Source organism: Lepisma saccharinum, chromosome 3 (genome assembly GCF_977018435.1).
Source record: "Lepisma saccharinum chromosome 3, izLepSacc3.1, whole genome shotgun sequence".
Classification (NCBI taxonomy): Eukaryota; Metazoa; Arthropoda; class Insecta; order Zygentoma; family Lepismatidae; genus Lepisma; species Lepisma saccharinum.
In genome coordinates, this window is record NC_139231.1 from 2,430,291 (window position 1) to 2,502,379 (window position 72,089).

At 40.4% G+C, this 72,089-nt stretch overlaps 1 protein-coding gene across 1 annotated transcript; it reads right to left on the reverse strand.

The window, feature by feature from the left end:
• Positions 1-1,200: 1,200 nt before the first annotated feature.
• On the reverse strand, positions 1,201-51,629 carry LOC145985695 (SET domain-containing protein SmydA-8-like). The gene is made up of 4 exons (XM_083119764.1): positions 50,304-51,629; positions 6,490-6,585; positions 4,844-4,941; positions 1,201-1,567 (listed from the first exon to the last, which is right to left on the reverse strand). Exons 1-4 carry the CDS (start codon positions 51,481-51,483, stop codon positions 1,394-1,396), a joined length of 1,548 nt encoding a protein of 515 aa, XP_082975890.1. The 5' UTR covers positions 51,484-51,629; the 3' UTR covers positions 1,201-1,393.
• Positions 51,630-72,089: the final 20,460 nt, after the last annotated feature.

Genomic DNA, 72,089 nt, shown 5'->3' on the forward strand with positions numbered 1-72,089 from the left:
AGTCGATCTATAATCCAGAGGTGTTCACCATCAGGATGGTGACATCCTCACACTCCGGAATACTTTTGCGGGTGAAGGAGGGCAGGCCGTAGGGTGAGGGAGGTTGATTTAAAATGAACACCTCACAACAAGAGAGAAGAAAAGTGTGACAATATTTAAAAATTCACCCCCAAATATGCATTTTATTTTATATGTAGCGTACAATAAAATGTGATAAAAAACAAAGGTAAAGTGCTCTCCTGTGCTTAGCACCACACCATGAAGGCATATAGGGGGTGTGAGGGTAACGCCCCACACTTTCTTGATCTGGTCGTGAGTGGGGTGATGTGATCAGCATCACGCCCCTGACCACCTTTATAACCCAGGGTTTCCCCCAGGTACACATGTCTTTCGACGCTAGGTGGGCACCGGAGCCGCTTCCAACGTTAGAAAAGTTACCGGATTTGAACCGGCCGGGGATCGAACCCGGAACCCCTGGCGTTGTAGCGCACTGTGCTAACCACTCCGCCATGGAGGTCGACACCGACTGAGCCACCGCGGCCGCACAATAAAATGTGACTGCCTCAAAGTATTTCTGTATTCTACAGTCTTCTTTGGAACTCGAAAAAGAAGTAGCAAATTCCGGCAAGTCCAGGATCATTTAACAAGTACAAAAATATTTTCTCAAAATTTCTTCAAAATCAAAAATAAGTTAGAAAAATATAGTCTCATTTTTTAGGGCACGACTGGGTAGGGGGGGGGGGGGCAAAAAGACCATATTGCCCCCCCTTGTTGAGTGGGGGGCATGTTGCCCCCCCCCCCCCCCCGGTTCTGATGTCCCTGGTAAATATGGTACATTTTATTTTTAAAACCATAACTCAAGAATGTTGAATTTTCGCAGTATTTGTAATTTTTTGGCACAAACGTTTTTGGATTTCTCAAAAAGGGTCACAATTTGCATTTTGTGCCAAATTCACATTATTTCACCATTTTGACTGGATGAAAAATGTGTTCACAACATGGCTGCACGTACATAAACATTTTTTCAGCATTTTTAATGTTATCACGTTTGCGAAAAATCAGGGTTCCTACTGATAGTTTACAGATTATTACTCAGTCCCATGGCCTGTTTTTTTGTTTATATCAAGTAGGATTTTGTTTCCCTATGAACTACAAAACTCATCCAGAAATATAAACGCATGGATAATATAGTATCTTTATTAATAAAGTAAGAATAATCAAGGTACACAAAAAAATTTAAAACCATTAATAAAAAGTAGTATATTAGTTATCAGTCTTGCTTGTGTGGTATTATCAAGTGCCTGAGTTAATTTATCAATTATCCTTTAGTGTTAGAAAAAGTATTATTGTAAAAGAAAGTAGAAACAATGTTCAGCAATCTCTCTTTACAGAATTAACTTTCTCTCGTGTAGATTTTGAATTCATTTTCAGTCGCATTGTGATGCAATGTTTCGCTGAGTTTCTTTGTTGCATTTAGTCTCCAACAGATGTCAGCAGGGGCATTTCTGTCTCCACTTAGGATCCTTGCTGCTTCTTGGATGCTGCTTTCTGCACTTTGTAGCAACTGCTGCAAGAGAAGGTGTTCATGTTATGTACTATATAAACCTAGGCATGAATTGTATATCATAATAGAGTATTGTGCTTGTCAGAGTGGTGAGAAAGAAAGAAAGAGAAACCTCCCTCTCCCATCTAACACTTTTTGTCTTATTATTTCCATCCACCTTTTTTTCATGTAAAAAGACAAGGAAGCAACAATTACGATGAAAGTTTGACTTCCATTGTATAGATTTCAACCTATGGAAATTTAAGAGTTAAATTTTCTTGAAACAATTATCCAATTCAATCATTTCTGTTTTTTAAGGCAGCTTTCAGACCAAAGCAACAAGTGACACATGACATTGGAGTTTCTAAATGAAGTGACATGAGATTCGTCCATGGGTATCGGGAGAGGAGGGGTCCCCCCTTCCGGAAATTGGTGTCCTTCATTTCAAGTAACAGAGCAGAAAGCTTGTTACACAAATAAACTTCATTTAGTTGGTATTCATCTATCACTTTTTGTCTTATTATTTCCATCCACCTTTTTTTCATGTAAAAAGACAAGGAAGCAACAATTACGATGAAAGTTTGACTTCCATTGTATAGATTTCAACCTATGGAAATTTAAGAGTTAAATTTTCTTGAAACAATTATCCAATTCAATCATTTCTGTTTTTTAAGGCAGCTTTCAGACCAAAGCAACAAGTGACACATGACATTGGAGTTTCTAAATGAAGTGACATGAGATTCGTCCATGGGTATCGGGAGAGGAGGGGTCCCCCCTTCCGGAAATTGGTGTCCTTCATTTCAAGTAACAGAGCAGAAAGCTTGTTACACAAATAAACTTCATTTAGTTGGTATTCAAACAGAACTACCAAAGTGAAAACTGCATTACAGTGAAAAAATGTGTAAAATACAAAAACAAAATGGTTCCACAGTTTCCAAAATTACTAAAATTGTAGTTTTACATGAGAGGTCACACAACATAAACATTATGAATAAAATTTCCACCTATCCTTTAAACGCTTTTGTTGAATGAGGTGTCTTAAAAGTTAATAACAAAATACAATAAATATAAATTTCAGTACACTAAATGTATGAAATGTAAAACAATGAAAAACACTTATGTTGGATATTCACTCATCTTGTGGATCGAGTAAAAAGTATCCCCATTTATATAATAATATGTAATAAAATCGGTTTATTTTAATTAGTTTGTAATAGTTATTATTATATAATAACAATTTTAACCATGATAATAATTATTATTGTTGTTATTTTAACTACAAGTTTCATCATTGGCCTCACCCCTCCTTTAAAAATTTCTGGCAACGCCCATGGCCCCTTCAGTCTCAAAAAAGCATTCACTGCATATATGTGACCACCAGACTAAGACAATATACACAAAAGCAAATTACTAACTTATCAGTGAGACTTACTTATAATGGTTATAATCAGTCCTTTTTTTTCTGGCAGTACTCAAAGGTACGCTGTACTGGCACCTTTCATAGGTGTTTGTAACCACAAGGATTCATGATCATTTATGAACATACCCCAATATTTTGAGTAGTTCGTATGATGAGCACAAGAACATACCAACTTGAACCTTTCTTTCTGGTTTCTGGTTATAATAGAACCATTATATGTAAGCCTCGTGGATATGTTAGTAATTCGCTTATGTGTATTTATACCGTGTTTGTTAGAACCTGTCCCATTTCCCGCGTTAGCGATTGCTCGACAGTTTCGGTGTCAATGAGAAACGAGGAAAAAATCGTCTGCTGGGCAGCGAGGAGCGAATAGAAGCCAGAAGAGAGGCGCTTACGTAGACGCTGTTGCGACGTTGTGTATTTTAATTGGCTGCCTGGCTTTCACTTTCTCCAGCACGGAGAAAAGCCAGCGATCAGCTAGCGCGAGAACCAGGACAGGTTGTAACAAATGCGGTATAATATACTATACTACCATTACCACGTTGGCCATCTGGCAGTCCAGACCTCAACCCTCTGGAGTACAAATTATGGTCTGTGCTTTAAGACATCGCTTGCAAGAAGAGACATCCCAGTATTGCCAGTGTGAAGTACTCTCTTGTGAAGGCAATGACAGATTTCCCTCTCAGTATAGCATAATTCAATTCACGAATGACCACAGAAACTTAGGGCATGTGTGTGAACTAAAGATGGTCATTTCAAACAATGCTTAGTGCTTTGTGTAAGCAATACATCCATGTAACGCATATCTATGGGATATTACAGTATCATAAAGCATTTTATGTTATATCATTCAAAACTTTGTGACAGTATTTGTGGCAAAACTGGATACACGAGATCAAATTATACCTTGTTAATTTCACAAATGAACTCTTACATGTGAAAAGAGCAGCTCATGTGCCTTACAATCAACTCTGTCATGAACAGTGTGTTGTTAAAGACCTGGAGCAAAGGATGAAAGGAATGAGAAACACTGATGAAAAGAATAGTATACAAGAGAAGGAAGCAAAATAGGAGAAGCCAAGATAAGACCAGAATGAGACTACTGTCGAATTAAGAATTATAAATATTCGAGTTTGGACTCCAATTAAAAATTAACCAGCAGACAGACCTACATAAAAACGAGTTACATCAAAATTTAATCTGCGTTAGTCTGTGTTAACCACTTTTTTTTTCAGTATGGTCATGAGAACAAAAGAAGTGCTATTTCTTTTAGTTTTGCAAACCATCACTCTCTTTGAAATCCTATAAATAAATTTGGTGTTTTTTTTAAGTCCACTTTATGCTTTATGCACAGTAAGGCTAATCGGGACTGGACCTACAGTTTAAAGTGGGATCCGAACCACTATGTGCCTCCACCGGGTATCGAACCCGGGATCCCTTGATTACAAGGCGATGACGCTACCACTGCGCCATCGGGGAGGTCCTCCTACAAATAAAAAAACAGGTTGTCCGATCTGATGAAATTTTAGTATGGTGCAGGCAGAAAGGTTTTAAACTCAATTTTTAATTTTCAGATTATGAAAATTGGTAAAAAAAAACTTTTTATCAATTTTGTGAAAGAGCTTTTTCTTAAGATTAAGTAGTCCTACAAATATGATCTTGTCTTGAAGCTCTTTACATCCGTTTCCAACCCCTGAGTTCCTTGTGCTCATCATTGCACCAAAAACACTTACCAGTGTGTCTCCAAATCAAGTCATAAAATCATAACTGCCGTAAAGGTTGCCATACCTAAATCATATAAAATATTCAACCCTGATTAAATGTTTAAAAGATCATGTGAAACACTGGATATGCGTACATGGAGGTTGCTACATATTTACCTTCGCTTCCTCTCTCAAGTCCTGACTAGTTTTGATTTTTGGCAGATGTCTAGAAATCTGTTCCATCAGTGAAACATGCAATTCATATAACAGCAGTCCTGAAATAAACAAATATACTTTCAATAATATGGTCTCCATTGTTATTAAGCAGTTCTTTCAGGATGTGACACTGTTATCATTGCAATTTCTCATCTTGTGTGTGTTATTGCATTTCTTGTGCATGTCTTCCAATATGCATGCTAGTTATTTACAGAACTTTTTTGAAAATTCTGTGTTTTTGTTATTTTGAATTTGTACAGAAAGTGTAACATGTGAATTTAGCAAAAAGTACTAGAGTACATTTCTTACAAGTTCAGTACAAAACAAGCTGTGTGTTATTTCTTTGGATTGCCGCTCTGGTTTTGCAAAGTGTGAAACTTGCCAAATTGAAACAAATTATAAAGAGCACACGTTGATCAATTTCTTAGACAATGCTGTTGCAACTTGCTGTGGCGTTGCCAGAGGATTTCGCATGGATGCTTAAAACGTGAGCAAAATATTTTCAGGCGGGTGTGCTTTCAGTGGCCACCAGATCTTTCTTCTTTCCATCTGTAGTTCTTATATATGTACATAATGCTTGCATTGTAGAATTCTTCTTCTAGTTGATGGTTGTTACAAGCATTTAAACACAATTTTTTATGTAACGTTTCAGGAGAATACACACTTCCTTCACGAGACAAATGAATGTCAGATGAAGGGAGCATGTGTTCTGAAATATTACATCAAAAATACATATTTAAATGCCTGTAAGAACCATAAACTAGAAAAATAATTCCACATCTTGCATTTTCCTTTCTTTCACAATTCTGTTGTTCTATTACTTTTTCTCACTTCTCTTTTCATATTTCTGCCTTTCTCTCTCTTGTGTAAAACTAGCTCCACTATAAATTATTGAATGTGTCTATTATTGAATACTTTGAAAAGTTCTCCTGTATGCTATTACAGTTTGAGTTTGTGTTTTTAAGTCCACTTTATGCACAGAAAGGCTAAACGGGACTAAACCTACAGTTTAAAGTGGAATCTGAACCACTATGTGCCTCACTGGGTATTGAACCTGGGACCCTTTAATTACAAGGCAAGCCAACGGAGAAAAATGCAAATATAGGACCGGTTGCTAAAAAAATGAAGACATAAAACTAGACATGCCACTGAAGACATCCCTCCAAATAAGAAAATTTACATGAAGTATCCCCTCACTTATCCCCAAGTCGTGAGCAAATATCCTTCACCTAACAAACAAGTGTTGCCTAAAATGGGCATGACATACATCTGATTTGCACCAAACTCACATGAATAATGTATAGGAATGAGTATTAAATGTCCATTTAAAATATAAACATAAGTTTAATGTAGATCTTTGGCACTTTTTTTTTGTATAAACACAATTTGAATTTTTGTCACCTTTCTAAAAGTAACTTTATCTTGAAAATTTCAAAGCAAGAAGAAACGAGATAAACAAAAAAAGAAGAAATGAACCACCTAGAAAACTCTGGCATTTATAATACTTTGAAATGTGTTAGTGGTGTTTTAGATTGATATACTCAAACTTATGCGATATACAGTATATGTAAAATATATTATAATATGCTGCCTTAGAAATAGAATACCTTTCATCCGGCACTGTCCCGCTTGCAGAATTTCCAGAAGTTGCAGTAGTTCACGACACAAGTTAATTTTGTACAAAATATCTTCATCTGACAAATCTGCAAATATAGTAAAATATATGCAATTATTGTGTGGAATTAAATTAATGTTTATAATATTGTTTGCCTCATCTGTGTATACTTAATCCATAAGAAAACCTTTTCCTACCCATGCTTTTATCTTTTTTGTTCTCATAACTTCTTTTCATCTCTCTCTCTCTCTCTCTCTCTCTCTCTTTCTCTGCCAACCTCTGTGGTGGAGTTGTTAGCTCAGCGTGCTACGACACCAGGGATCCTGAAGGATTTGAATCCTAGCCTGGACATGGGCATTCTTTACGATTGTCCCGTCTTCAATTTCATCATATCCTCATCCAAAAGTGGCAGATAAGCGATGCTAAATAACAAAAAACAAAAGTCAAATCTCTCTCTCTCTCTCTCTGTAGTATACACAAAAGGACCTCTCTTCTTGGTGGCCATTGAGAGAGAGAGAGAGACTTCAAAGGAGCCAGAGAGAAGGAAAGAGAGGTGGAGGTGAGTGTGTGTGAGAAAGAGAGACCTATTTATTCCTTTCTTTCTCTCTCTATTATAGAGAGAGAGTTACATGGACGTCCGAAGGGGGTGGGCCACAGCCCCCCCTTGGAAAATGAATGTCCACCTGAAAATTATATATTTCACACATAATTTCATTTCAGCCACAGTAATTTATGTTAATTATTATAAATACGTTGAAGGAACATGATAATTTCAGACTGAAATAGTGTTTTTTTGAGGGTGTATCACTATTGTGGGGAAAAATATGCCTCCTTTGCCACTCTGGAAAAAAAAATACCTTGCTTGCCCTTCCCTGGGAAAAATCCTGTGGACATCAACGGAGAGTTATGATGAAGGGGCACCCTCAAAAGATCTCTTCTCTTCCTCCCTCTCTTTGAGATTGGTGGGAACCAGCAATCACTAGAATTCTTTTCACGAGGGGTTGTAGTCCCATCAGCTCTCACTGAGTACAGAGAAGAAGAAGAAGGAAAAGATCTTTCTATTTTTCCTCCGTCTACTCTCTCTCTGCATCACTCTTTTTCTTCTTCTAGGGAGAGAGGGAAATAAAGCAAGAGATGGATAAAGATAACGTATTTCTTTCTTGTTCTCTCCCTTCCTTCCTTGTACTCAAGGCCTCCAGGGTAGGGAGAGGAAATGAACACAGAGATACAGTAGAGGCAGAAAGGGAAATAACAAAGAGTGTGCCTTCCTGAATTGGCAGAGTGGTTAGCAGTAGCACAACCTCGCCCTCACCCTTGCACATCCTCACCACCTCTTTCCCCTTCTTTTTTCACTTATCTTCCCCTCCTTTCTCTAACGAGAGCGAAGGAAGGGATAAAGACAACCCCTGAGGAAGGGGTGTGAAATCCACACGACCCTGCTTATGCTTTCTCTCTTGCTTTATCCTTTTCCTATCTTTCTTTCTCTTTCTCAGTGATCGCCAACCTCCGTGGCGGAGTGGTTAGCACACCATGCTGCGATGCCACGGGTCCCGGGTTCGAAACATGGCCTTGGCATCGGTGTTCTTTGTGAGTGTCCCTAAATCAATTTCATCATACCATCCAAAAGTGGCAGAGAAGTGATATAAAATAAACCAAATCAATCAATCAATCAATAGCCAACCCAGGGTGTCCAGACCTTCCACCCCAAATTTTGAAAATACTATGGTTGATTCATGACACTTCCCGATGAGACACATGATGTAGCAGATACAGAACAATTCTCTATGTGCATGGTTTGTGGATTCTGACAATAATATCCGCTAACAGTTCTAATGTATCACCAGGGGTGCCCACAGGGAGGGATCATGGCAGAGGCTGTGGCATCAAGATTTTTTGGGGAGATTTTTTTCCCTTCAAATAATGTAAAATTCAACATTTATATATTTTTCCAAAATATATTGTAGAGATATGGAGACCATTAAACTGAGAAAACCTCGTCATGTTAATATTCACACTTGTTTATTTCCTGAACTTGTCCGACCAGCAAGTGATCCCAAGAATGCGCTAACTTGTAACTTCCGTAAAACAAGGAACTGGAAAGGCAAACACGTGGATCTAAACAGGATCTACCACGTTTGAAAGGTTTAACAACCTTTCGACACCTAGAATGATAAAAGCAAGCTCCTACCCGGAGCTCGCTCTCTTTTGATTCTGACACTCATCGACGCTACATGGATAACTAGTCCGATTACTTTACAACACGTTACACTGCTAACTACGACGATGGAACACGGAGTTACCGCTGCCTAGCATGCTATAAGGCGCAAGGGATCGCGCGGCTTGGTGAACTGAGGGTCGCTGGATAGAACCTTGGAACTGTCACGATTCGGTCTGCGAGAAGCATTAGGACAAGACATCACACACATCTACCAGGTATGAACAAGCGTGAATAACCTTTTACACCAACTTTCCATATCTCTACCCTCCTACGGAGCAGGTTTAGCCAACAGACATTATTAAGCTCTACCTAAATGTTTAAATGAAACTTCCCTGTGACCTCAGAGCCCAGGTAAAATGGGCTTACAACATGGTGGAGGTGCTTCAGGCCCTTTTTTGCAATTAAGTACCCTCCTGTACGAATTGCTTTACATTAAATTATTCTCTCCCCCCTTCCCTCCCACTTTGGGAGCATTTTTAAAGTAAATTTTTAGTAATTCCAATTCATACTCCCACAGTACGCTTAAGATGCGTCAGACCCAGTGACAAGTTTGTGTATTACCCTATGGAAAACAACCCCTCTTTTTCTTTTATGCCGAGCCCCCCCCCCCAACAAAAATCTAGTTCTTCTGCATAACATGTATTCAAGCATCATTCACACAGGAATGAGAACACTTGCTTATACTTATTTGACCAGCGATATATTAATGACATAAATAACTGTATAACCATACTTTCCTTTGTTCTTTGGTCAGCACGACGAACCTTCGTTTATGAATACGTCACAGATAGCGTTGCACGAACACCTAGATTCCTCCCTCGACCAAATCATAGAGTTAGCAACTGCAATCACGGCAAATCCAATAAATTCACGACCTTTATCCCCAATTCCCTCCCCTCCACTAACACGGTTAAGGTCTGCTAATAGAAATTACCCTCAATTTGTCCTTGGACTAGCAACACCCGACAGAAACCAACCCCAACCCTTGGCGAGTACCCCGGCTCCCGTTTCAACTTCCTCTAACACTGTTAATAGTTCTGGTAACGTAGCTGTACAAATTTCCACCACTAACATGGCCACCCCAATCCCCACTGCATTATACCCGGCACCATTTAGCGGAAATGACCCTAAGGACATTGACTCATTTTTCCTTAAGTTTCAAAATGTAGCACACGCCGCAGGATGGACGGAAGCTAAGCGTAAAGAGATGTTACCTTTATTTTTGACGGACACCGCTTTAACTTATTTTCATGACATACAGAAACGACCCAATTTTGTAGACTTGACATATACCCATATCAAAGACGAGCTAAGTACGCTATTCAAGGGATCATACCTGTCAGCAGATCCCGTACAGATAATACTCCAAAGAAAGCAAATAATAACCGAACCCATCCATACCTATGTTATTGCTAAAAAGGCATTAGTCCAGCAATACTTCCCGAACGCCACTGAAGAACAAACTCTCTCTTACATCATCACGGGACTGCGAGCCAAGTACATTGGCTGTTTAACCAACAAGCATTTTGCTAGAACAGAAGAATTAATTGCCCACCTACAGAATTTCGAACGCCAGCAGTCATTAATTAATTCACGTATGTTGGAGGAGAAATTGGAAATAGATCAGGCAATTGCACAGGCAAGCTTACCCCAGACATTCACCCCGTCACCACTTCACAGCTGTTCGCATGCACAGGTCTACTCCCCCCTCCCCAGTAATCCATTGAACCCGAGTCAACAGTTTGTACCATACAACCAGTGTCCATCTCCTTTTTTCCCACCATCGACTCATCAAGTCCAAAGTCTACAGTCCAATCCGGCTCCCGTAAATAATTCCCACACAGAGTATCAAGGAATGTATCATGTACCGAGTTCTGATAGTGTCCGCTGCGCGGCGCCACCAGCCGTAGCCAGAGTAGAACACGCACCAAATGCCGCCTCTGGTGATGAAATAAACAAACTCTCGTCACAACTGTCGAGCATGTCCCTCTTTTCGAACGAACAGATGAACGCAAGTTCTCTTTTCAATCTTTGCTCAAATGTGTTGGAATTGGCGAAAACGGCTAATCAAAACGCACATAACAGAGATTTCAACAAGGGGAATAATAACTCCTCTTCCTACAGAAATAATAATAATCATAGAGCTAATCACAGAGGTAATTATAGATCGAACTCACGAGGCCAATTCAGAGGTCACAGTAACAAGAGGTTTCAACGTCGAGATCAGGCTAATCGCGACGATGCAAATACCTCAGCCTGTAAGTTCTGTGGTCGTTATAATCACGAGAGCGACAGCTGCTTTTACAAGCCACAACGAGACAGTGGTTTAAACTAAAATCGTCTTCGACTTGCAGGAACGAAATCGAAGATAATAGCAGATTAGATAAAGTTCCTATAATTGAGAGAAATGGCCTATACTTTATTAATAGTAGCATACAAGGAAAACAGGTAGATTTACTTATTGACGTGGGTTCCCAAATCTCAATTTATCCTTCCCATCTTCTCCCTACTGAAAGAAAAACATACAAGGTACAATCCACAATCCAAGGTGTGTCTGGATCGAAACTGAGTGTGTCTGAAATTGTAGTTCTTCCTATCATAATTGGAAAGCGTAAATATTCGCACCCATTTAGAATAGTAGATTCAACTAATGTCCCTCCCCTTTTAGGAAATGACTTTTTACGAACGCAGAGGTGCGAAATGTCGTTAAAAGACAATACAATAACTATTTATCATTTAGGACGTACTCCAAATTATAGTATTTTAAGATCAAAGTACAAGACTCACCAGCTGTCGCATGACATATTTACCCAAATTGAGAATGTAAATGTGTATGAGGGAAAAGCTACCCTTTCAAACACAGTTCAGTTAAGTCCACGATCAAAGACTTATATCAATTTGAACATTACCACTACGACACCCAACACCCCTAAGCCTGTACTTTTTACCCCATCTGCTTCCCTTATGACCCAGCATGCAGTAGTCCTTCCCAATGATACAGTAAACACTCAGTCACCTGTCATTCCCAAAGACAACCCTATAGAAAAGACTAATCATGACAAGAAAAATGATGATGATGATGATGATGATCTATTCTTTCATCAAGTATTTCATGCACAAGCAGCAGATTTTGATATTAGTTCAGAACAACGTAAAGACCCCTATTTCAGAGACATTATTGACTTATTAGAAAACAAAGACAAACCTAGTAATCCTAAACTAGAAAAGCTTTCGTATTCTTATGTACTCAAAAATGGAGTCTTATACAGGACTAATAAAATCAAAACTGGTAATCGGGATAGACTTTGTATTCCCCATGCATTAAGAAATCAAGTTTTCGATCTTATTCATGCACACAAAATGAATGGAAGTCACCAAGGTGCACAAAAGACATATAATTTAATGCTTATGCGTTACTTTTTCCCTAATATGAAGAAATTTGTGTACGATAAGGTTCGACATTGCATCCCTTGCCAGATCTCAAAGAAACCACAAGGTTCTAAACCGCATACGCTGCAAACATTTCAACCAGCCCAAATCCCTTTCCAACGAATTCATATTGACGTATGTGGTCCTTTAGTCTCTTCAAAAACGCACAAATACAAATATTTCCTATCAGTAGTCGATAGTTGTACAAGGTATGTAATTACAGCTCCTTTGGCTAATCACGATGCACAAAACATAGCAACAGCCCTAGTTGAGAAAGTCTTTTTAGTCCATGGCATCCCGGAAACGATCTATTTAGATCGTTCAACACCCAATTCAAGTTTACTCTTACGAGAGTTAGCCAATATTACAGGCGTACAACTAAAATATGTAGATACTTGTGCCCATTTCACGAATGGATTAGTTGAAAGTTCATTTAGTTACTTAAAGAAAGTTATGAGAGTCTTTGTGTTAGAAAAGAAGGCTTCATGGTGTGACTATTTAGCTAGCGCAGCGTTCAGCCACAACGTTACAATCCATTCTGGATCCCTCCAGAGCCCGTATTTTACTTTATTTGGCTACAACCCAAGGATCTTAGCTGACGCAGTCCTTCCTTCGAACCCCGACAATGTTTCCCAGACGAACGCACAGAGACTTGAACTCCTGACCTCCATACGTAAGACAGCACATGACAACTTGCATAAGCGTTACGAACAGCAGAAAAAGTACGCAGACAGCACTTCTAGGCAAATACAGTACTCACCAGGACAACATGTATGGATTCTAGATGCCACTCCGACTCCAGGTGTGTCAAAAGCCTTTGCGTCCTCTTATAAGTACAAAGGAACTATTCTTCGCAAAGTTAACGAGAATTCCTACGAGGTAACTTTCATCGACGGCAGGAGTAAACAAAAGACTGACACTATTACAATAATAATAGACTCAAAGCCCGCTACGACTAGTGCCATGATAACCCCACTAACATTCATTAACACGCCACTACGTTAACCTCCTCTTTAGCCTCCTCGCTCCGTACATTGCACATGCTAGCATCCCATGATCCAGCATTTTCTCACGCTCATCGACTCCTCCCCCCCTCTTTCCACTTCCAGTGCTCGCACTGCATTTCTGCGTTAGAACGAACTCCTTTTTATTTTTAACAAGATCAGGATTACAGAATGCTATCTCAATCGTCGGAACATTTATAATACATCTATTGCCTAATAATTAATTTTTACTGATATTTTAATGTTATTTTATATTTTGCGATTAAACGCATAGTAATAGTCAGAACATATCACTTAGCTGATTTGACTAATAAGTACTTAGTGTGTTTATGATCCTAACTAGCAAATATTTTTTTTCCCCATTTGCTGGTACATATACGCTCAAATGAAGAAAAAAGTACAAAGAAATAAAGAACGAATGAACTAAGATAGAACAAGATCAATGATTTAAAGAACAAATGAACTGCGTAGAACTTGCTTGAACTTTTGGCTTTTTGGCCATAGCAATTTTTTTTATTTACGCTTAGGTGTAACGCGAACTGCTTCTTTGAAAGCTGCAATGCACTAAATATGTTAATAAAGCATATAATAAATATAGGCAAATGTTCCCACTCTCTCCTTTAATTTTATAGTTCAAATATTGATAGCATACAACATGGTATAGCCCATATCCCATGAAATTAAAACCTACTCTATTTTTCAATGAACTTTTACACAAACATATTACTTACTCTTTTTCACTTCTTTTTCAATTTTTTTTTATTAGCAGCGAATGGAAGGCGCTTAAACCTTTGTCCACAAGACACGTAAAATTCTTGCCATTGCTTTTATAAACGACATTTACACATATTACAGAAGGAAATGTCTCGTAATCACTTAGTTCGTTCTATTATCGCTGAATTCTCCTTTCTTTTCTCATTTCATTCCGGCTAGGCCGATTATTCCACCTATTCCCCCCCATTCCCCCCCGGCGAACTTTCCTTACAACATGGAATTATTCCACCTACTCCCCCCCCCCCGTTGCCCCGGCGAACTTTTCTTCAGGTAAACCTGTTAATCATAGACAGGCCCCCTTTAAAACTCTACATCATATACGTAATAACGCCCCTTCGCCGTCATTCAAATTAGATATTACCTCCCCTCCCCCCCAAAATAATTCACCAGTTTTAACTGAAAGTCCCTTTTCAATCGATTTTATAACCCGTCATCATTTATTGTAAATCTGCTCCACTACCTTTTGCTTTTTCCTAATTTTTCCCTTTTTTGCGCTTGTTTCATTTTCATCGCCACGGATGTTACCGGACCCATGACGACCACTGGCTTGTACCATCGAGCGACAGACCTAGGCTCATCGCAGAGACCAACAACGATTTTGTGGAACTCCAGTACCACAGGACCCGTTCCCGTCTGGACCCCATGGCTGATTTTTCCATCTTCCACGCCGCGACCCAGATGTGGAGCGCTTTACTCAGGACGTTTCTTGCCCCGAAGCGCCATCGCAAATTTGACTTCCAGACTGCCCCTCCCACTGAGTGCATCCTGCTCTTGTTTCCTGATGTCATATGATGTATATGTTATTTTTCATCGGCTCAACGTGTTCCGGTGCTCAGCTACTTCAAGTACCGTAAGGCACACGCAATTAGTACACACGCATGTCCTTTACAGTGCCACAGTTTGTGCCCATGGGTGCTACCCATATTGGATTAGAGATACGTCTCTTTCTTTTGTGTTTCTTTTTATCGTCAGCTGCATAGAACGTCCAGCCTATGGCGGCATGAAGTTTACAGCGTTGCCATGGTAACATACCTCAAGGCTCCGCCCAGCATCGTGTATGTTATGCCGAGTGTACTTTGAACTCAGCAAACAGTGAATACAACCGCGTGCGGTTCCCGGCGTTTCTTCACACTGTGCTGACATGTGTTTTTTTTTTATTATTATTGTGCTGTCATCACTCAACCAAAACTAGTTCAGTGTCACACTTATGTAATTATTTTTATCCATGCCTCAAGACTTAGTTAATTTGTGGATTCTGACAATAATATCCACTAACAGTTCTAATGTATCACCAGGGGTGCCCACAGGGAGGGATCATGGCAGAGGCTGTGGCATCAAGATTTTTTGGGGAGATTTTTTTCCCTTCAAATAATGTAAAATTCAACATTTATATATTTTTCCAAAATATATTGTAGAGATATGGAGACCATTAAACCGAGAAAACCTCGTCATGTTAATATTCACACTTGTTTATTTCCTGAACTTGTCCGACCAGCGAGTGATCCCAAGAATGCGCTAACTTGTAACTTCCGTATAACATGGAACTGGAAAGGCAAACGCGTGGATCTAAACAGGATCTACCGCGTTTGAAAGGTTTAACAACCTTTCGACGCCTAGAATGATAAAAGCAAGCTCCTACCCGGAGCTCGCTCTCTTTTTGATTCTGACACTCATCGACGCTACATGGATAACTAGTCCGATTACTTTACAACACGTTACACTGCTAACTACGACGATGGAACACGGAGTTACCGCTGCCTAGCATGCTATAAGGCGCAAGGGATCGCGCGGCTTGGTGAACTGAGGGTCGCTGGATAGAACCTTGGAACTGTCACGATTCGGTCTGCGAGAAGCATTAGGACAAGACATCACACACATCTACCAGGTATGAACAAGCGTGAATAACCTTTTACACCAACTTTCCATATCTCTACCCTCCTACGGAGCAGGTTTAGCCAACAGACATTATTAAGCTCTACCTAAATGTTTAAATGAAACTTCCCTGTGACCTCAGAGCCCAGGTAAAACGGGCTTACAACAATATGTAAAAATTTTACACCTTAAATATTTAATTCATCAGATAAAGAAAATAAAGTGTTTAAGGGCATTATGGAAGAGAAGGGGGGAAGAAATATCTAACGCTTACATATTAGGCCTTAATTGACACGTGGGTTCTGGGGGGGGGGGGTTCTGAATTAAACGTTTGGGGGAGGGGCAGTATCCACCTCTAGGTCTTAGATTATGGCATGGAAATTAAGGTGGTAGGATTGAGTATTAAATATAAATGGAGAGATATGAAACTCTTGATAAAAATAAAACATTTAAATACTGACCAAGGCAGAATTTATAGTATAAAAAATATATACACTAAAAAGGTAACGTTCCACCCTCTAACAGGGTCTTCTTCAGACGAATATTCACAATAGATTGATGAAAGATACAAAACATCATCTTATATATACACACTTCCAGACAGAGTCCAAACACAAAACAACAGGAATTTCCTGTAAGGAATTCCTGAGAATGGAATCTCCTGACAGGTAGCTAATTGACACTACCTGACAGGTACTTGATGAGATACTGTGCCTTATCAATTCCTTCACTTCTGGACATAGACAGGTTCCTTATCTACTGGACTCCTTCCCTCCTCTCTTCCTTCTTATTTTCTCCTTCCCTTCTCTCATCCTTTCCACTCTTTCTAGCACTCCTTTCCATTCTTTGTTAATTCTCAGCCCCCATTCCAGTTCATTATTATTATTTCTTCTTCTCCTTTTCTCTCTATTTCCTTGGCCTCTTTTCACTTTCTCACTATTCTTCTCTTCTCCCTTCCTATCCTCCTATTTTTTCTAGCCTTCTCCCATTCTATGTCGTGTCCCGTTTGTGTATATATATAAGATGATGTTTTGAATCTTTCATCAATCTATTGTGAATATTCGTCTGAAGTAAAGCCTGTTAGAGGGTGGAAACGTTACCGTTTTAGTGTATATATTTTTTATACTATAAATTCTGCCTTGGTCAGTATTTAAATGTTTTATTAACATGGAAGCAAGGCTAATAGTGTTACTCTTGATAAAGTGTTAAATCTTAGATTAGAGTTGAAACTTTAAATTTTGGAAACTGTGTTTAGCGATATGCTATCCACACGTTTTCAACCCCGAACGTGCCAAAATAGAAGCTGGAAAAGACTAAATATCTCGGGATCCTAATAAAGTATTGACACACCATTACATTAATATTCTTGAAAGCCTGCAAAGAAATGGATGGAAAAATTTTTGTTGCTCGCTTCGCTCGCAATAATGCGTTGCGAGAATGCATATTTGGCTCTTTACTGAGGTGAATGTAAAGTTCCATACTATAGCTGCATTACAAGACATCAGCGATATTCTCGATATTCATTAATAACACCACCTCTTAGTTGTTGGTATACTTCTTAATTTAAAGCAGGTGCATCATTTGGAACAAAAAGCTGGTAGACATGCTGTCATAATTTAATACTTTGTAGGGATTACGATATGGTTTGGGGTCGCAAATTATATGATTTGGGATGGACACATGACATGATTTTTTATCTGGGGGGGGGGGGTTTGGGCACCCTGTGTATCACACTGGGTAGTGATAGGTCAGCTGAAAATCTGACATCAGTTCTTCTTGAACAATGTCACAAACTTGGTCTTGACATGAAAAAATTAATGAGTCAAGGTTATGATATGAGTGGCAGATTTAATGGTGTGTTATCATGAATAAATCAAGAATACCCAAAAGGAACGTGTGCGCACTCTGCCAGTCACATGGTAAATGTAGCCCTATCTTCAGCCATGTCGAACTCCACTGTGAGAAACTCTTTTGGTACAGTAAGTAAAGTTTCTTTTTGTCAGAATAATACTGTACATGCAGTGGTGAAATACTAGAAACAATATATTGCATTATGTACCAGGCAGTAAAAAACACTCTTTGTCAGTGTGTGTGTGTGTGTGTGTCTAGTAATTATTATTAAAATTTAATAGAACAGTGTTATTAATATATCACTGTCTTAATATATATCATTGTTATAACGCTGTCTTAATTTAAAACTTTGTGGGCTTATGGCATGCTTCTGCTATACTGGAAATTTCAATAAATAAATAAATAAATAAATAAATGGGCACCCCTGGCTGGACCCCCACCTCTAAATTTTATTTCTGTAGCCAACCTTTTTTCCCTTCGGGGGGTGCGGTTCAAACCGGCAAAGGGGGCAGGGGGGAAATCATCTATCTCTTTCTCTCCTTTTCATTCTCTTTCTTCCCCCTTTTAATCTCCCTCTTTCTCTTTCGCATTTTTGGGAGCCATATTTTGAAGTATAATTAACACTTTAGGCTGTCCCCCAAAAATGCACACACACTTTGAATGATTATAAAGTCACTGTTTATTAAGTTGCAGTTCATTTTCAAAATTTAACAGAATCTATAGACACGAACAGTGGTGGCGATTAGTGGAGCGGACTTTCACACTTTTGTCCCCGCACTATGGCCATGGCCGTATTTAGAGGCGGGGTTTCTAGGGTTCAACCCCCCCCGAAACTTCTGACATGTTGGATTAATGGAAGTTCAGAAACCAAAATCTGTTACAAATTTTCAATTTTTTTTCCGAAGCTTCACAAAAATACAAGGAGACAATGTTGAAACGATCGAGCTAGAATTTTCATACATTTGGAATTCTGAAAGTTGAGTGAAACAGGATTTATTCTCAGAATCGTAGCCAACACGCGACCCCTCCATTTTCACTTCTGCTGTTATCTTTCCAGTGTTGTTCCTGCGTCACAAGGAATATAGACTGAAGATTCCCTTATGATTGTCCCAAAATTCCCTTTCCAGCTTTTAAATTTCCTGTCCGATAAAGTCGAAAATCCCCCTTGATAGGAGTTCAAACCTAGGATCTCCACTTTCGTAGCGCATTACGTTCGCGATTGAGGTTACAATCCATGCACCAGGCTAAGTTTTTAAAAATAATAACTGCTTCCACACTTTTCAAAATTCCAAAAATGTAATTTTAAAGTTAAACAACAAAAACTTTATGACTAAAATTTCCATCTAACTTTTCAAGCTTTTTCCTGAAGGTGTCTAAAGTTTAATGACGAAGTATAATAATTGTGCATTTCAGTACACACTGTATGAAACGTAAAAAAACAAAAAGAAACTTGTGCTGGATATTCACACATCTGCTGGATTGAGTAAGCCCCCCTCAAGGATATAATATAATAATTATTATTAGTATTATTATGGAAAAATTGTATTATAATTATGAAATTTTAATAATTATTGTACAATTATTATTATTATTATATTTCTAATATTCAAATTTCTGGCGACGCCCATGGGAATAATTATGAATGAACCCCCCCCCCCCAGAAAATTTTCCCTGCCTACGGCCGTGACTATGGCCCCTTAATGCTAAGCCTTGCAGAGAAAATCAACTGTACTTGCCCCCCTCCCTCCCCACAAGTTTTGGCACCCAATTGCCGCTACTGGACACCAATAATTTTCGTCAACACTTGTTTTCAAACTGCTGTGATGACAGTTCTGGTCCAGGCACTGCTGGAAACGAGAAGCAGTGAAATCAGAAACACCAAGAATTTCGTTCGGTATTTGTGTGCATTCTCGTTCAATGCATGTCTTCAATTTGTCGGGTTTGTACCTTAAATTTAATCTTTTATGCATCTCTATGTAAAAAGTCTAGTGGCGTGAGGTCTAGTGAACGGAGAAGGTATACTTCTGAATTTCTACGTCCATTTTTTCTTCAAGTACCACTCACAAAACTGCACTTTCCGGTCCGGACTTCTGCATTGAGAGAATGAACTCTTCTTGGAATGTAATCGTTCCAATGCCACGGCTTCAAAAAGAAATGTACTACACGCTGATCGGAAGAAAACCGAGAAAGGCAAAAGTGAGCATGAGATGTAAGAGAATCGATCAAGTAGAGTACAACACACATAAATTTGCCGTTGCGTAGATACCAATTTTCGTTTCGTCTCCCTCTCTCTTAGTACCACGTGTTCTACCCTGATCGAAAACCTTCGCTATTGTTGCCATATTGTCATTCCATTCCTGGACACACTCGCGCAAACATCATTGAAAACAATTGAATAGCGCTCCAGCTCGCGGTTCACACCGTTCGGCAAGGACGGCAATGTGGCAATATAGCACGGCGTAGTGGTTGCTTCTTTTATGCAGTGCATGTTCATTGGCTAGCTAGTAACTAGTGTTGCCAACTGTAATAATGAAGGGGAAAGGCAGGTAAAATGACGGTGAGTTTTGTTGGATTGGAAGCACCATATTTTTATTTTATACTAAGTATTTTACCGGTTTGACGTTGTGTGCGTGTATTGCGTGTGTGTATGTGAAAGTGTGTGTTTGTTAATGAACGTTAAATTCCATAATGCCTCCAGTTCTGTCAAAGTTGAAATCAAAAACCTTGCATAGCCAAGCTCGGGAAATTCTAAGCAACGTGCACGAGTTCATGAAGGAGGAAGCCAGTGAAGGTGTTAGCATCCCAATAAAGCATTTTGGCAAGAGAGCAGCGGCTGCGACTGAAGTTCCTGAACGAAGAATCAGGGCTATCATGAACGAAAGACAATCTCTTGAGATCAGAAGGCCCCTCCACATCATTCCACACTCCCGGGAAAGAACGACAAAGACCAGCGACCAAATCGTCAGTGGACGCTTTCGATGAAAACGTTATCCGTAGGCGCATATACGACTACGCTCTGCGTGAAAATGAAGTGCCGACATTGAAAAAATTGCATGTCAAATTACAGGCGGACATACATTTTGCGGGAAGTCAAGAGAGTTTGCGACGTTTGCTGCGAAAGATGGGATTTAGGTGGAGGAAGAGGAGGCTGTCATTTTTGCTGCTTAATGCGATGCATATTGTTTTCTGTGTTAAAATTGCCATGCTTTGATGGGTGACCAAGTTCATAGCAGGGCCGGCGGAAGGGGAGGGCGAACCGTGCCACCGACCAGGGCGGCAAAATTTAAAGAGAAGAAAAAAATAAGCCTATTGAAAACTGTGGTCGAGCGAGATATTCTTTTGCGCTTAATAGTATTGAAATAGCATAAGAAGTGTCATTATTTATTTTATATTTTGATGTTTTACTTAGGAATATATTGATTTTCAATTTCCCGTTGCTGCGTAATGGCGGGGGGGGGGGGGGTCGAAATGGAGCGGCATCTACCACCACCGCCCAGGGAGGCAAAATGACTAGCGCCAGCCCTGGTTCATAGCAAAAGAAAAAGTCGCGCAGCTTATCGTCTGGTGGCAGTATATGTACTTGTTATTGTTGTGGAAGCCGGCATCGTTTGTAAATGTAGAACAAAGGCAACCGACTTTCGCCGATCACAGAGAGGAAATAATAATACTGCTTGAGGAGGAGTGTTGTGGTCCAATTGTCGCGGTTTAACACGTTGGCATGTTGTTATCTGCCGTTGCAGTTCCGTACCAGTGTATACGGGTTTTGGGAGTGAACAGTTAGAACGCCACCAGTGCATTAATGCAATGAAAAATAATATGTTTTTATTTTGTTTGAAATCACTCAAATAAGGAATCGTATGAAGAAGTCTTCTTTGCAGCATTTTTGGTAATTTTACGTATGTGTTAGTTCATATTTTGCGAATTTTTAGTCCATATGTATGGAGCTACATACAAAGCCACTTGTTAGTACATATTAATCCTAGTCCTGGTATAATGCACGTTTAAAACTCAACGTTAGATAGACCTGAATTCTCTAATTTCCTTGTTGTACGTAACAGCTGTGCATCGGAGCACTGCAGCGATTTTTCTATCTGCTCCATTAGCAACAATGCTTCTTTAGTTCTGTCGAGCATCGCACGGCAGAAATATCTGTGCTGGACTTCTAGACAGCTTTAAATATCTTGAATGCATCATAAGCAGTGATATGAAATACAGCCAAGAAATAAAAGTAAGAATGGCATTGGCGAAGGAAGCCTTCAATTCGCGATTAAAATTACCTGAGCGCTAGTGTCGCTTCCAATATCGCCGCTCTATGTAGGAAAAATGTGTGTTTACATTCAATAGTAGTAGTACGTAATAGCAGCGTGTTATCATTGTTGGGATGGAAGAAACGTTTAAATTACGCGTAATTTTTAAATATTGCGAATGCTATGTGAACTCCAGGAACTATAACGAAGGTGAAGCTGTGCTGAGAGCGAAGCATTTAATTATGATAGGCAAAAATAACACGGAAAACGCAGACGAAACTAATGTATACGCAATGGTTCTTCAAAGCAGTGCTGTTTCATCTGCATCTCGGTTGTAACTGGGTCTCTCAGAAATGATTTGAAAATAAAGCAATTCACCTGTTTTGCAAAGCTTGGGCAGGAGAAAGATGTAAACATGCCGTTGCAATTCTTTTCCCCAAAGAGGCAGGCTGGTTTAATGACAACACAGGATAATAATAACAACAATTTCATTGAAGCTATCTTCAGTCTTCACTGAAAATTAACTTACTGCATGAAACAGCAACATTAGCATGTCAATTTCCTTTTTGTGACTTACCTTTACGATTACAGACATTAATTAATTCTGAAACTATTTTCATCTTCGCAGTTAATCGACTTGCACTTGTTCCAAATTACATGCATACTACATCGTTTTCGAAGAAAAAATGTTGTATTCATAAAGAACAATTTAAAACTTACCTTCATGGTAATAAAATCAATCATCTTTCGGAAAATAAAATGAACAGACTCGCGCATTCTTCGTAATTTCCTTGCCGCATTTTAGTTATGCCAATCAGTTCTGTTTCCCTGGTTTATTTACAAATTTCATTTTGTTGATTCCACGGGATGGAAAACACATGTAAGATTTTCATTTGTCCTGACCCACAAACGATTTAGAGTAAAAAACTGAACAGTAGACGTTACATTTTCGCATGTTCCCCATGCTTTGAACGACTTCAACACAGCGAAGTATCTATCCTACGTAGAGTGGTTCCTGAAAATCTCACCAGATGGCATATCGGATAATTTTAATCGCGAATAGAATGAAAAATATTTTCTGTGGATTTATGATCAAAGAACTGAGGGAAAGACTAATTAAATGCTTGTATGGAGTGTAGCTGTATATGGTGCGGAAACATGGACACTGAGAACAAATGAGAAAGAGCGACTGGAAGCTCTGGAAATGTGGCTATGGAGACGAATGGAAAAGGTGAAATGGACAGAAAAAGTGAGAAAAAAACAGTGCTAGAAAGAGTTGGGGAAAAGAGATCAATGCTGGAGATAATCAAAATCCGGGGAAGAAGATGATACCAAAATGATTGACGACGTCAAAATAAATGGGTCCCACGATGCTACAAAGTAGGAGTGTGCAGGATCTCGAAAAGTCGGGACCGGGATCGGCAAAAAAAATTCCCGTCCCGATTCCGACTTCGGGAAATGACTTCCAGACTTTTCGGGATCCCGAGCAGTCGGGAAATACCGAATGGTCATTTAAAAAAGTTGTTAATTCTCGACGTTTTCTGCATTGCAACTTATCGGAAATTGTTTGCTTTTATTCCAGAAATGCAAAAGTAATCACTTATGTTGAAAATGACGTGTAAAATTCGAGATTTTCCCCGTCCCGAAAATGTCCCGGCAAATGGCGAACTTTTCCCGTCCCGAGTGTCGGGATTAAGAACATTTCCTGTCCCGACCAAAAAAATTCTGTTTCCCTACTACAAAGGGAAGGGCTGAAGATCGAACAGCATGGAGGTTGCAAGGAAAGACCTGCCCCTGGGCAGAAAACAATGAATGATTGATTGATTGATTGATTTGCTTTATTTTACTTCGCCTTTTGTGCACTTTTGGCTAATTTGCGAAGATGAGGATGAGTGATGATATGATGAAATGGATGAATGGACACTTACAAACATCCATGCCCAGGCCGGGATTCGAATTATTTGATTTTGATATTCCTGTTAACGTGTGTATATATTTTTTGGGAACACCCTGTATTTGTGGTACAGATATTCAAACTACAATTTTTTTATGATTGTGACAGACCCACCATCTTACTTTCACTTATTCTTGTTTTAAACCATGAAACTTACACAACAGAAACCAAGCCTTCTAGTATATTTTCTTTTTCACTACTGACATGTTTATCAAACAATGCCTGCTGGCTATCGAAAATCGTTTGTGTACTTTTCAACAGCATCATTGGAACGATGTATTTTAATTGACACGGTTTCTTTTTGTAATAATGGCATACTTGAGGGGGCGTGGGCCCAACTCTTCTCCCCCTTCCCGTAGCTACGACTCTGCGGAAGATGGGTGCAAACATTCGTAAGTTAATACAAAATAATACACTTGGTAATAATGATGACGGATATTTTAATATTTCAAATATATTTTCTGTAAACAGGAAACAATTTTTCTGAGAGCCATGGCCCACCATGACCTCCCTTTAGCGACGCCAATAACCAAAATCCTTAATTAAGCCTGTACCTAAGCGCCGCCACACGTGGAAATTTCGCTTCCAGCGTGGGTGACCAAGGAACGATCCGAAATGTGGTTCTAAGCACCAGGTCTATTTCCGCTCTCAGTTTACGAAGTTCAGGTGAGACGAAAATATCCCCGGAAATAACAAAATCGTAAATTACGAGCGAGTCACGAAATCTTTCTTTTTATAACATCTTCAAATTGGGTCGTGTTTTCGCGCGTGTCCCGAATAGCTTCGATCTACAATGATAATTCCTGGGTTCGAACCTCGGACATTGCACAGGATCGTTTTTTTGTTTTTTTTGTAATTTATGTAATCGTTCATATACACAGTGCAGAAATCGTGACGAGTGGTTATCACAACGCGCTGCGATGCCAGGGGTCACGGATTCGAATTCCGGGCTGGACATGGGTGCTCTTTGTGAATGTGAATGCTTCTCTATAGACTTCATCGTCGGGGTTAGCCAAAAGTGGCGTAAAAGCGACGTAAAATGACCTAATTCGATCAATCGGCGCAGAAATTGAATCTACCGTGTTACACGATATCTTAATGTGCTCAGTAGCACAAGAATGAGGAGGTAGATGGAGGGGTACAGTATCCGACCAAAGCTCGCTATTCACATGTACGACCAGTGATATGCGCCTACGCGTAAACAACGATAGTCTACATTCTACACGTAGACTATCTTATACACGTAGATTACGTAATCTATGTACACAAAATGGCGAAAGGTGATAACTTAGCAAAGAGCGCCGTGGAATTAAAAGAAAATTATACTGCGTATCAGTTGCTGATGTGTGTGGAGAACTTTTCATACTCTTTCTTTCAAATTCGAACAATTTCTCACCTAGGAAGAAACCTAATATAGGAAATATTCTGGTGCTTTATGGGGAAAAGACCACTCTTGCCTCACGACTGCCATCTGTTGTTGCTTTTGCATACTATTTATCTTCTTCCATAGTTGATAATAGAAGAGAAGAGAAATTTTGTTGTAAATAGGGTTCTTTTCATTTCGTTTGTAAACAATACACTTGAAAATGTCACTTTCATTTCATGAAACCCTTGAAAATTAATTTTAATGCACTTTAGATTGTCTACGTTGTCTATGTAAACTACAGCCCAATGTAATCTACGCGTAGATTACGTGTAGACAACGCATGTAGACGTAAACTTATAGTCTACGGCTCATCACTGTCTACGACCTTCAAATTTGTCCGATGGCCAGAAGTAGATGCCAGTAATATAAAACATGTTTTCGTCGCCCACTTAACTTCAAAAGCACGCGATTTCCATTACGATTATTTTTCTAATTCCTGCATATCTTTAATACGGTGACTTTTGTGTGAGAATTTTCAAGAAACATTAAAATTCCCTAAACCCGCGAAACTAGAGAGCGCGCTCCGAGCTTATTTGAATCCCAAAGAAATGGAAAATTTAAATGAAGCGAGAACGTACTTGAATTAATTCTAGAAATATATTTCTGGGGGAAGGTCCGAAAGAAGTGTCTTAGAAATGAAATGTTTAAATTAATACGTTAATATAATTTATAAATCTCTTGATAATAATATGTAAATTTATTAATGTTGTGTTGTTATCATTACATGAATAGGTAAAAAGATGGTGTAAGAATCGAGATATAACAGCACGTATTCATTATCTAGCTTACGTGTAGATAGGATAACACAAATCTGTATGAAGATAACTGTCCTGGGAAGGAAATTAATGTAAAAAAGAACTGAATATATTTGAATAACAGAAAAAGGGATGTTTGATTCAGTTGGCGATAGTAGAGTTCCTGATTAATATTTTATGCATATCATCGTAAGTAGCAGTGTGCATAAATCTTCTTTGGTTTGGCATTGCCATTCAAAGTCGTGTGCTTCCTACCTTGCCTTCCAGTAAGTTTGGCGGAGATGAATAACCCTGGATAATACAACAATACAACAAATCATGTAATCAATATAAAATATATAATGATATAATACAGGAGGACGGATGATCGAGGCTGAATCATGTAGTAATTATCCATTCTCCGTCTTCCATTCATACATGCGCGCGCGCATGCACGCACACACACACGAACATGTGTTTGAGAGAGTTTTTCAAGTGAACTTTGCACCCCTTCAAATCAACAACAACAACGTGCCTACGTCACTGAGGATATTCATACGTTGTGTATATTTTCTTACATGTGCCCAAATATTGGTCACACTCAGTGACGTGATCAGAAGTGTCATAAAGAGGAAAAAGAAGGAAAAAAAGTGCTCCCCTGTGCTTAGCACCACGCCATGAAGGCGTATAGGGGGTGTGGGGGTAACGCCCCACACTTTCTTGATCCGGTCGTGAGTGGATGTGATGTGATCAGCGTCACGCCCCTGACCGCCTTTACCCCCCAGGGTTTCCCCCAGGTACCCATGTTATTCGACGCTGGGTGGGCGCCGGGGCCGCTTCCAACGTTATAAAAGTTCCCGGAATTGAACCGGCCGGGGATCGAACCCGGGACCTTTAGCATGGTAGTCAGTCAGACGCGTTACCGACTGAGCCACCGCGACCGCGGTCATAAGGAGGAGAGTCATTTATTTATTTTTAGCCAGTTATACTGATCGCAAGGCCAACTGGCGGCTGACCTGCTTTTTGCTCTATCTGTCCAGCAATCGTCTTCGGGGGTGTGTGGCTGGATGAGAGTCAACAACCTCAGTTGCGAAGTAAAAGCTGTAGGGGTAACATCGCGCTCCCGTTGCAACGTTGCCAAGCGTACATCTGATCAGTTGTTTTTATTGGTTTCTTTGTACAGTGTTTTTGTGTCTTGTGTGCTAATTATGCGGGCTTTGAATACTATTGTACAACTTTTATCCAGTAACGATGCTGATCAACTCTCTCTCCCACCCAGGAATGCCCACGGGGGGTATTATGGGGCTGGTTGCGCCATCGAGATTTTTGGGGGATTTTATACCTTCTAATAGTGTAAAATTCAACACATATATTTTTCCAAAATATATGTAAAAATTGTACACCTTAAATGCACCATATTTAATCCATTACATGAAGAAAAGAAAGTGTTCAAGGGTATTATCGAATGGGTGGGGGAGGGGGTAGAAATATCCAACTCGTACATATTAGGCCTTAATTGACACGTGGGTTCTGGGGGGGATTCTGAATTAAACGTTGGGGGGGGGAGCAGTATCCAACTCTAGGTCTTAGATTATGGCGGGTATTTTAGTTAGAGGGTATTGAGCATTAAATTGATGGGTTGGTATCCAATTCTTGTGTATTACTATTGTCTTAGACTGTTGTAGAAATTCTGGTGTGGAGACTGAAAATTATTTTTTTGGAGGAGGCGATATCCACTCTTCAATATCAACAGTAAGTCTAAAATTGGCGTGGAAACTTTTGTGGAAGGATTGAGTATTACATTTAAAGGGGGAGATAGGAAGCTTGTGGTCGTGATAAAGTGTTAAATCTTAGATTGTCAAGGGAGATCTGTAGTGGAGAGAGTTGGAACATTAAATTTTGGAGACTGTATTTAGCGACACCTTAGCCACATGTTTTTGACCCGGAATGTGTCAAAAGAGAAGCTGGAAAAGACTAAATATCTCGGGATCCTAAGAAAGTATTGACGCTCCATTAAATTAATATTCTTGAAAGCTTGCAAAGAAATGGATGTAAAAATTTTCTTGCTCGCTTTGCTCGCAGTGTTGTGTTACGTGAGTACATGTTTGGCGCATTACTGAAGTCAATGTTAAGTTTTATACTATAGAGTCATTCCATGCCAAATCAACAGAGATATGTGCAATTTCCAACCTGGCCATCACCGATTTTCATTAATTTTGGGGGAGTTGAAACTATGCATGGAACGTAGTAACTATGAAAACTTTTAGTTTCGTTTGTCTTGTAATTGTTAAATTATTCAAGGTCAAAGTTCTCATAAATTGCCCTTTTTGAGCCCGCTTAGCTATACTAAATCTGCTGTAACTCCGCCCCTATTTTGTGTAGGAAGATCAAATAAAGCTTATTGTACAGGGAATTGAACAAGCTTTCCAGTGATATATAACAAGCCTACCATTGGATAAAAATATAATTTTATCACGTGACCTTGACCTTTGACCTTGAATATCTCAAAACATGTCATCACCAAAAATCATGAAAAAAATATATTTGGTCCCTCATGCCATACCCTAAAACATATCAAAATATGATTCTGGGACTGCAATGGGATCAGAAGATAAAAAATAATATGTGTAACTATGTGACTGATAAAAGACTCATTACATGAACTATGACGAGTCGAATGTTGAATTCAATGCAAAAATTTCAAAGGAAAGGGGGTGATGTGATATATCAAATCAGGCTAGAATTTCACGAGAAATGAAGTGACGAAGGTTTTTCCAACGTATCTTTAGCCAGCAAAAGGTTATACGCATATCTTTGACTTACGATATATGCACATTATAATGTTGTCAATGTTCCTGTGAGCACACTCGTTGACGTCTCTCACACTCACACATAACATTTGGCAATGTAGCAGGCATAGGCGTAGCTAGACCTTTATATTTGGGTGTGCACAAAGAAAAAATATGAGGTCTTGTACCTTTTTAATAGCATATTTTGCAACACAATCACTTGGCTCTTTAACTGCACTGATGTTTGTAAAGGAATATAAATTCATCAAATGACAGTGTTGAAAATTTCTGAATATATGTAGTAGAAAAGAAAGTCAAATTGCATAGAAATTACACACAAAGTGTTCATAAATCTTACAAACAAATACATCAAAATACACGTCATCTATAACAAGAGACGTCTGTCAAAAGGTACAACAATGTTCTTAAACTCATCAATAACTTCATTTACATCAATAGACTAAGCTTGTTCCTGTTCCACAAATAGCAAGAGCAGGGCTTCCAATCTATCCTGCTTCCGAGTTGCTCTTAATTTAGTTTTAACTTGGGTAAGCTTGGGGAAAGCTCTCTCACACGTGCAGCTTGTGACAGGTATAGAAGAAAAGCGCTGCAGTACAGAGTAGAATACAGTAAATATCTTCTTTCTCCAATGACATCAAAAAATCGAAAATGCACACGTTTGTAACAAGTAATGACATTTTCAACTTCTTACAAACTGCCGCTTATTTTCTCTCTTATTGAAATATCTGTCTTTAATTCTCTTTGATAAAGCAGCCCATTAGGGTGTGCCTAGGCACACCCGGCACACCCCGTAGCTACGCCTATGGTAGCAGGTGCAACATATTCGCAGGCAGCAACTATGCCTTCTCTCAGATGGTCAATATCAGGGACTTTTAGAGCATGCACCATTCTCTTCAAATGTTTTTGAAGGTAAAATTCCTCTTACGATGTTAGATCTGGGGAATGTGCAGGCCTTTTAATAGATCCCGTGTGCCCATCAGTCTACCTAGAAAATTACCATGAAGAAATTGCCAAAATGTCCACATAGTGTGGTTACACTCTGTCCTGTTTCAAAACTCTGGAAAATGCCATATCCCGTAAACTAGGATGAAAAACCTGTTCACTTACCAAATCCAAGAAGCCCTCACCATTTAAGGTTCGGTTGTTGAATATGGACCAACCATTCCCGTTCTCCATACACTATACCACATCATTAGCTTACCAGCAACAACCATTCGGCTGGGATCTGTCTACTGTAGATTATCAAATCACAGGTATTGCATATTCTTTTTATTAACTTCACCGTGAACATAGAAATTAGCCTCGTCACTGAAGAATTTTTCATTCCAAAGGAACTAACACATAATTATTTGAGATACTTACTTTTCCCAATAATCTTCACTATTCAAGTATAAGGCCTCCCCGATGGCGCAGTGGTAGCGTCGTCACCTTGTAATAAAGGTCCTGGGTTCGATACCCGGTGGAGGCTCATAGTCGTTCGGATCCCACTTTAAACTGTAGGTCCAGTCCCGATTAGCCTTACTGTGCACAAAGTGGACTTAAAACACCAACTCAATCAATCAATCAACTATTTGGTGAATGTCGCTGATTAAAATCATATGCAATGGTGCGTATACTTCTTTCTCTCCCGAGATGTCAGCGTGATCTCGATGAGTTCCTAACACGTTAGGAGCATTCTTAATACTTTGTTTTTAACACCTCCAAAAGGAGAAAATGGTTACAAGCATGCAGTAATAACTTTGTGCTGGTTAAATATATGTTGGAAAAATCTTCGTCACTTCATTTCTCGTGAAATTCTAGCCTGATTTGATATATCACATCACCCCCTTTCCTTTGAAATTTTTGCGTTGAATTCAATATGGCGGTCAACAATATGCCGGACCTGCGCTTGACACTCACGGCTAGGGATCTCCCTGTGCTTAACCTATTTCTTTCATGACCAATTATACCCAGGATAACTCCTTTACATTTTGTAGGGGGTGTTAAGGGACATTTGACTCATCATAGTTCATGTAATGAGGCATAAAATGAACTTAAAACAAAAACTCAAGCTCATCATTCATCTTCATCGCCACGATTAACCTATTGGGGATACTGGCGGATGCAGGGTATTTTCTCGGGAGGGGCTGGATAGTTCATAGCTGCTTTCTATGGGACAGTATACACAAATAAGATATTTTGTATGTTGAAAATTTTATACTCTCAAAAATTGCAACGGGAGTATTTTAAGGGCGGTTTGCATTTATCACTCGGTTTTGATTTGAAAATGTTGATTTTCTCAAAATTTCGGAGAGGGCTGTAGCCCCTTCAAGCCTCCCCTGCGTATGCTAGTGATTGGGGAAGGCCAACGACGTAAAATTAGAAAAAATACATAACATAAAAAGAGGTCAAACTAACCTGGTTGTTGGTTCTGTTTCAGGGCAGGGACGTCGGAACCGGGGGGAGGGGGCAGGGGGCGACTTGCCCCCCACTTATCATCGAGGGGGCAAGATAGTCTTTTTGAACCCCCGGTCGCGTGCTAAAAATGAGACACTATTTTTCCTACTTATGTTTCGTTTTGGAAAAAAATGGAAAAATATTTTTGCACATGTTAAATCAACGCGGACTCAAGTTTTATCTGCCAGCAAGAAGTAAGTGACAGGAAGATCCATGTGCAGATAAGAATCACAGCCACGTCTCCGCAAATCAAGCGTAAGGTGGAATTACCCCCTAGGAATTCGCAGCTTCGTGTCCAGTTTTCCTTTGTATCTAGCAGAGTTTGTATGTACAGGTGCGGTCGGTGTGAAACAATAAACCCCGATGGGAAGGGAGGGGTGGGCAGAGAACAGCTTAATTTTAAATCTATTATTTTCCATCTACAACTACATTGCATGGATGCAAGGATTCCGAACAGGGGAGCAGACGAAGCTTGACCCTTCTAGCTTAAAAGTTCAAGGTGGAAAACAATTCGAGACGAATGCGAGGAGGTGCGGATGACTAGTCGGTAGGGCGTCTGACTGTCACGCGGAGAGCCGGGTTCAATTCCCGGGGTGGGTGATCTAAGGTCGGAATTTTTCCGGCCTTTTCCCAGCATAAAGCAGCTCCGGGGCACACCCAGCCTCAAATGAATGGGTACCTGGGAGCAACCTTGGGGGTAAAGGCGGCTGGAGCGTGATGCTGATCAAATCACCTCCAAAATGTCCGAGATCGAGAACGTGTGGGCCTTACCCCCACATTTCGTAAATGTGTTTTCATGGCACGGTGCTATATGCACGAGTAAAAAAACTCACACGTGAACATAAGAATAAATGGCGTTTCCTCTCTCTGAGGTCTAAAACTAAGCATCAGCCCTGAACATGACGTTTAAAACAAACAGGAAACTTTTATTAAATCTGAATGGCCAAGAAACAAACGTTCATTCTTTGGTTGTTCCGCCTCTACCTACAAATGCTTTCGTTATTGCCTGACGTGAAGAAACCACAGAGGAGGGGCAAGATTGTATATTTGCTCCCCTTCCCACCCAACCCCCCACCCACAGTCACTCCCTAAAAATGAGACTACATCTATTTCAACTTATCTTGGTTTTCAGAAATATTTGGAAAAATATTTTTGCACTAGATTTGTGAACGTGCACTCAAGTTTCCCTTAACAGCAAGAAGCACGTGACATCGCAGCCAGGTCTCTGCAAATCAAGTATCCCCGTAGGAATTTTCTGCTTCTGTTTCCAGTTTTACTTTGAAGCTCACATCTAACAATGCATCGGAGTAGAGCGACAGAGGACTTCTTAACTTTTAATCTTCCGGTGCACTTTCCGAACACGAGCTTTCATTAAGGACCCATTGCTGTCAAAAACGTCATCGACCATAGAAAAGTTGCACCTTGCAAGTTCTTGGAAATTCAAGTCTAGGCTAATCTCCCATTCACTTTCCAAATTTAGAGTTGGTCAGATGACACAGTTATTGTTCAGAGTAGAACAAGTGCAGAAGGCCTGTTTCGGCATTTACTCTGGAAATTGTAGTGACGAGTTTGGATTTCTTTCCGCACCAAGCGATATAACTGTGCACATGTACAGTACGTGTAAATCATTTGCAGAAAGTACACCGACTGCAAGGTCGCGTCGGAAGATCACTGCACTGCACTTAGTCGCCTGATGTAGAATCAAATGACTGGTAAGTTTTACTTCTCTCCTTACGTTTTTTCTACTAATTTATATTTTCTGTGTGAAAGGGCAGAAAAATACGAGACTAGAGACAGACAAGTGCCATCTGCCCTTTCGGGTTTTAAAGCTTCAAACTTTGGAGTGTATGAACCACCTCCTCTCGTGGGAAGCGAGGATCTTTTATTGCTTGAACATTTTTATTAGAAGTTTACTGTTTCTTTTAAACGTCATGTTCATGACTGATGACTTAGTTTTAGACCTCAGAGAGAGGTAACACCATTTATTCTTATGTTAGCAGCTGATCTACTTTTACGTTTGGAGTAGTCATTGTTTAGTTTTAGTGGCAAGGTCGAGGCATGGTCGATATTTTAGACTTCTTGGGGGGAGAGGGGGACGGTCTCTCCTGACGCCTTCAGTCTTGTAAAGTCCAGACTCATTTCATTCAAATGCAATACCAGGTACCTAGCTGCTATGATAATTACAGATCAAAAGATCTCATTTTAAAGCTGTTGGCGTGGCGTGGCGACTTGACCCATATTTGATACCTCGAACCTCTCCAACTAACTCTACATTTGAAAGTCTTCGTTGAAACACTTTAGACTAGCAAATGCTCTAAAATTACTGAGAGTTTCATTTTTTAATCTCAATCTCTGAATAGCAGTCTGAGATTTGCAAATATCTGTAAAAGGTGAAAGAATCGGTCTCTTTTTTGTGCCAACTTGCGCCATTCTTTTTACACCTTTTTAGAAGCAGAAATGTTTTATAGCTATGTTAAAATTTAAAAAATATAGCGCCTACAAAATAAAATATACCATGTTGTCTCAATCTCATGTTAAAATTATTCCACGACTTATAAAATGATGAAATGGTAAATGAGAACACGGGCAACTTTCTTTGCAACACATCGATCAGAAAGTTTCAGAAACATGGATTATCTCAATAGGTTTGCAAGTGTACTTCATCCCCTTTTAAAAGTAGGGCGTTTTCAGTTATTTTACCAATCATTAAGGAAATGCCTCAATACCATCATGTCTAACTGCATGCGAAGATCGAGTACCAGGCAGGGATGGAAATTTGGGGTAATTATCGTAAGACATAATATTTCAGTTTTCTTGCATTAAGCACCGTTTAATGGAATTGTAAGTAAAAAAAATAATCCGTAATAGAGGCCTCTCGGCCTCCTCTTATCTCTTATGAGCCACTGTGGATATTCATATATTAAATAACTATATTATATATATATATATATATGGGGGAAGAGATTGTAGAATCTGGTTGATGGATTTAAAAATCTGCCCCCAACTCCAAAATAAGTTCCGACGTCCCTGTTTCAGGGTGCGAACATGAAGAATTTGACGTGACAGGTCGTGGTAGAAAAGCACTATGGAATCTTTCTTATGGCCCGCCTTCTGCGAGCGAGAATAAAGCAGCCGTTATTTATTACTCGCTAATCTTGGAACAGAATAGCGTGCCATTCCAGAAATGAATCATACGTAGTTGTGGATGCCTCTGCCAATTCTTTGACTTCTCGCCAAACTAAAAATAGACCCCAGCGTACACAAAGCGACGCCTGTCAACAAAAACGTTCACCAAAATACCTCCTAATTAAAGCGAGTACGCTATTCAAGCCCCCCTTTCCTCCCCCTCCCCCTTTCCTGGCAGTGACCAACAGCTACGGCCGAGTGCCAGCGTAGTTGCAATGCCTGTGCCCACGTGGTCTACACGAAATACTACAAATTGTACGACGGAAAATACGAAAATAGCAGATAAACAGAGCTCGTAGACATGTCTAGTGCCTGTTTTCCACACATGTTAGATGACAATTTTGCCCATCTTCTGAAAAGAAGTTTACAATTGCTGAACCGCCGAAGCAAAGGGGACAAAGGGGACAATTCTCCCCAATCCCCATCGCTCTGTAAATCGATATAAAGGAAAATTATTGCGATGTATTATTATTTAGCTGCTGTGTGCACATAATGTCATTTGTGGGGGGCGAAGAACCACCACAGGAAGCTGTCCTGGAAATCTTTTGATAGGAGGTTTTCAATTATTAAATTATAAATGTCAATATTTAAGGCTCGGCTGGACCTTTGGCATGAAAATGGGCGAATTTTTTCAAATTTTCCTCTCCATTCGAAAAACTCCTTGGATATTTCAAAATATGGAACATTACATCAGCTTAGAATTCCTTCTAGAGCATTGACGTGCATTTTCGTGTAGTTTTCTTTCACTGTTGTCTAGATATTGTCAATAGTTTTGTGATTACATAAGTCTATTAAACTATTGATAATATCTAGACAACAGTGAAAGAAAACTACATGAAAATCCACGTCAATGCTCTAGAAGGAATTCTTAGCTGATGTAATGTTCCATATTTTGAAATATCCAAGAAGTTTTCGAATGGAAAGGAAAATTTTAAAAAAATTGCCCATTTGCATGCCAAAGGTCCAGCCGATTAAACCTGAATAATTGAGTTTTATGCCCATCTTTGAATCATTTCCAATTTCACTATTCTCTATGGCATAGTTCCGCACGGATTTTATAATTTATGGTGAATGAAGCGCATGACCAAGAAATGTTTTTGTAATCTTTGCACCGTATATAATAGGGATAATGGAAAGTACTGGAGTTTGAGTGTTAACTCCACTTTATGCACAGAGAGGCTAATCGGGACTGAAACTACAGTTTAAACTATGATTCAATTGATTTTTTATTTTATTTTATTTACTTTACTTTAGTTCGGTTCTTCTGCCACTTTTGGCTAACTGCGAAGACGAGGATGAGTGATGATATGATGAAATTGATGAAGGGACACTCACAAAGAGCTGGCGTCGTAGCGCGCTGAGAGAACTTCTCCGCCTCTAGGTCGACAAAGCGTGATTCGAACCACTATGTGCCACTATTATCGAACCAGAGACCCCGTTACACCATCGGGCGCAACACGAGAATCTTCCTACTTCTCGAAGGATAAATGTTCAGAGAAGGTGCTAATCCACGTAAATACGGTATATTGCGAGGATGAAGTACATCCCTGTGCAGGATGCAGCTATGGCATTAGCGCCAGTCAGTGGCGTAGCATGAGCATTTCAAGTGGGAACGCCAAGTCCAAAGGAAGGCTACGCCAGATTACTTATGGGATTATTCGATTTAAATATTGTATATTTGAAAGTAAAATTTCATTGTGTTTTGTTGCCTGAAGTCGACCGGCTTTCCATAAAACATGATCCATGCATATTAAAAGCTAGCAAATGAGATGCCTCACTATACAACAAAGGATTGGAAGACAGGTATTTTATCGCTTTTTTAATTAGGTTGTTCAACTCAGAAGACCATACGCCAATAGGAGCCTTTTGCCCAAAAGATAGTACACGTGTAGCAAAACAATATTTTGTTTCTCTCAGCACACCCAGGTAATCAAGGAAACCTCTCGGCATGACGCAAGTCATTGAAAAAACCTACCAGAATCGTAAGCGCTTATAGAACAATAGTAGACGCATTATTATTGTGAATGATCGAACTATTGATTGATTTGGTTTATTTTACTTCGCTTTTCTGCCACTTTTGGCTAATCGCGAAGATGAATATTATAAGTAATGAAGTTGAAAGGACTCTATTAAGAATACCCATGCTAACCACTCCGCCACAGAGGTCGGCGGATGATCCACCTATCGTACACTCTACTGACGTAACAGTGCCTATTAATAATTCAGACTACTGACTGGCATACATCGCGTTGCGACATAAAAAACCTGATTAACATTTTAAAATAATTCCGTCCAGAGATAATTCGATGTTAACAGTCTTGCAACGAATGCTAAACATATCCATTGACAAAATATAAAGAATTTAGATATTAACGAACAAATAAACTTTCTAAATGATATATTTGTTTTGCGGGTTAAAGCAGCCACAGGTTGAACTTCGCCCATGAATAATCTCTGTTTCTAACCTTTCATACCGCGAGGAATGAAAACTCTTACGAAAACTGTTCTTTTTTAGGGCAGGAAGGGTCATAGGTAGGCTTACCATACGTCCGGGATTAGCCCGGACAGTCCTGGTTTTTTAGTGCTGACCGGGATTTCAAAATGTCCGGGGTTTTGAGAATCTGAACATGAAAATAGCTACCGGTATTGAATATTCACGACCAGTTTTTAAGGTGTTTCAAAAGACTGATATTTTACGTAACAACATTTCTAAAATGGTTGAGTTTGCTATGTCTTTGCCTGGAACATCTGCTCCAGTTGAGAGAGTATTTTCAATTATGGGGAATATTTGGTAGACTTCTAGAATCCACTGTTAAACATCTGCTGAATGTTAAAATTAATTCAGAACTTTCATGTTGTGAATTTTATTATGTTATTAAAACAAACAAACCATTTCTGAAAAGAGTCATGTCTAGTGAAAAGTTCAACTGAGTCAACTAACAGATAATGCTGCCTAGAACAGAGAGGCTTCCTAAACATCAAAAAATGTATTATTCAATAAAACATTTGAAAATTAATTGATTGATTTTAGAAAATAATGTTAATATTTTTTCTTGTACAATTTATAGTTTAATGTTCCAATAAAATGTTAAGGCTTTTAAGAAATTTCAATTTATTTTTGTAAAGAAAACTGAAATTCAGCAGGAACGAGTTGATCGCAAATATGTCCTGGGTTGGACCCAAAAAAATATGGTAAGTCTAGTCATAGGGATCATATGAGCCCTAGAACCAATCAGGCGCTCCGTACGCCTGCGTTCGAGAGAGCATGTCGCCCATGATGTAGAGATCCAAACTTTCCCTCGAGCGAGGCAGAGTCCTGTAGGCCAAACCTACCCGGTGTCCGGCTATCCAAGGCATTAGAAAAATGCTATAACGAGAGCTGTTTAGTGAAGCGTTGTAGGCGTACCGCGATAAATAGCTATTATAATGCCATATAGCTCAAACACATATCTAATCAGTAATGTTTTACTTTATATTTACGGCATTCACGCATTTTTTACCCATATTAAATCATTGAACGCCGGGCATATTGGCGTTCAATAACGCTACGCAACTGGCGCCAGTAAAGATCTGACAATAACGACAGTACCTGTAGAAGAGCATTCTGGCACTGTTTTCTCACACCTGGAAAATGAGACATTTTGTTACAACCAAGCAGTCAAAAATTTTACTGATTAAAGATAGTTTGGAAAAACCTTCGCCATTGCATTTCTCGTGAAATTCTAGATTGATTTGATATGTCACATCACCTCCTTTCCTTTCCATTTAAAAAATTTGAGTTAAATTCAATATGGCGGCAACCAATATGTCTGATGTCCGCTTGGAACACACCCATATGGTTCCCCCTAGGCCTAACTTGTTTATATTATGACCAGTTGTACCCAGCTTAACTCCTTTACATTTTATAGGGTGTGTTCAGGACTTTTGAATCATATCACCCTGTATTTAGGCAATGCATGACTTAGCACCACATAGTAAAATCATTTAATATTACAAATTATAACCAGTGTTCGTAATGAAAGGACAAGTAGTGATTTTTCCTATCAAAGTTTCCGTAACAAGGCGAGACGGAATTGCTCCAAACCTGTTTCGTGAGAGTGAGGAGAAGAGTGGCTAAAAGTGGGGGGCAACTGGCCCCCACCCACACCCTCCTAATTTATGCCTTCCGCATCAGACGGAACTGGATTTCCAGTAGGTATGCCCTAGTTGGCGCTGGACTGGCTACTAATTTGGTAGTTTTATCCTCACACGATACTTATCAGTAGAGCCCGGAAGTTCAGGCATTTATTTTCGTTAAAATAGGCAGGCAAAAAGGCATTTATAATGTGGAAAATAGGCACTAAAAATGAAAAAAAAGGCAAAATAAACCGAAAAATGACACATTTGGAAGTCGCTTACTTTTATATATAATTTCTGGCAACATGTTAAAATCTACATTGGGAAGAGCATTTCAATTTTCTCCGTCTTGATTGCACGTAACTACAAGGTGTTTTTTTAAGTTCTCAACATTCATTGATAGTCGTCTGTCAGAGAGAATGTTTTTCATAATAGAAAATGATCTTTCTACTTCGACAGAAGTTATTGGAGCATACATAGAACAAGCTAATGTAGCTGGACTCATTTTGGTAACAGCATTTTCATCTTTTAGAATATCACAAATTGTTTTCAATTGTTTCAAGTCCTTATTTGCACTCACTACCTGTTTGCACTTTTCCGTAACAGCTGACCCCTTTTCTCCTGGCACATCCATCATCTGCTGCATAGATTCCTCGAAGATTTTCATGGATGCTACAAGAGTCTCACCTCTTTTTTCTAGCTTTGTAATTGTCTCTGGCAATGCACCATAATGTGCAAAAATAAACGACAGTTCATTCTTTAGTTCTGAATAGCACAGGAGTTTTTGCACTTCACGAATTGAAGCCGCTTCATTCTCTGGAAGAGCATCGATCACCTCACTGATTCTTTCAAGGTTGTTAGCATAATATATAGCTGCTGATATCCAGGTTCCCCATCTCGTCAAGATTGGTTGCGGAGGTAAACTAAGCTCAGGCGCAACTTCCTGAAATTTTCGGGTTCGAGAGGGAGATTTCAGAAATATCTTCTTTGTGTTCGAAATCAACCTGTCCACTTCAGCAGTCAATCATGCACAAGGAAATGTTAACCGAAAGGCAATATCCTAACTGAGCATGAAATACTTTTTTCTCACACTTTTCTCCTTCAGCAATGTTGAAACATGCGTGAGTTCAATATTACTTAAATAAGGCGAAAATTATTCACGTAATAAACGGAATAAAAATAAATGCCAAAATTTTTTTTTAAAAAAATGGTCAAATTTCATTGAAAAAGGCAGAAAAAGGCATTATAATTAAAAATAGGCAGTGGGGTCCCAAATAGGCAAAATAGGCAAAATGAAAAGGCTTCTAAATCATTCGAAACAACATAAAAAACGTATATCCGGAAAAAATTTATCAATATATGCAGTAAATAAAAAGAGGCATTTTGCCAAACTTCCGGGCTCTACTTATCAGCGTACTTGTCGATAGACTTTTGTTCCCATACGAGGGAAGTTGTAATGGCGGCCGCGTTAGATGTAAACAATGTATCACTTCACATTTTTAAAAGCCGATAACTATTCAACCGAGAGGAATAACGTTTCGTATACAACGTTATTAGGTACAAAACAATGGCGCTGCTTAAATACATACTTTACAACGGTTACTGTACAGCTATGGAAGAATATTTTAGTTGTTTCAAATGTAAACACCGTGCACTCAGCATAGATGGTGAAACTCAACGCGCCTTTCATGCTGTATGCGTTATATATTGCTGGAGTAACACTCGGAAACCACAGACAAAAGCGCTCCTTTGCACACTCGCAGATTATCTTCACATGGCGAAACTTTGCTCTGATTGGCTGTTCCACAGAATCCAGTCGAGGAAAGCAAGTAGCAATTAGAACATGTCCTATTCCTCCAAACCAGTCAAGCAGTCAGCCAGGCGGCCATGATTGCTACCTAGAAAGTTAGTTCAGCGCCAACTAGGGCATTCCTACTAGAAATCCAGTTCCGTGTGATAGGGGCTTAATTCCATATTCTCGAACTAGTTTAGACAACAAACTTCGTCTCCTTCTCGGTTTCATCTCGAAAGTTTTAGTCTCAGTTTTATACGGTTGTCTTGATTTCGTCTCGGCACTGTTCCTCGACACCCCTCCCTTTATGTTGTCTTTCACATTTCAAAATTCACTTCTAAACTGAAGAGAAAATCTTTCCATTATTTCCCCATCATTTTTAATTTTCTTATTCATAAGGAATAATTATTACAACTTCCAAGGAGGTAATCAATAATCCGGGAACTCCACTAAAAAAAAATGCGTTTTAAAATAAACATGCTTAAAATATTAAATGCATGTGGGTTTCATGTGACGTCATGATGCGCACAGCCGCCATGTTTGCGGTCAATTCTGTTTGTCGTGTGCAAGGAAATATCGTGAAATAACGTGAGCTTCTGATTGAAACACCGCATACTGCACAATGTACCATCGTAAACAAGGTTCAAATCTTCCGCTCGCCCGCTTTAATTAATCTCGTAAGTTTACAAGAACTAGCCTCCATGATGGCTGATCGAAGCCATAATTCAGCAGATTGTGACGTAGGTGAAACACACCTGTACATTTGTTGCTATTATTATTATTATTATTTGGAGGTCAAATTGTCATAACACTAAAACCATTGAAATTTAGAAAGTGAATTTCTAATGTTTCCGCTCTCTTCACTTGAACACTGATAATATAACTCATTTTCTTCAACAAATAAGGGCAAATATCGACAAGTCTTACTATTTTTCTCCATAGCATACAGTATGTAACATTATTATTCGTACACACTGATTTTCAAAGAAAATGCTTTAATATCCGAAAGGAAATACACTCTTTTGAAATTGTTTCTTTACAATTCAATAACTAATATCATTAGGAACATAAAATCTTACCCAAATTCTGTATAACCAATGACAATAATAAATTAAATGAAACCGAAAGAGGAACATGCCATTTTTTGTACAACTTTTCTATTCGTACACTTAATAGTATAAAAGAAAAAAGGAAATAAGTATATTCAGAGCAAATTGACTGACAGTTCTAATACTTTGATGCGTATCTTTTGGCATTAATTACTGCTTGACACCTGTTCTTCAGTTTCCGACATGTTTCAGAGCTTATTTTATTCCACTCGGCTTACACAACAGTTTTCAACTATTGTTTGGACTTGACGCCTGCTTTATGGACTCGCCTCTTCAAAATTGCCCATAAATGCTCAATGGGATGTCAGTCTGTACTTTGAGCTGGTGTTTGTTGTAGTTTGGGCACATTCCATATTAGCCAATTCATGTTAACTCGCGCCTTATGCTTACTGTCATTGTCTTGTTGGAATCTGTAGATAGGCGGCATGTCCATTTTTTGGGTACTCTGCTTTACATTGTTCTTCAATATGTCCAAATAGACATATGCATCCATGATACCATCAATAAACTGGATGGTACCAACACCTTTGGACGACATACAGCCCCAAATCATTAATGACCCACCACCGTGTTTAACTGTTGGAACTGTGTTAATGTGATCATTGTTTTTATTTGATTTTCACCAGATCCTATTTATCCCATCTGACCCGTTTATATTAATCTTAGACTCGTCTGACCATATGACACTATCCCAAAATTGCTGGTCCTTGTGGATGTGCTCTTTCGCGAATGAAAGTATTTTCCTGCGATTCGCCTTATTTACATACGGCCTCTTTCTTGGTATTCTGCCATGATATCCATGCTTCCACAAGACACGTCGGACAGTTTGATCGGACATCATCTTGCCAGCAACATTTTCTACTAACGGTCGTAACTGAGGAACACTTAGTCGGGGGTTTTCTCGCACTCTTTTTAAAATAAACCGTTCATCACGTTTATTCAACCGTCTCTCTTTTGGTTTTCTCGGCACATTCTGTGTTGAACCTTCCTCTCTAAATTTGTTTACTATGTATTGAACTGTGGAGTGTGATTTATTGACTGTTTGTCCAATTTTTCTTAACGAATAACCTCTAAGAGACAAATTTATAATAACATCCTTCAGATCGGAACTAAGTTCCTCCACCTTGCCCATTTCGAACACGCTGATAGATAGACGATAGGCCTACAACAATACCTACGCCAGCATTCCGCTTGACGGGGAGCGCGCCTGCATGTTCAAACTTGTTACGAAGTTGTAAACTGCACGAAATCGCCCGAATAGCGGTGTCGCTGTATGCGAGGAAGATTGAAACTCTTGCCTGTACGAATAACAATGTTGCATGAAACAGCGTGTTTTTCTCCTTTCACACAAATTATATGCTCTGTTTGTACACTATGAACATACATTTTTATTGACATTTGTTGGCGAAATCTTCATTAATTTCCAGGTACATATGAAAATGATTATCTTTACTAGTAGATATGACATTTTTTCCTCGGAAATTCTATGTGTACGAATGACAATGTTACATACTGTATCATGAACGACTACAAGCAAAAAGATCCGATCATATTCTTCCATTCTTAAATAATAATCAGGTTCTTATCATGGCAAACAGAAGGAAGTTGCACTATCTCTGTTTTATACGCCGCATACTGACAGAAGGTAAACCGCAGTACCTGTTTGAGAAGATGCATTCCCGTAGGGAAATCCATCAGTATGTTACCCGCAAGCGGAACAACTTCGATTTACCCCATTACTCTACCACGGCCTACAAATCATCTTTCTCCTTTTCAGCTCCCAAAGCATGGAATGCATTGCCTGCAAATATCGCTAGTGTAAACAACCCATTATATTTCAAAGGTAAAATAAAAGATCTGCTGTTAATGGAACAATGGCAGAGTCGGGGCACATACTGAAGGTATCAAGTCACTCACTAAAAGGAATTGTATTATTGTATTATTATTACTATTGTCTTTTGTATTTCTAGTTACACTTTTTTTTTGTATGCAACTAATTCCTATGTATTTTTTCTTTCTTCATTTTTTATTTTTTTAATTTTTTTTATTTGTATTATTATTATTATTATTATTATTATTATTACGTTTAGCTTACTGCTCCATAAGTTTATAATAATCTCATATGTATTATCATATTGACAAGGGTTAGGTGGCAGAGCAGCCCTTGGCTGAACCTCGCCCGCTGAATAAAGAAAATTTATTATTATTATTATTATTATTATTACTTTAATACTACTGTGTGCAGTGTAAGTTGTAAAATAGTTAGTTGTCTCAGAACATTGGTAATATCTGTATAATTTAAGAAAATCTTCTTTTTAACATTGCAGCAAGTCCCAACGTAAAATTATTGTTACTGTTTGGCTGCGAAAGATTTCACCGTCGTTCCAACGTCCTCTTTATAAGTGGAGCCAAACTTTTCATCTTGCCGTATCAGACAAATTAATATTCTTTAATTTTAATACAAAGTCGATGTAGCTGTCCGCCATTCTTGAGCGCGGAATCATTTTAAAAATCCTGAAATATAGTCTTGCTGAACTCGTTAAAATTTCTCGCAGTGTGCCAAGTTCAGAGTATTTGAATACCTACATTTCTTGCTTGTTACTATTTTTAGTTTTCGAACGTTGTTTCCTTGTGTAAAGCATTTACGTACCAGCTGCTTGCACGTTGCAAAATCAACGTATGAAGTGACGTGCCCAGGGTGCGAAATCCTGGGGGGGACTGTGGGGATTTCCCCCCACCAATTTTGGCCTCAAAATTCCCCCCACCAAAAATCTCCGGGGGGAAACGTGTTGTGTTGTAACGACAAAAGATGAGGAATTAGTTTTGACTTCAAATATATGTACTTTACAAACAGGGGCGGCGCCAGGCATTTTGTTTCGCACCCTTTTCAGCACCCCCTATCCAAAACCTATATTCTACGGAAAATATTACCTCCTACAGTGTCATATTATGTCATGTCGCTGTCATATTGAGGTACTGAAGTGAGACTGTTATTATTTACAACAGGCAAACATTGATCCTACTCTCAAAGAGACTCCGCATTTATTTTCCTGTACTGTCTTTCTTTTTTCAGAATTGTTGTTAAGAATGTTTTTTTCGGGTGTTTCTGCTTGTGTTTTTCAATAAATGTATGTAGCTCAGTGTCAGTTGTTGTATGTTTTCCTTTACACTGTTGATACACGGTTTTGTTGTCCGCCTGCTTGTTCTTCCTCTTTTCTCCAAGACACATTGGAACAAAAAATTCAGTTGCTTTCAAGTATCATCAGTTCGTTCTCGGTAAATTAAAGGCGAGTTGTATCGTGACGGTAGTTTCCTTGTTAATTCGTTGTATTTGTTCTAGTAAACGTACCATTTCAGACTTTTCAAAGACTGTTACGAAGAGGCCAGAAATTCGCGAGGAAATGTTATAGTTCGTTGTTGGGGACAGTGCAGACCAAGGGATTTAAACTAAGAAGTTGCTGTGCACTTAACGTTTTGTCTTGACCACAGCATCTAGGCAGACGGAAGGTAGGCTATGTATTATGTAAAACGAAAGCATATGAAAAGAGGGGTAAGAAAGCAACGGAACATTTTCAGAAAAGTGAAACTGTTCAAAAAGAGTGAAGAGAAATGTATGAAAGTGACCACATGACTTCGTATTTATTGTGTTATTTCAAATTGCAGAACTTTAGGTTGCATACTAGTAGCGATTTTGTTTTTACCCAACCACACCAACTGAACATTCAGCAGTTGTTGTCACCTATACAACGTATTTAACATTTGATTAACAACTGAATTTTGTACCTCAATTGGTTCTACCTTGTAACCAAGAGATCTCGGGTTCGATACCTGGTGGAGGCACATAGTGTTCGGATCCCACTTTAAAACTGTAAGTACAGTCACGATTAGCTTATATGTGCATAAAGTGGACTTAAAACAATGGATGTCAATCTAAAATTGTACATTTCGATCACTGTCAGTTATGTTAGTTATTATATAAGGAACGTAGTAACTTCAAATTCAAGGATTTTTTTAGAGAAAGTGAACAACACTATTAGGAGGGAAAATTTATCTCGACCCCTGTAAGTGGAAAAATGCTTTGCCTTGCTTGCCTCTGCATGGAAAGAATCCTCCAACCGTTGATATACGTATGTCATTGGCCTCCCTTGAACAAACTGTTCTTTCCAAATTTCCAAACGTCGTTCTTTTGCTAAAATCAGGCAAAAATGAAGCAAAGCAAGTCACTAGTATTCTTCAATTTCATTAGCATACCTAGGTATTATCATAGATACCTACTAAAAGTTGATTGATATTTGACTTAGGGACTAAAACATGCATCCATATTTCTTGTTTTCTTTATTTTCAACGTCGCGCCCCCTAAATTTCATTCCGCACCCCCTCAGCACCCTAGATGATAAATCCTGGAGCCGCCGCTGTTTACAAACGATAATATCGAAACACACAGTGACTATTTCAAGAGATCATTAACAGATCTACACATCTACAAATAATCACGTTAAGTGATTTAGCTGAGTTATGAATTAGAAAGACATTTGTTAGTGGCTTGAAGTTGCGAGAAAATAATCTCTCGTTTATTGCAAGATTGCAAGGTAAAGTCAAATCTATAACCAATTGGAACAGTTTACGTCATTATTACAACTCATCATGGAAGTACAGCGCCACATTTCAACCTGGTGGCGGAAAATTGAACTTTTTTATTATCGTCATCCTCTTCCCCATGGTCTGCATAGTGGATTCACCAAATTTCAAAGTTCTACGATGCCTCAAACAGGCTACAGAGGGCTCTGAGTTGGGTAATTTGAATTCTGGCCACCCGGTATTTTACAAATGAAGAATAAGTTGAAATTTTGGTCAGATATATTTCCTTGTACGAAGAAAGAAATGTTACATAGATTATTTTAAATTAAATAGCTTTCCCTTTAATCTTCCCAACCTTTTAATGTTTATAGCAGATTTGAAGAATTCACACAGTATCCTCTAACATTTAGGTAATTTGCACAAGTGCGAAACTTTTCGTGCCCCGAGTTCTAATTCAAAGAACAGATCTATAGTTTACAAATAAAAAAGCGACCACGATTAAAGATTATTTTGCCTGTTAATGTTACAATAGTCCTTCACGGAGTATTGTTGCACAAAGTCATAAACCGTAATCAAATATCTTAAGCGCGGCTTCCAAGTAATTGTAAGGTACTGAAAAAGTAGTTAGGCTATATATGAAAATATTCTTGAATATCGTGTCATAGATATAAGTCAGTGTTCGAAATTGGAGGGACCCTCACATTCACATGTCGCCCAGGGCCTCGCGATATGTAACTACGCCAATGTTTATCAACATCTCAGCCCATTTTTCATCCTGCTCAAGGAAGAGCACAGAGTTGCGAATCTAACTCGCGCTTGGCTGGGTTATGCTTAATTTTCTTGCGAGCAAAATATAGAAGAACTCCTGGATCTCAAGCCAAAGGTTTCAATGGAGGGAATGTAGCTGTTTTCTACTTTCAGCAGCTCTGGCTCGGCTTGTTGACAGAATTCTCGAATCACAACAAACTGAGTGAAACTCTTATCGGAGTGCTTCACGTGCTTCTAGCTTCAGAGGTCGACCCGGGCGGACGAAAAAAAACCTTGCACTTCCCTCGAATCCAGCCAATCAGCTACGACCCTTTCTTTCTGCCAACATTTTTCTTCTTTTCTTCAGTTTGCCAAAGAAGCACAACGCAGAAACAAATGCCAGTTTATTGATTGCTTAAATTATGACGTCGCTTTTCTGCCACTTTTGGATAATCGCGACGATGAGTAATTATATGATGAAATTGATGAAGGGACACTCGCAAAGAATACCCATGCCCGGGCCAGGATTCGAACCAGGGACCTGTGTAGAGCGATGTGCTAACCACTCCGCCGTGGAAGTCGGCAGCAGTTTGATTTTGCAGGTTTGTTTTGATGGATAATCGCACCATGTAATGGTGGATGCTGGACTGCCGTTAGGAAACGCAGGGTATAATGTGTTTTCTAACAACTTCCATTTTCCGTAAAACAATTACATTTAAACATGGTTATCACATATATTGCTCATCCATTTAAAAAACGTAGTTATTGTATTGTATACACGTATTGAGGTGGTAAACGTTGTAAGTGCCAAAAGCGAAAGTGTTGGGAAATCGCATTGTTCCGCACATCAGCCCGTAAGAACGTGCACACTAGTGACATCTTTACAACACACCCTTTGAACTACTTAGAGGGCTACCAGCCATATTTCACGTTTACCACCAGTGGCGTATCAAGGGGGGGGGTTACCGGGTTTAACCCCCCCCCCCTTTGAGCTTTTGAAATATTATGGAAAATGCTGTAGAAAAAAATAAAAATGGCTAATTTATCACAGTCAAAGATCTGCGACAGTAATAATAATAATAATAATAATAATAATAATAATAATAATAATAATAATAATAATAATAATAATAATAATAATAATAATAATTTGAATTATTATTCCCATGCAGCATGAAGTAAAACACAACATTCCAAACACAATCTAAGCGGTCGCAAAGTTCAATTTTGCAATTTTTTTTGCAAAGAGTCGCGCAGTGACTCTCGCGAGAATTGTGTAAATTCCTTGCTTCGTCGCAGTGTGACGACCTTATTGCAAATGTTCTTCCCGGTACTGAGTTCACAGCCCCTTGTGAACTCTCAAGTGATGCTGAGTCTACATCCACATCATTAAATAATGTTGAAGAAGTGCTTTGTGAATCACCTAGAAGTGATAAATGTGTTGAAACGTCTATAAACTTACTTTTCAACGAAAACATAGACTCAGTGGAATTTAGCAACATGTATTCTCGCGCTTCATCATCATCCTGGGCGAGTTCCATAGGTAAAGGTAATATAAATTCCCCCCTGCATATAGCACCCTGCCATGAAGGCACACGTAGTGGTGTGGTGGGCCCCAAAGATTCTCGATCTCGAACTATTTTGCAGGTGATGTGATCAGAACCATGCTCCGGCAGCCTTCATCCCCCAGGGTTGCTCTCAGATACCCATTGCTATGAGACTGGGTGCGGAGACAAGGCTGGATAAATTCGAACCAATTCCGGGAATCGAAACCGGATATCCCACGAAGTTCTCAGACTAGACCAGCGGGACTCCTTGAATGAGTTTCATATTTCGATTATTTCAATAAATTTAATATATTTGCTAGTTTTTATGGATTTTCTTCACAATTAAAATGTCTCACTTATCATATACAAATAACCGTTGGCTAGACAATTATTTTGTAACAAAGAAACAAAATAAATGTAATTTTGTTCTATTTCTTTCATAAATAGCAGCTGCATTAGTAGTAATTAAATTAATTAATTAATTAATTATAAGAATTATTAATTTATTTATTATTATTAATTAATTAAAGTATAATAAAACAATGGTAATGTGAATTTGTAGAAAGTTTTCGAAATAACACTCCCCGATGAAATCCTGCGTACGCTACTGTTTACCACATTATAAAGCATGGCACATTTCACAGTTTAAAGTGGAAAACGGTGTTTGAATTATTGTGGCACTTACAGCGTTTACCAATTTTAGTCTTCTATGTGTATTATACAACTTTTCTAACGATGGAAGCGGCCCCGGCGACCACCCAGTGTCGAATAACATGGGTACCTGGGGGAAACCCTGGGGGGTAAAGGCGGTCAGGGGAGTGAATCTGATCACATCCCCCCACTCATGACCGGATCAAGAAAGTGTGGGGCGTTACCCCCACACCCCCTATACGCCTTCATGGCGTAGTGCTAAGCACAGGGAGCACTTTACCTTTTTTATGTGTATTATATATAATACAAGTATATAATTTACAATACGTAATAACTATGTTGTTTAAATGAATGAGAAGCCTCCCCGATGGCACAGTGGTAGCGTTGTTGCCTTGTAATCAAGGGATCCCGGGTTCGATACCCGGTTGGGGCACATGGCACAGTGGTTCGGATCCCACTTTTAACCGTAGGTTCAGTACCGATCAACCTTACTGTGCATAAAGTGGACTTAAAACAACAATTCAATCAATCAATTAAATGGATGAGAAGCGTGGCACTGACAACATTTAACGTAGGACAGTATTTCTCAACCGCCGTTACGCCAGGGGTCCCGGGTTCGAATTCCGGCCGGGCATGGATGTTTGTGAGTGTCCATTATGTCATCACTCATCCCTATCTTCGCAAATTAGCTAAAAGTGGTACAAGAAGCGAAGTAAAATAAAGCAAAATCAATCAACCACCGGGCAGTGATAAGTTTATATATAATGTTTATATAACTTTATATTTGTCAACAAGTCTAGACAAGTAATCGTAAAACAAGTAATCGAACTATTGATAATACACTTGATAATTATGCAATGCTTTATTATTTAATTTCAAGAGTACATATTCATTAATGTATTAAGCTTAAAAACAATAGAAAGGATTTTTACTAGTAAAATTATGGGAATCGGGGCATCTACCTTTATAAAAAGAATACGCGTTACTGTCTGGGCAGACTATTAAAGACAATGTACACTAAGTGGCTAAAATAAATCTGTAAAGTGGTTGTTGTATCTAATAAACTCACTTTTTAAACTTTTAAATATATAACATCCTTCATAAATTTCACCACTAGATAATAAGTTCCAATTGATCCTTTTAACCTGCGACGAGATTTTGCTGACTAAACAGTTCATACTGATCATTGCGTTGCATATGATTAATAATATATTATTCTGGTGTGGATTTTTAAGCCACTCTTATAAACAACATTGCTTGTCAGTAAGCGATAACTTGAGCTGACACAACAAATATCTACACAATATTTTAATTAAATTACTTACCTATCCACTTGCAGCGTTCGTGGTTTCCGAGTTGCTGTACGATGCTGTATTTGAATTCCACCATAATCTGGTTCCACTCTGGTATGACATCTCTGTACCGTTTAGTGAATGTTCTTATTTTTGCCACGTCGTTGGAGTCCAGAGACTTGACTATTCTACCAAGAGTATTCTGTACGAAACTTACTTGCTTGGCGGGGAGAGTAAACGCACAGTTTGTGCATTGCCAATTGCTGTCATTGTGCAAGGGATCAGCTGGAAGCAAATTACCGGTGCACTTGGTGCATCGGAGAGCGTTCAGCGCGGCACCACCTTCCGTTGGATCGCAACACCTCCAGCATGTGCAAAGAAAGTGCTTAGTGAGTTGTAGGTGGTGGCGTCTGGCCACCGTGCCCCATAGAACTGACGTGTAGGTGGTTGTTATTTCCGAACCGGAAACAATAGGCACGGAAGCCTTGACTATCATTCGATGGTGTTGGTCGAAATAGTGGGTCGTGTTTGGAGTGCACGTGTGGTTCATCATGGCCGACAGGGGGTACAAACCTCTGAGTCGAATTTTCCCGCAATCCAGTTCGAACGCGTTCGTATCCAGCACACCGCAAACGGAGTGTAATGTGTCTTCCGAGAACTGAGCCAGACCTAACTCGTTCCTCACGACTTCAACCACTAGTTTTTGCGTAGCCTCGTATATTGGTTTGTTTCGTCTTTCGTCGACGTTGCTTTCGAGGCATCGCAGCACTCTCCAGCGCGTTACGTCACTATCAGCGAGCGCCAAGCATCGAAGAGGCGTTATGATTTGAAAGATTGGCTTTCCTTTCTTCCAGTCCAGATTACGTTTACCCTCGTGTTTCGATAACAGCTGACACTCGATTATATGATAACCTGACAGTTCGCAATCGGTCGAACAAACTGGAAGATTACAGCGCGAGCAGGTTTTAAGCTCACCGAGAGTTTTCAACTCGTGACAACCGAGACAAAGTGGAGCTGTACAGAGTTTCGGACCGACCGCCAGCGGGATATCAATAAAGATGAGTTCACCAGCTGATATGTCACGACTTGCAAGTAGGCCTCGGCCACTTAGGGGAGAATTAGCCAGAACGAAAGGAAAATGTTCCAGATCAGGTACATTACCAGATAAATGACTTTCCAACAATTGACGAGTGTTTTCAATAACAGCTCCCATTTTTTCTACCAAGCTTCGGTTTAAAGCAAAGCTCGACAGATGATCGGAATTTAATCCGAAAGAAACGGAATTTACTCCCTCACCTCAACGAATCAGCGGTTTTTATTGCGGCACACGGAAACGCCAAGACTCACAAATGACTCGGGACTCCCTGCAGTTAACCTTTCCACAGTCCGCAGATCGTAGAACTGACAGCGCGCGCTGACCTAGGAGTGCTGGCCTGAACTGAAGCCAAAAAAGAGACGAGCCTAGCGTTGGACCTCCCGTTTCCACCAACCAAAGACGTTCTGCGACACACCCCTCTTGCTTTCCGCTTCGTGTAGATGCAACACATGCATCGCTAACAAGCCGATGCTAAATTAGGTGGTTTGTGGGCGGCCAGGTGCGGAGACGGGAGTTTCTCATTTAATCTTTTGAGGGGTTACACTTCTCGAATAAAAAAATACCTCCGTATTTAAGAATTCGGCCGTAATATTCGGAAGCAGCTTGGATCAGGGTGCGAAATTCCTAAAATATTCCGTACCAAAATTTTCCGGGAGGGAAACGAGTGTGTTTGTTGTAACGACAAAGATAAGTAGTTTTGACTTCAAATATGATTATATCGAGTCAGTGTTGCACGCTTCTCTCTTCCCATCTCTCCATCTCTCTCTCTCTCTCTTCTTTAGAACTGTTATCAGCCAAGGACGTATTTAGGGGGAGGGTGCATGGGGTCCGAACCCCCCCTCCCGCCGAAAGACTTAGAAAGTACATAAATAATGAAAATTCTACTTTTAATAGCATTTGTTGTATAATCGATGCTTATTTATTTGCAATGAACTTACTGGAAGGCAAGGATTATATTGGGATCATACGTCTTTGAAGAGTAGTACCAAAGAAGATTTCGCATAAAATAATAATAATAATAATAATAATCCTTTGCGCTACAGCCCATGAAGGGCCTTGGCTTACTTACCGACTGCCAGTCTCCCTCCCACGATTTTCTTCGTCACCTCTAAGCGTGGAGATCTGCATTCATTTATTTATAGAATTTCACACTACAGGCAAATGCCCATTTATAGTGTTGTACATACCATAATACGAGTAATTGACACAAACATATAATTCATACATTACTCATGACATGAATATAGGCTATATAAAATTGTATATAAGATGGATACATAACTCTATGATTACATTATTATAAGTTATAAACACACCCACACACAAACATACGTATATACATGTAGTACCATTGTTATTAAGGTATACAAGTATATAATGTTGCGTAAACAATAAGATGATTACACAGATTTACATTGTACGAGATTTAATATATTTAGGAGAAGATACAGACTTTGAACGAAGTTAAGGCATGGTGATAAAAATGAGAGTCAACAATTCAGTGTTTAACGTATTAGCTCGTCACCTTTCATATTACATTAAGAGAAGATGAATACAGTAGTAAATACATTTAAAAAATATAAAAATACAAAAGGTTGACTTATAAATATATAATGTTATTTAGTTAATAATGTTTGTGGTATTATGAATATTGTATGGGTATCCTGTTTGTTCTACTCGTGATTATGGAACTATTTGCGCTTTTCTGAACTAGGTCTGGAGTTCGGATTTAAATTTTAGGGTGCTTAGAAAGATGTCCACTGGGTACCTTGATTTTGTAACTTCGTTAAATGATTTACACATTCTTCGGATTGGAGCTGCATGTGCAGATTTCGTTCGGGCTCTGGAAATTTGGAATAGGTCTTTGCGGGACCTTACATTGCTGTGCGGTACGTAAAAATTAATTTTCGAAAGAAGACGTTCGGCGTCTATTTTATTTGTGAGTAATTTGTGCAGAAAAAGTAATTCATGGATCTGTCTTCGGCTGTGAAGCTACTCTATATTGAGAGGTTATAGTGGTGGAGCTTTTTTAGAAGAATGTCGTGATCGACAAGGTCGAATGCTTTGGAAAAATCTGTATAAATTACGTCTACCTGTCCTTGCTTGTCTAACATGGTGGAGACAAAGTCGGAAATTTCTACCAAGTTCGTTGCCACTGATCTTTTCGAAACGAAGAAGTGCTGAGAGAAAGAACTTGAGTGAAGATGGCTAGATATATATTTGTACAAGATTTTTTTTGAATATTTTGGCAGCAGCAGAAATAAGAGATATCGGCCTGTAATTGTTGATTTCGGTCTTGTCGGAAGCCTTTGGGATGGGACATATTTCAGAGACTTTCCACTTAACTGGGAAAGTGCATGTTGAAAGCGATAAGTTAAATAGGAAGTGTAGTGGATATTTTAAGCTTTCTGAGCAGCCCTTTACTACATATGGAGGAATCATGTCTGGACCTATTGTTCTTTTAGGTTTGAGCGATTTTATTGCTTCTTCAACGTCCTTGAGAGGAATTTGTTTCACTGATGTGTAAGACATCCTGCAGTTTGTTGGTGTTGTCTACGAGGATGGTTGTTTTGTAGGTAGAGTTAGCTTGTTTGTAAGTTGAATTGAAATAATGTGCGAATGTTTCGGCAATTTCATTATTGCTTAAGAGAGATTTATTTAAGTAAGTAGTGGTGTGAGGTGGTGTTTTCTTTGTGTTGTTTTTAGTGGCGTCGCGTGCGGTTCGCATACGAGTGTTCACAATAATGTTTTTGTACTGAATGCAGATTTACTCCTCTCCCTTCATATTCAATTGAAGAAGTGAGAATAACAGTTCAATTTATTTTCAACAATTTCCCCCAAAACCAAAACCACGCTATACAGGGTGTATATAAACATGTGTCAGAAACTTTAGGGATTTATTCATGACATCAAAACATAACAAAAAGTTTATATGAACATGGGTTCGCAAATCCTTCGTTAGGGAGGTATGAAAGGAATTCCCTGTAGTGACTCCTGGTTGTGTAATGTACCTCAAATGTGCATTTCTACTCACTTTCTTGGGCATTTTTTTAATTTTTTTAATTTTTTTTTACACTAACTTCCATCACAACACATCACAACGATGTATTCGGTGTCTAGTAGATGGGAATGCGGACGCAGCACGTCAACGTTATGCTGAACGTTACCCTGGGAGGCAGTTACCTTGTGCACGAAACGTTTGTACGACTACAACAACGCTTGCGAGAGACAGGCACATTTGAGAAGAGACTTGCAGATGGTGGGAGACCATGCGATGTACGAACGCCTGAGCTTGAAGAACGGGTTCTTCGGACTGTGGATGAAACTCCATCAACCAGTACAAGGAAAATTGCGAGAAGGGAAGGCGTTAATCACATGACGATCAGGAACATTCTGCATGAAAATCTTCTGTACCCGTATCATCTTCAACGGGTGCAAGGATTAAATGAGGCAGACTTTCAGCCACGAATAAATTTCTGTCACATCTGGACTTATGAAAACCCTCATGCAGTGCGACAAGACAAACATCAACAGAGGTCCAGCCTCAACGTGTGGGGTGGAATCATTCATGATCATCTCATTGGTCCCTACTTCTTTCCGCAACGTCTGACTGGTCAAACGTATCTACAGTTTCTCAGACATGAGTTGCTGCATTTACTTGATGATGTACATCTAGACGTCATCCAACGAATGTGGTTTATGTACGATGGTGCTCCACCGCATTTTATACGGAGAGTTCACCAGTTTCTCGATAACCAGTTTCCGAACAGATGGATTGGTAGCGGGGGATCCATTGCATGGCCTGCCCGATCGCCAGATTTAAACCCAATGGATTTTTTTTCCTTTGGGGACATTTAAAATCCTTGGTGTATTCAACTCCCGTACCCAATGTCGATGTTCTGAGGAAGCGTATCCAACATGGATTTGACCAAATACGGAACACGCCAGAGTTTTCCACAACGTACGGCAAAGTATGGAACGCAGGCTCAGGGGATGTATGGAAGCAGGAGGTGGTCACTTCAGCAATTTTTTAAATGGCAATGTGTTTGGTAAATGTATCATTTTTGTGCCATGAATATTAAATCCTTTGATACATGTAAATGTGTTTGGTCAATGTCTCCTTTTTGTGCCATGAATATTATTTCCTTTCATACCTCCCTAGCGAAGGATTTTCGGACCCATGTTCATTTGAACTTTTTGTTATGTTTTGATGTCAAGAATAAACCCCTAAAGTTTCTGACACATGTTTTTATACACCCTGTATTTGAAGTAATACAAGAAGGACCTAGAGGAAATTGTCCCTCTCTCCCTTAAAATTCACCAGGTTTAGCGAATTGTCGCTAAAGTTTGCAACTATGTATACAGACCTTTTCGAGTCCACCCCCCCCCCCCCCAGACATGCCTTGTATATGCTGCACTCTGGTGCCGAATGCAAGAAGTATTGTCGCTTGCAGTGTTCGCACAGAGAAGTGAACATCTTCGGGGTATAGTGGCCAACAGCCCCTTAACTGTCAGCTCTATGCAACACGCACAGCAATTGTGTTCAACGCCCTCCGTGGAACACCGTAGGAGTCAGTGTTACCAACTATCTAAAAAAGTTATCAGATGTGAATGTGTGTATATACTCGTACATCAAACAGTATTTTTTCGAATTAATATACGTATGTTTTTGTGTGTGCGTTTAATATATGCGTAATTTAACACATATACATGAGTGCTCACGTGCTCATGCGAACATTATCAGCCAACGCGACGCGCCTGGTTGTTTTTGACAAAAGACCAGAAGTGTCGGGGATCGAGTTCAACAAATACTTATGATAGGATTCGCTAATGCATATTTTGAGTTTCTTTCGCAATTCTTTGAACTTGGTTTCGTGAAAGGACGCGTCAGCAAATTTACTTTTGGTCAACTGGATATAACATCCTTTTTTGTTATTCAATAAATATTCAATTCTTTAATTATTTGACATTAATATCCTTGACAGGGCAGTTGTTTTTGTACAATTTTTGTCGATCTTAACTACTCCTACATGTAAGCTCAGTGGCAGCAATAAGTTGACCACCACTTCTTGCTACTTTTGCCACCGCACTATGCTAAACCTTATGTACCAAGGGAAAGTAAACTGTCCTTGCGCTCCCCTAGTTTTGCCACCCTTGCGCCCTCAGTTTTGAAACCAAATCGCCGCCACTGTAAGCTAGATAATGAATATGTGCTGTTATATCTCTATTCTCATCCCGTCTTTTGACTTATTGATGCAATAATAACAATACAATATTAATTAATTTACATACTTTCGTAACGCAGCTACATCACGTAACGCAATGTTACTTCTGTGTTTGGGATCGAAACAAGAACCTTTAGATTGTATTCATTTCTCATATGGTTATCACTCGCTTGGCCTAAATGTGATAAATGCGAGAGGTTACCTTTAAAGGAATGGCGATAGAAGTTAAGTTAGATTTGGGTTTTTGTACTCTCCATGACTGAACCGATATGGATTGGTTTAGAAAAGGATATTACTTGCCTTACAAATAGATGAAGATTATTCCCACACTTGTCCTCTCAAATGTCACTTGTCTGAGCTCCATGTAAGACATCAATCTCATCACACACCATTGTACTAATCGTTCTCCACTTTGCTACTCTCTCACAATCTGCAGTCCTTACTCTCTGTCATATTCTCGCCAACTCATCTCACTCCCTGTCAATTCCAACACTCAAAACCTCCTCGTCTCCCAAGTCAATAACCTCACGTTTTTCTCATTGCTAATTCCGCATTCCTATCTCTGTTTCCTACTACTGCTAAGAATGACATAAGACTTGTCATTTCTATCCAATACGTTGGGTACGATACGCTTTATTAATAGGGCTGAGCCGATACCACTTTGAACCGATGCCGATACTTTCACCGATACCAACCCATAGCGATACCGATACTTTGAGAAATGCAATAAATAAAATTGGTTCAAAATATTGATCAATATTGGTATGTAAATATTTTCCTCCAATTTTATGCATCAATTTTCAGTATTCGTCCATAATTTGTGCAAAATAACATGAATGTTTCAATTTTGCATAATTTCCAGGATAATTCGATTCAGCGAGAATGTCATGCGGCCCTTTTATGGACCTCATGAAACACCAAAATGCAGGAAAAGTATCCGCTGGTATCGGTATCTGTACATCAGCCCTGATTTTAATTTAATATAGGGGAAGGCGGGTTGACTAATGTTTGAATTACAAAATGAATTTAAATGTAATTTTTGTCGCCACAAATAGTTTTATTGGTTCTTTGTTAATGTAAAAACAAATGTGAAAACTGAAAAGACACGCTTAATATTTGGAATATATTGTGATTTTTGAAGAATGAACTTTTACCCCGTTTTGCCCCACATGCGGGACAAGACTAGGTACCTTAACTGTTTTCTCTACATACTTCTTTATTGTAACATTATTAAGTTAGAATAATAACATAAAACATCATGGACATGGACATAATTGTACTCAAACAATTAAGTTTCACACAAACCACATAATTACATGAACAGCGTCTTCGTCTTCCCTTGATGTGGGCAGGCCAGTAGCCAGGTTTTTGTTTCGGGAGGGGCTCAACCCTTATCAGCAGCTACCATTTAAAGCCAAAAAAGTGTGTGGGGGGAGATAGAAGACTTGAAGGTGAATTTCTCAGTATATTACAATTATTACAGAAGATGTTTAATCCTGCTAAGGAAGTAAATTTGATTACCACTATACACTATTTAAATTAGATATTTGTAGGATTTCCGTGAGGGGGGGTTCCGTCCCATTAGCCCTCCCCCTGGCTTCTTGCCTGTATGTGAGAGTAGATAGAAAATGGCGCAGCTGACTCGCCCGGGCGACTCGTAGCCTTTTACGCTGTATATTTTAAGGTACCTTCACGGGAAATCACCTATAGGATAGTACCTTCACGGTTAACCCCCGAAAACACCTATAGGGTAGTACCTTCACGGTTAACCCAGTACCTTCACGGGAAAGCACCTATAGAGCATTACCTTTGCGGTTAACCCAGTACCTTCACGGGAAAACACCTATAGAGCAGTACCTTCACGGTTAACACAGTACTTTCACGGTGAAAGCGCCTATAGGGTAGTAGCGAACCGTAGCCTTTTACGCTGTATATTTTAAGGTACCTTCACGGGAAAGCACCTATAGAGCAGTAAGTTCACGGTTAATCCAGTACCTTCACGGGAAAGCGCCTATACAGCAATACCTTCAGGGTTAACACAGTACCTTCATGGTTAACCCAGTACCTTCACGGGAAAACACCTATAGAGCAGTACCTTCACGGTTAACACAGTACTTTCACGGTGAAAGCGCCTATAGGGTAGTAGCGAACCGTAGCCTTTTACGCTATATATTTTAAGGTACCTTCACGGGAAAGCACCTATAGAGCAGTACCTTCACGGTTAATCCGGGAAAGCACCTATAGAGCAGTACCTTCACGGTTAATCCGGGAAAGTGCCTATACAGCACTACCTTCACGGTTAACACAGTACCTTCACGGTTAACCCAGTACCTTCACGGGAAAACACCTATAGAGCAGTACCTTCACGGTTAACACAGTACTTTCATGGTGAAAGCGCCTATAGGGTAGTAGCGAACCGTAGCCTTTTACGCTATATATTTTAAGGTACCTTCACGGGAAAGCACCTATAGAGCAGTACCTTCACGGTTAATCCAGTACCTTCACGGGAAAGCGCCTATACAGCACTACCTTCACGGTTAACACAGTACCTTCACGGTTAACCCAGTACCTTCACGGGAAAACACCTATAGAGCAGTACCTTCACGGTTAACACAGTACTTTCACGGTGAAAGCGCCTATAGGGTAGTAGCGAACCGTAGCCTTTTACGCTATATATTTTAAGGTACCTTCACGGGAAAGCACCTATAGGGTAGTAGCGAACCGTAGCCTTTTACGCTGTATATTTTAAGCTTCACGGCAAAGCACCTATAGAGCAGTACCTTCACGGTTAACCCAGTACCTTCACGGCAAAGCACCTATAGAGCAGTACCTTCACGGGAAAGCACCTATAGGGTAGTAGCTTCACGGTTAACCCAGTACCTTCACGGGAAAGCACATATAGAGCAGTACCTTCACGGTTATTTTCCAAACAGCCCAAAATAATAACCCCCTTTCACGTTTTTTTCCAAACCTAACGCAGGTAACTGTCAGCGTTGCCAACTCTGCGTAGCCGTTTACGCTGTATATTCACGGTGCCTCACTGTCTGCCATAAAAATTTCACCACAATATTTTACGAGTTAAACTAACCTAGTGAGTTAACAACATGTTGTTTACGCTGTATATTTTAAGTTCGTTCACGGCGCCTCACTGTCAGCGTTGCCAACTCTGCCATAAATATTTCACCACAATATTTTACGAGTTAAACTAACCTAGTGAGTTGGCAACATTTATTCTATCATGCACGAACTAACCTATCCTCTTCCAATGGTGAATGGCTCTGATTGGTCAGACAGCCCCTCCCGAACATTTCATGGCCGATAAATTTTGTGCGCGTGAGCCTCGAAGTCTTTTGTGAGCCCGTACATTACATATTTTTATGCTGTAGCATTTCCTCTACCGATGAGCATCTTTTCTGTTCTGGTTAATTACGCAAGGGGAAAAAAAAGGGCGCTGGCTTCGAAAGAAAATCTTTACCAGTAAAAATGTCTGCGAGACCTTTTCTCGAAGCAAGAAGAGGAAAAATTAATAAAATAGTCTGAGCAGTGGAAAAGAAAGAAAAGCGCTATAACATGCCAACCAACGTGTTTGGCTACAACAGGAGGAAACCTGGCGCCACGCTTCCCAAGTACGTCAAGATATCCAGCGAAGAGGTCGTCAAAGCTCGAGACATGCTTGACGATGCCTTGCTTGCTTTCCGAACCGACCTCTTGGCAGCTACAATCGTCCACTTGAACGGTATTGTGAAGCAGTTCGAAGAGAACATTGGCAAGATCTTCTTCATCTTCAACAACAATAGCATCTTCTACGAACTCTCCCTAGGTGGCGGAAGTCTCCGAATTGTGAACTTGCATCCCTCGAGCGGTGTCGCGATAAGTCTGCATCACGGGGAGAGTTTATTCAGGATCAAGCACGACAACATGAAAATCGGAGTCTCGTACGACAATGTTTCCGTCGGAGATCGTCTGTACGCCGAATCTATCGAGACGAATATGGAGCATCCGATACCGCTTTTTTTGGAGTTGGTGCTCTCCTATCCCGTCGCCAGTGTCAGTCGTCTATCGTAAGCAAGCAAGTAAGCAAAATGCAAGAAAACAATGAAGATAATAGATCCATATTTTTGCATCGGATCCTTTGTTGTCTATAAGCCTCATGAGAGCAGCTATCGTGAACGAACTGCACAAACCTGCCCGCAGGAATTATCCTCGTCTGCCCGTGGTCACCAAAGGGATAGACGACCTCTGGCAGGCCGACCTCGTGGAGATGAGCACGTGGAATCTCAAGGGGCTTCACAAGATCAACAAGGGGTTCAGATACCTCCTCACCGTGATCGACACTTTCAGCAAGTACGCTTGGGCGATACCCGTTAAAAACAAGACCGGGGTCGAGGTCAGCAAAGCTTTCGCTTCTGTTCTCAAACAGAGATCCCCTTGTTTCCTGCAGACCGATCGAGGCAGGGAATTCTACAACTCTGCCTTCGGGAGGATGCTCAAGGAGAACGGTATTCTTCACTATTCAACCTACAGCGAGCTGAAAGCAAGCATCGTGGAGCGATTCAACAGGACCCTCAAGGGGCTCATGTGGAAACGGTTCACCCTCCGCGGGAACTACAAGTGGGTGGATCTGGTGCCCGAACTGGTGGAGGAATACAACAACCGAATTCACAGGACGATCGGGATGAAACCCTTGGAAGTGACCAAGCGAAACGAAAGGTGGCTGCTCTCCGAAGTGTACTGCAAACGAAACAGTGGCGAAAAATCAAGAAACCAAAGTATAAAATAGGAGACAAGGTGAGAGTGAGCAAGTTCAAGCGCCCCGGAGTATTCGACAAAGGTTTCACTCGAAACTGGTCTACAGAAATTTTCACCGTGACCGATGTTCTCCTGCCTTCATCACCTCCCTACATCCCCACCTACAAGCTGAAGAGCACCGCGGACGGTGAGGACATCGAGGGTCGATTCTACGAGCAGGAACTGTCCGCCACTAGGTTCCCGGACACTTACCTTGTGGAGAAAGTGCTCCGACGCAGCAAGGGCAAACTTTACGTCAAGTGGCTCGGTCTTCCCTCTTCGCAGAATTCTTGGATTGATGCCATCGATATCGTATGAGCTGGGAGGTGACCAAGAGACTCCCGGACGTTGGCAACGGTAAAGGAAGAAAGAAAAATGGCGAATTGCTTCCCGAAAGTATCAGATGTCTCATCGTGGGGCCCTCGGGTTGTGGCAAAACCACATTGATGGTAGACAATTTCATCCTGGCTCCCCACTGGCTCGATTGGGAGAGCAGAAACCTGTACGTCTTTTCCAAGAGCCTCGAGCAATCGAAATACCGGCAACTGATTGCAATCTACGACGATCTGGAAATAGCAACCTTTGCCTCGCAGATGGTACCTTTGGACGAGAGTCGTGAGAATTCGGTGGTTGTCTTCGACGACGTCATCCTCGAGAATCAGGAAGAGGTTCGCAACTACTTCACTCGAGGTCGTCACAAGGGCATGGACTGCTTTTACTTGGCTCAGACCTTCTCGAAGATCCCCAAGCAGCTGATCAGGGACAACGCCAACTTCATTTGCTTGTTTCGGCAGGATGCCACCAACCTCAAGCACGTGTACGACGAGTTCGTCGGAGGGGATATGACGTACGAGTCGTTTCGCAACCTCTGCGCGCATTGCTGGAATGCTGACGACTACGGCTTCGCCACGATAGACATGACTCTCGCAAACCGAACCAGGGGAAGTATCGTAACAAGATCAACGAGTTTATCGTGATAGAAAATGTAATATAATAGTACGAGGCGAACAAAAAGAAAAAAAAAATACATCACGATCTGCTAATGTAATCAATCTTCCTGTGGAGCTGCTCTATCAGATCTTCAAGATTGTGTCGGGTAAAGAAGAAGATAACATCCACAGAATAATTGATATCGCAGATAGTTCGCCAGCGTTCGCCGTGCCGTGCCAGATGATCATGAAGGATCACATATTTAAAATCACGGGGAAAAAGATCGTGAATACCGAAGATCTTCACGCAATAACAGACGAAATGGAAGACATGCTTGATGGATATCATAAGCAGAGTGTTAGAAAATTTTCAGATGCATGGTACGAGATGAACAACGAAAAAGATAAGATTATCAACAATATCATTTCATTGACAGCTCTGTCTTGTTTCTTCCGTCGAAATAAAATAACAAAATTGTAAGAAAACAGATAGGCCCAAAACTTCATTTTGCAATGTCCAAAAGGAAAGCCGAATTCTCGTACTGGCTGTAACTTCCAACGCGCGTAGAGTTTTTTGTTTTATGATGCAAATGGGCCAGGAGGCACCATTTGAAACACTGGTTGTCGTTGTTTTCAATGTTAAGAACGGCTTTCTTGTTTTCGATCACCTGCGGGAGCTTCACGTAAGTCGATCCCGAAAGAGGCTTGTATTTGCTTATGTTGATGTTGTTGATATGTGTAGTGTTGCAAACACTCCAACCCGATCCTTTGCCTTGAAACTCTTCCTGCTTCCGGACGATCTCATTCACTAGCTTGTCGTAAAGTTCGCTTATCACCTCCCTCTCACTTTCCAGCAGAAGTTGTTGTTTTGTTCTACTGGAGAACATGTGAGTTCGTTCCGACGAATGCTTCTGGAACAACGAATCCAAAACCATGTCGAATTTGAAGGGGCCCTTGTCGAGAGTGGAAACCAAAATCTTAACCACTTCTGCTTTCTTCTCCTTCAGGAAAATTTCGGCACTGCAGGGCAAACCCCTATTCTCGCTGCTGAGGCTGTAATTTGCCAACATATTCCTGAAGGCCGTTCTCTTCGGCTTAATACATTCTGGGTCGCGTGCTTCAGCCGATTCTGTGATCTTCGTTCTCTTTCCATGGCTCAACTGGTTTGAAGACTGCTTTCGCTTTACCCCACTCTTCTGACTGACGATGAATTTTTTTGTTGTTATCACTTTCCTGGATGTTGGGGAAGGTTTGGTGATGCTGGTGGGTTCTTTCGACGAACCAGGCCGTTGAATACATCTTTGTTTATGCCGACTTAGATGAGACTTGGTTTGCGGGATATTACAGAAGGAGCAGTGAACTTGGGGTTCTTTCGGAACTGCAGTGGCTTGTGACTGCGACATTTTTCTGCAACAGAGAAAGCCAACTTTCAGGGATATGCAATAGGCTATTATATACACATTGGGGGCCATTGTTTTGATTCGAATCTGTAAGTAAACAGTAAGACGCATCAAGATGCCGAACAATATCTTCGGCCACTCCAGAGGCGGCACGGATACCGAGCCACCCGACAACACTGAAATTCTGAAACTCGACCAACGAGTAAAGAAACTTCGCAGCGACCTGCTGACTCTCCAGAACACTCTGTCCTCGAGCCTACAAGATGAGATCACAAGTCTGCAGAAAACATTAGTGGATCCGATCCTGAAGATCGAAGCGGAATTCAAATCACTGTTTGCCAAGTATGCTGATTTAGCATCCTTGGAAAGTTTGAGCGGCATTCAGGAAACAGTGAACAACCTGCGAGAGGAATTATCTAACCTACAAAAATCCAGAGACATTATTCAACTAAAAACTAAGTTTGAGGAACAGGAAACAAACATCCAAGCTAGCTTGAGCGAACTTCAAAATGTTATTTCTAACATTAAGATCCAACTTGAAACCAACCCTGCACCCGAAGACATACTTCTGATCAATCGAGCAGTGGCCGATCTACGAAACGAACTCGGTAGTTTTCGGGATGAGATCCCGTCTCTGATATCCTTCGCAGAACTTGAAAACTCGGTGAAAAACATCAGGGAGAAACTTCAAACCGTCGAAGAAGCCATTGCCAACTTTCCTTCGTCCGAGGAACTGAAAATTATAGGAAAGTCTGTGGCCAACATCAAACTGCAACTCGAGACGTACGAGGATTTCGGTAAAATCCAAGGCACCGTAAGCCACATCGAGGACACTTTGTCGACCATGAGAACTGATCTATCGACCGTGCAGGAAGCTTTGGAATCGAAATTGCCAGGCATAACGGAAACCCTGACCACCGTTCAACAGCAAATTGCCAAGCTGGAAAGCCTTAACACCGAAACCGAACTTTCACACTTCCATCACCTGATCGACGACATACAGAGCAAGTTGGAAACACTGCAGCAATCAACCCCTACACAGGATGACATGACGCGACTCCGGGATGCGCTGGGTACGGTAGCCGACGCCAGTGAGCTGGACACCGTGAGAAAAGCTTTGACCGCGCTGCAGAATACAGTCGCCAACTTACCAACATCGCAGGAACTGAAAGCCGTGAAGAGGGCAGTGAATCGTTTGCTCAAATCCGAGGACGTGAAAAACATTCAGATTGAAATCGTGCAAATTCGAGACACCATCGCCACGATGCCCACCAACCAGAATGTCAACGAGCTGCACACTCTGTTCGCAGAAATCAGAAATCAGGTTCACGACCTCGCGACACAAAACTCCAAACTGAGACTCGTCGAAAGCTTGCAGCAGATCATCGCAAACGTGAAACTTCGAATCGACGACGTGGAGACCGGTCAAGAGTCTGCTTTGGCTGATTTTGCCGACAAGCTTCGCGAACTGAACGAACACTTCAAGCAACTTCGCGTGGAAATCAAGATCAAACCTTCTTACGACAGCATCGTCAACCTCTTCAGCGAACACCTGGAGCACATACAGAACAAACTGGACGACGTGCAGGAGGAACTGCGAGCCAACGTCGGCAGCCTGAACGTTAGCCTCGACAACTTAAAATCGACAGTCGTCCTAGAGATATTCAGCATCCCAAATCGAGAATTTCCGTCCCCTTTCAATCCACGAAGCAAACTCTACATGCTCACTCCTGTCAAAGCATACCATCAATTTTACCTCAGGGGAAAACTTCAGTTTGTCAAGATAACTTACTGGTCGCTACTGCGAGCCCTTCACTATCCGACTATGACTGTGACGAATATAGGGGACGAACCTAAAGTCCGTAATGTAGAGCTGGTTGATTTCACACATCCCGAAAGTGGAGAGACTTCATATGCCGAGGATGCTTCGCAAATCATAGACATTCAAGTCGGTGATAAACTGTATGTAGAGAACCCCACGCTCTCACCAGCACAAAATCCCATCATCGTGTTCCTTTTCTCAGATGACGTTCAGTAGAAACAAGTAAAATTTTGTTATGTAAACTTATTAAAACTCAAACGAGACTTTCCTGATTAGCACAAAAATACACTGCTATTGTACGATCACGAGACAATTCGAGTTAATAATATGCAATGTAAAAGTAAATTCCAAGTTAACTCGGGTTAATAAAGCAAGTAAAAACTTAATTGCTGTACTTACCTATGTTGAAGTAAAGCTGTTCTTTCTCCTTCTTGCAAAAGTTTTCATGCAATTGAACACACCGTGCACCACAAGCTCATATAGAACTCAGACACTAGAGTTAATACAGCAAAAATGTCACTAGCAATTCACGGCAGGAATGCTGTTAATATATTCACTCCGGTCACCTTCTCGCTAAGCACTGCGAAAAGTCGAGGCGATCGTGGTAGGAAACGATATCGATCCGTCTAGGCTATATACATCGTTCCGTCTTGCTCACGCAATTAGAGGGAAAGAATCGCATAAGTAGTATTAGCAACGACTCCTATACAGATATTTTTACTGGTAAAGATTTTCTTTCGAAGCCAGCGCCCTTTTTTTTCCCCCTTGCGTAATTAACCAGAACAGAAAAGATGCTCTTCGGTAGAGGAAATGCTAGAATTTGTATTGTTTCTTTGTTTTCGAAAGCATACTTCCCCCTGAAGAGCGCTCGTTTTGATTTGTTAGTTAAATTTAGCTTGCGGCTCAAACAACAGTAACACCAAGCAAAAAAGCGTTTTTTTTTCCTCGGTTAAAGAGCCAAAAGTGCCACTTATCATCGCTAGAAACAAATATTGAAATTTTATTTTCACTTTTGTGTTGTACAGCATAAAAATATGTAATGTACGGGCTCACAAAAGACTTCGAGGCTGACGCACACAAAATTTATCGGCCATGAAATGTTCGGGAGGGGCTGTCTGACCAATCAGAGCCATTCACCATTGGAAGAGGTTAGGTTAGTTCGTGCATGATAGAATAAATGTTGCCAACTCACTAGGTTAGTTTAACTCGTAAAATATTGTGGTGAAATATTTATGGCAGAGTTGGCAACGCTGAGAGTGAGGCACCGTGAACGAACTTAAAATATACAGCGTAAACAACATGTTGTTAACTCACTAGGTTAGTTTAACTCGTAAAATATTGTGGTGAAATCTTTATGGCAGACAGTGAGGCACCGTGAATATACAGCGTAAACGGCTACGCAGAGTTGGCAACGCTGACAGTTACCTGCGTTAGGTTTGGAAAAAAACGTGAAAGGGGGTTATTATTTTGGGCTGTTTGGAAAATAACCGTGAAGGTACTGCTCTATAGGTGCTTTCTCGTGAAGGTACTGGGTTAACCGTGAAGCTACTACCCTATAGGTGCTTTCCCGTGAAGGTACTGCTCTATAGGTGCTTTGCCGTGAAGGTACTTGGTTAACCGTGAAGGTACTGCTCTATAGGTGCTTTGCCGTGAAGGTACTGGGTTAACCGTGAAGGTACTACCCTATAGGTGCTTTGCCGTGAAGGTACTAAGTTAACCGTGAAGGTACTGCTCTATAGGTGCTTTGCCGTGAAGCTTAAAATATACAGCGTAAAAGGCTACCGTTCGCTACTACCCTATAGGTGCTTTCCCGTGAAGGTACCTTAAAATATATAGCGTAAAAGGCTACGGTTCACTACTACCCTATAGGCGCTTTCACCGTGAAAGTACTGTGTTAACCGTGAAGGTACTGCTCTATAGGTGTTTTCCCGTGAAGGTACTGGGTTAACCGTGAAGGTACTGTGTTAACCGTGAAGGTAGTGCTGTATAGGCGCTTTCCCGTGAAGGTACTGGATTAACCGTGAAGGTACTGCTCTATAGGTGCTCGAAGAGCAAAAAAGACACAACCTCGCCGTGGAAAGCAAGATGAACGCTACTGGTTCCGGATTGAAGAGAAGAAGAACAAAGAAACAAACCACCGCAGCAGTGTTGAAGAAATTCAACAATAGCGATAAAAGAAAAATGCTAGTCCTGCATTTGTCCAGCGAGACTTCAATCCTCAAACTGAAACTGCATTACGATGTAATCAGGAGCACTCTGCAACAAGAGTCGTTGGGCCTCGTGGCTTTCTACAGCATGTACTTGATTCGCAACGTCACAGAATACAACAACACCCTCCACGTAGGAAGCAAGAAGATCACCGTTTCGCCTGGACAATATAACCTGACTACGCTGCAAGGCCAATTGCCTTCGAACGTCATCCTGTCCGAGAGTTCGGTCACTCATCGCGTGGAGATTACGTCCGCCACAGAAGAAATAAACCTCGGATCCATCGGGGAGCTCTTGGGTTTCCCTAACGACAGCAGGTTGGCGCCGGGGATCAAGCACGTCGGGTCCTCTATTCCCAAATTCCTGTCCATAGAAACTTCGAACGTACATTGCAACCTGGCTCAGGGCATGGTTGTATCGACGGACGCAAATCGGGACCAAACACACAAGGAAACCGGTATAATTGCGACGTTCAAGCCCAATTCGGAATTCCTGGAGCCGATTCTTTACGAACCAGCCAAACCGATCTTTTTTCCCATCCAGCACGACAAGTCCAGTGAAGTAGAACTGACTATATCGAACGAGAAAGGTGAATTGGTGGATTTCGCCGGAGCCACGAGCACGGCCGTACTGGATATCTTGTAAATAAAATAGACGGTTAATCGAAAGCGCACGATGGATCACGTAGAAAGTTACGAACTGCAGTCCTTCCCTCCCAACAGAAGGACGTTTGGCAACCTCAACGAACCGAACAAGGACATCGAATTTGATGTGGACGTTGGTGACGGGTTTGTGCATCCTCATCGCGCTGACCTCTACATCAGATACGAAATTGTCACCAGGGACGAAAATGCAGCTTACCCCGCAGGAGCCAACATCAGGCTGATAGACAATTTCGTCCCTCACCTCTTCTCCCAGGTGGAAGTGAGAAAGCATGGCACAGTCATCGACAGGATTACCCGGGAAACTCAGCACCGTGCTATTCCCTCTGCGGCTCCTCTATGGATTCTTCTCCGACTACAAGGAAATCATGTGGAAGGGCGGTCTGAGGATCACTTTCAAGAGAGTGTCCAACGACAACAACTTGTTTCTGCGATGGAAATCCGCGACGGCTGGGGGCGCCGTGGACGATGCGAGCCTCCCGTCCGAGGGTAAGTGCGTGATAAAATCCATGGAACTTCGCATCCCGATCATTGAATACGAAGCTAACCACGCCACGAAGATCAAAGCAGAAATCATGAAGAACCCGAACATCCCGCTCGAGTTTCAGATGTACTACAGCGTAAAAGGCTACGATTCGCCCAAAATTACCGTGAAGGTAGTGCTCTATAGGTGTTTTCCCGTGAAGGTACTGGGTTAACCGTGAAGGTACTACCCTATAGGTGTTTTCGGGGGTTAACCGTGAAGGTACTACCCTATAGGTGATTTCCCGTGAAGGTACCTTAAAATATACAGCGTAAAAGGCTACGAGTCGCCCGGGCGAGTAAGCTCCGCCATTTTCTATCTACTTGTGAGCATATGAGATTGATTTGATTTGGTGTTTTAAGTCCACTTTGTGCACAGTAAGGCTAATCGGAACTGGAACTACAGTTTTGTAGTGGGATCCGAACCACTATGTGCCTCCACCGGGTATCGAACCTGGGACCCCTAGATTACAAGGCAACGACGCTACCACTGCGCCATCGAGGAGATGTCGAAGGCTGACCATAAAGGGTTGAAGCTGTTTCTGTTGTGGCAGCATCGGGAGGGAGTTGAATGCTGAATGTCGGTTGTTGCAGAAGGCAATAAGTCTGCTTGGCTAAACACATTATTGCCAACTGGGGTAGTACCCCGTCATGCCCCACCCCATCATGCCCCAACGCCACATTATCAGGTTACACGATCGTAACACGAAATGTGTGAATTGAAAATAACTACGTAACCTGTTTTATGATATCCGACAAGCAGCTGGGCAGATAATATACGTAAGTATGCGTTCACAATAATAACCCCATTGTAACTTTCAGCAGCAAATAGTTTGCCGAAATATTGCAACAGAGGGTTAAAGTACGTACATTCCGTTCTTCCTGGAACACCTCCTCGAACTGAGACCAGACAAAGAGTACTATGTGCTGATGAAGTTCCAAGAACATCAGATGAATAGCGCCACTTATTTGGCAAAAACAAACCCGTACCCAGTCTTATCCCGCTTCTCAGGCTTGCCCCGCCTTCCCCTAATTTAATTATTTAAATTTAAGTATTATTATTATTGTTTTTGTTATTTCTGAGACATTGGTTCGGACCCAATCCGAAATATATTTCTAGATACATGCCTGTTATCAGCATAGGACCCGCAGTTGTCTGGCTGGTAGGGCGCCTGACTACCACTGGGGAGACTCGTGTTTGATTCCCGGGGTGGAAATCCCGGCCTCGCCCCTGCATAAAGCAGCTCAGGAGTTCACTCAACCTCAAATAAATCGGTATCTGGGGATAAAGGCGAACTGAAGGTTGTGCTGATCACATTACCTCCAAAATGACTGCGATCGAGAATGTGTGGTGTCTACCACTACATTCCCTAAAATTGTGCCTTCCTGCGTATGCAATGCACTGGTAACCAAGGTTGTTAAAGGTCCAGGAACACATAAATTCTAATAGGTTCTATTGGGTTCCGCTGTAGGACCGGAATCTTTTTTCTCGCACAATTTAAATTCGGTCCAAGTTGCGTATTGTTTCATTGAAAAAAGGTTCTTGAACCGTATTTGAATTGAGCCGGAAAAAAGTTCCTGGACAGAATTTAAATTCAGTCTGAAAAAAGGTTCCTGTACCGTATATAAACTGAACCGGAAAAAAGGTTCCAGGACCGTATTTAATTTGATCTGGTAAAAAGGCCACTGGACCGAATTGAAATACTTTACAGATAAAATTGTTCTTTACAGTCCAGAACCCGTTTACGCTTACTGATTTTCTCTCCTGGACCGGAATTGAATTTCTTTAAAATTCCTGAACCTTTAACAATCCTGTTGGTAACTTTACTGTTATCAGCATATGATCAAAACGTAGCAATGTTTTCATATAATAGATTTAGAATTATAACAAATTGGATTGATAACGAAGATGGAGGGGAGGGGGAGGATCGGTCGCCCTGGGCTTTGAGGTTAAGAGCGCGCCGACCTAGTAAAGAGATAAAGCATGCATAAAAGTAAATGTCGCGCGTCCTGGGAAAGTATTGGTGCCTTCAAAATTGATATTACTGATATAGGAGTTTTTTCAAACTAAATAAACTGACTAATTGACTGTTGACATAGGCCTAATTGACTTCCGGTTTAACATGTGAAAACAGGTATAGTATGTTCATATAATTTTCCATTTCTTTGTCAGTTTGCTTCGAAGTGGGGGGAATGATATCCCCCCTCCCCTCCGGTAGCAAAATTTTTGTAATGCAGCTTCTCCACTTGTCCCATTGTCACCATTGGAGCATTCCTCCAGCTAGCCTCAGGACTCGACCGAACATCCTCTGCCAACTCACACGAGGGTTGATCAACAAAGAGTGTGGCTGATTTTTTTGTAGAGATGTTTATTACTCTGGTGGAAGAGTTACATGATATTTTTAAAAGCAGTCCTCTCCCGACTTGAATGCATTTATGACAACGTTTCTGGCAGTCAGCAAACTCATGGTGTAAGCCATTCTTTGTGAGATCCTTGAGAATCGCCTCACATTTCTTCAGCACTGCTCGAGAGACCGCAAAACAATGGTCCCGTAGGGAACAGAAATATGTCACAGGGGCCCACGTCTGGGATATAAGGCGAATGTGGTACACAGGTGATGTTGAATCTCGCCAAATACGTATGCCATGACGTGATTGGCCACATGAGGTCGTGTATTATCATGATGAATGTTTCCACCCATTCCGATGAAGTTGTGGTCGTTTCTTTGCAATGTGCCTCCTCGGTGTCTCCAACACTGACGTGCAGTGTTCTGCTGTAACGATAGTGTGCGGGGGAACTGCGTGCTGGTATACCATTTCTTTACAGTCAAAGAAAGTGATCATCATCACCTTGCCTGCAGATGGAACAACTTTCTCCCTTTCCGGTGTTGGAGACCATGGGGATTTCCATACTGTGCTGGCTTGTTTTCCTTCTGGATGGTGGTGCAATGACGACTTATCACCGGTCATAATTGATTCCAGAAAATCACCACCTCCATCACCAAAGAGAAGTACCGCCTCATGACATGTGTCCACTTGACTGCTGCATAATGCTCCTCACTTACATTGTATTGTGTGTTGTGCGAAATGTACGCAGTGCTTAGAACAAATAGTGTTGCTGGCAAACAAAAGATCCGATGGTACTGCCATCTCTGGGTATTATGTAA

Bases quoted from the DNA above. Each gene is read 5' to 3' on its own strand.
- LOC145985695 (XM_083119764.1), bottom strand. From the start codon at position 51,483: ATGGGAGCTGTTATTGAAAACACTCGTCAATTGTTGGAAAGTCATTTA. The intron at 6,586-50,303 runs GTAAGTAATTTA...CTATATTTGCAG, and splicing joins CGAACGCTGCAAGTGGATAG to ATTTGTCAGATGAAGATATT. The intron at 4,942-6,489 runs GTATTCTATTTC...TGTTTATTTCAG, and splicing joins GGGACAGTGCCGGATGAAAG to GACTGCTGTTATATGAATTG.